The sequence below is a fragment of the Saccostrea cucullata genome, unplaced genomic scaffold, assembly GCF_032062105.1.
Source record: "Saccostrea cucullata isolate Sc308-1 unplaced genomic scaffold, CSIRO_AGI_Scuc_v1 ctg94, whole genome shotgun sequence".
Lineage (NCBI taxonomy): Eukaryota > Metazoa > Mollusca > Bivalvia > Ostreida > Ostreidae > Saccostrea > Saccostrea cuccullata.
In genome coordinates this window covers 266,812-338,900 of record NW_026928365.1, presented here as the reverse complement: position 1 = coordinate 338,900, position 72,089 = coordinate 266,812, and the positions used below count along the sequence as shown (strand labels likewise).

Below are 72,089 nucleotides of genomic sequence, written 5' to 3'. Positions count from 1 at the left end.
GTTCAAGGTCATCGTATTGACCATAGAACTTACAAAATGATGATTTTAAACGAGACTGCTGAAATTCTAGTTTCATCAACTTGCATCGTTTGTCTATGAAATACCTCGATTTAGAAATCTGTCATACGTAGAGCATGCTCTTTCGTATCGAATCAACTGAGATATATAAACGCCGTATGCAGGTAAGGAAGCTATATTGCTGCAAAAGTAAGGAGAGTTGATGATAGAAAAGTTAAAGTCATCACGTTTATCATAGAGCTTGGTTGATAGAATACACCGTGTATATCCCAACATGCGGGGTGTATACTTTGTTGTGCGCGGGGTGTATGCTTCCGAAGCGAGAGAAAGGGGTTCGAGGTGCGTTCTTCGTCCGTTTTCTCAACTTACCGATTTTTTTCGCCAGAAAGCATGTGCCTACGGAAGAAAGCATTTTCCAAGGAGTATATGGATACCTATGAATCCACTGGACACCTTCTAGTTTTATTAAACACCTCAACACAATTCCGAGGATCGGAGCAAAATTGACGCTACACTGTGTTTATGATCAAATATTAGAACAAAGTTTTGCTTTATCGTCACTTTTATATTATTGTTAAATACATGTTTACAATATAAACGTTTGTACAAATTGTCTGTAAATAAAAAAGTTCATATATAAAGATATTGACGAAAAATCAATGTTGTGTCCGGGGTGTATGCAACATGTTGTACGCGGGGTGTATACCCCATATTTTTCTTAGGACTGTTAGTGCGAAGTATCAACGGAAATAATATTCACACAGGTTTATAAGTGACAGATAGTGTTGATAAAAGACTTACTAATGCCGAACCAAAAAGTTATTTCTATAAAGTTACTGAAGTATAAAACAAACTTAATTTAAAAAAAAAAAATCAAAAGAATTAGAAAAAGATTAAAAAGAGACGATCATATACATAAAAGGCGCTAGGTGTGCAAGGAGCGATTGTTATCTGAATGCTACATCATTGTAGGATGGCGCAACGGTCTAAATCTACGTAATCATAAAACTCTCGCCCCCCCCCCCCCCAACCTGCATTGAGGACACTTTGTCCTTTCTTCAGCTTGTTTTAATCTAAATATTTCGCCTGTAAAAATAATAGAAACACTACATGAATGGTGTATTATGAATATATTTTTTGTTTATTTCTGCAACATTTATTTTATTAATACATGTATTCTTAAGCATTTATGACAGTTTAAACGTAGAATCTTTTTTGAAGGGAGGGGGGATACCTGGAAAAAAAAAACTTGACATAAGTTGACTAGCTATTAAAAGGGGGGCTTATCGAGACTCAAAACTCCTATTTCAGACGGGATTGTACGTCCCATCTTTTTTCAGTACCAATTCTCCTTTTTTTTACTTAAACATACTACATTACCATTATTTGACTATGCTGCAACAAAAAAAAGGGGGGAACCTGACTTTTTTTTCTATAGTGAAAAGTTGTGTATGGAACAAAATGGGGGGTGATACTACGTGTCTGTATGATATATTAATTTCCCTTTCAGTTTTCGCAATGTGTGGACTCATTTTTCCTTATCTGAAAAGATTTCATATTTTACAAATCACAATATACACGTAAAGCCGGCTACAAAAATGCACATTTGTAATAAGGGACGACAATTTTTTGAGGGCATTTTGGGTACAATTAGAATTTTACGTTGACGTGTAATCAATATCAATTAATGTTCACCCCTCCTCTAATTTATCATCGCATATATACACGTAGTAAAGAACCCCCCCCCCCCAAAAAAAAAAAAATGACCTAAGACACAAACACACCCTCCCCGGGCCCATTCCTAGAAAATATGTACTCAGTGCAACACAATGCCTCAATATAAAACATATAGTTTACTGCCAAATATGGGCTCCTGGGGGCAAAGTACACAGCATATAAATACTACATGAAGGAGAACATTTTTTGCGGTGTTTATGAAATTACAAAAAGACATTTTTCAATGTCATTTAAAAAAATATTGAAAAAAGTTAAACAGAAATTATGAGAAAATATTAATGTTCAAAATGATGCAAGTGTGAAGCATTTATTAAGGAAGGATCTGAATAAGGTGCCTTTAAATCGAAAGAAGGGGTGAATTGTTCATCATCACATTAAACAGTTAAACAAAGTACCATGTACATTTACTTCCATGTGCATGCAATGCCAAAAGTGCGATGAATGTGTATCAGTTTTTTTCCAGTAAATCGAATTCATGAACCTGAAGTTGTGCTATTACAAATCTGGTGAATAATTAAAAAAAATTAATAGAACTTTCATAAAAGTCAATTGTTAAGCAAATTTTTTACTGATATTTCAGACAATGATACTATAGAGTAAAAAGAGAGGGGTATACACCCCGCGTACAACATGTTGCATACACCCCGGACACAACATTGATTTTTCTTCAATATCTTTATATACGAACTGTTTCATTTACGGACAATTTGTACAAACGATTATATTGTAAACATTTATTTAACAATAATATAAAAGTGATGATAAAGCAAAGCTTTGCTCTGATATTTGATCATAAACACAGTGTAGCGTCAATTTTGCTCCGATCCTCGGAATTGTGTTGAGGTGTTTGATAAAACTAGAAGGTGTCCAGTGGATTCATAGGTATCCATATACTCCTTAGATAATGCTTTCTTCCGTAGGCACATGCTTTCTGGCGAAAAATATCTGTAAGTTGAGAAAACGGACAAAGAACGTACCTCGAACCCCTTTCTCTCGCTTCGGAAGCATACACCCCGCGCACAACATAGTATGTATACACCCCGCATGTTGGGATATACACGGTGGAATACCATTAACGTCTTTTTCAAGTAAAATATCCAAATATGAAACAGATGTGCCAGACTCTGTGGTATCTTTTATCTCAAGCTCAGCAGGATATATCGTATCGACATAAGAATATTAGACATTTATTCTTTTCATTTGTAGAACAGTTTGAATGTTGTATTTAAATGAAAATATACTGCTCATTAAAGAGTGTACACTAAAAACGTATTTAAAAACTTACTTAACAGACCACATCGTATATTTCTTTTTGTTAAGCTTTTTATTACTTTAGCGCTTATGCTCTGAAAACATCGAGTAGTTTAAAAATATTAAAAGAAAAACTTGAGGCCATTGATGTAAATTTTAAGAAATTGGCCACAATATTAAAGTAAAAAAAAAGAGGTAATTTTTTCTGTCTTCTACTTTTTTTTTTTTTTTTTTTTTTTTTTTTGCAAAATCTTGAATTATAAATCTCGTACTTCAAATGAAATATTTGGAGATAAGGAACAGTATTCAAGGTAAAAAGTCAATACAAAACTGGAGCAGAGCGAACACGGACCTCCAAAACATCAGAGGTTGAATCAAGTGTTATGCCATGTCTACCAGTCGCTCCTGCCGTTTGCTCCTTCTACAAGTCATGATCGGGAAAGAACGAAAATATAAGGAAAAAATTAATTGAAGTCTTTATTTAATATTCATAGCGGTATAATTACAGATAAATTCTCCGAGTTAAAAGATATTAAAATTGAAGGAAACAAATTAATTATAAATTTTTATAAATAAAAAAAAATCCTTTTAAAATATTTTTCCAATACTTCAATTAATCTCCAATTAGTTTAAGTACTTTTACAATTTCTTGAGCATTTTTAAAGGCTCAGATGATTACACTTTTATAAAAACTGGTAAAAGAAATACATTAATTCTAAGGGAAATTATTCAGACATTTTAATATTTCTTAAAACAAACTGTCAGAATATTGCAGTGAAATCTGCATTTGTATAAGCACTTGTTTCAACTTCTGGAAAATAACGCGCATTATGTTTATCACGGATTGATTACTCACCTAAACTATTTCATTAACCCGATTTACCCTGATAATTAAATAAGTTAACGCTTGTTTTTGGTGTGAAATATCCGAGTCTGTTCAGGAAATTTTGATGTGACGAAGGTATAACCATGCCATCGCCCACTGAAACTCGTTTGTTCTTTTGTAGCTTTTGCAAAGAAAATCTCTATTTTAACGATTTTTAAAAAAAATATTATAGATTTTCTTTTCATTTAATAGAATTTGAATATCTCGATCACATTCATGAACATTTCTTGACATTCAAATGATTTGATTTCGATTCAAAAGTAGTAGTAAATCGATGCAGGTACTTCGATATTGAATTTATTGAATCTCCAATTCAAGGTAAAATAAGTATTTTTAAGGGTATGGGCTAAGTATATAGACGAATATGCTTTTGCCACATTTTGTCATATTTTTCACTAATGGAAAAAAGAAGATATTTTTCATTAATGAAATTAATGAAAAAAAGAAGATTTTTTAAACATGCTGAACCCTGACAAACCTTTGGGTGTATTGTTTCTAACTTTTCCTTTCGTTTCTCTTAAATGGATTGAGAATACGTGACCTACAGAGTGTTTTCATTATTTTTGTTTCAGTGTGTAAGAAATATTGATTTATATATTGAGTTTGTTTTAACTGCTAACAGCAATTGAAATGAAGGAGCAATAATTTACAAAGATTGAAAAAGGAGATTGTTTTTTGAAAAAAGTCTATTACTAACTTTACTTAATTTCTTAATTATGAGGGGATTGCTTAGCAGTTTGCTCCCCAAAATCAATGGTGTTTCCATAGAACGCCCGGGAATTAGGTTTAATTTCAGAGAAAAGTAATAAAATAGCTAACTTTTAATCCACTTTTAATAGGAAAAGCAGCATGCTCAATATCATCTTTTTGTTTCCAAACAAAATGGTAAAAAAAATCTTTAAAATAATTTTGGGAGATCAATGTCATTAAAATATTAATGTTTGTAAAAAAAAATGTCATTATCATTATATATCATTTGAAGTGTTATAACTCTATAAAACTCGGTTTTGTTTAAATAAAATACTTTTTAAAAGAAGAGATAGGTTTTTAAGGATTCTTTTAAATGGATAACTATAAAGCAATTAAAATGTTTAATGTGTTCTAGATGAAGATGGAGCTATACCATACTGGTAATCCAACACAGAAATCCAATTATGATGACAAAATTCTCTTCAGCAGTATTTCGAGCCTCCATTTTTAGAGTCCCGGTTATATATTTTTTTTTTTAATCTGAGAAGATTTAAGTTTGAAGAAATTAGAAAAATCGTATTTTAAATAAAATTGTTTAAGTTATTTGTTTATAATTTCTTTTTTGATAGAATAGTTATAATATAGGAGCTATGCTTTTAATTATTTTGCACAGTTCGTGTATTATGTTTTAAAAAAGATCGCATAAAAAGGAAAACGCTTAAATCGATTTCATGCATGTTTTGTTCGAAGTTGAGAGTAAATGTTCCATAAGAGCATAAAAGAAAAAGGACCGCAAATAGGCGGTTAATTGTATTTCCTTTACCATTCTATACAGTGTCCTCACAAATTTCCCCTTTTCTCGGCAATGAGGGTGATTGGTTGTGAAATATTGAAGTGATGCTATAATGTCTTTTCTTTCCTTTCATTAAAACGGTAGATCTGTCGTCAATTAGTGGCCAGGCAGATTTAGTGGATTCCTAGTGTCACCGAAAGTGACTGAACCATTCTATCCGCCGGATTTATCCGTCGTGTAGCTATGTTAGGAGTCCGTCAATTGTACCAATTTGACAAGGTAATCCGTACCTATCCATCTTGTAAAGACATTCGGGATCGCACCGATCGGCCCCCGATGTGTAAAATTACTCATATTAGGCATGTTAAGCTTTCCTATTGTTTTAAAGATGATATGTCTCTTATTTAAAAAAAAATTAAATTTACTTACCAATTAGTTTCGATCACTGCATGGTATTGAAATTAGTCAAATTCACATGTTTCTCACTGAAACAACAAATTTGAATTTTATTTATAGAATCCATTTGAAGACAGAAACTAAAATGGTTAAAAAGATAAATCCAAATTATACAACAAAGACGACATAAAGCAGAAGCCAATGATTTAATAATAAATAAACACTTGACAATCTCACCTCTTGTATGACTTGTGTTCCTTGGCCTCTGTTTGATTATAAACCAATCAAACTTAAAAAAATCCCGATTTACTTCGGATCTGAATGGTAATTGAAGACGACTCTTGATTAAAGATTTGGCAATGGGTCTCTGTGACCGAAAGTCTGTTCACTTTATCCAACTGGACCACCGGATCACTGCCCTTAACAATTTATTGCTAGCGATTAATTACAACAAATCCTCATTTACATCGCCTGTCCCCCGTCACCCAATCTCATTTCTCTACATCTTAGATTTGCCTTATTGCATTTAAATTTGTTGCAGACATACTCCAATACCGATTTTTACGTCACAGGGCAACATCAGAAAACCTCTCCTTAACAATATTCCATTTTCCCTGAATATACCAGAGGTCTGCAGAGTTCCGAAACTCAGCAACTGGCAAATATATGTTCTTAAAATATAATTTGATTTAAACAAACACACACATTTGGTGCAAAGATTGCTTATCAGCATTCATTAAGCTACTACTGCGGACACTTTCCAGGAATTTCTTACTTATCTATTAGATACATCTCGTACAATATATTTTCCTGAGCAAGAAATCGCCTTCACTCACCGATTCGTCCAATACTTCCTCGTAGAACCAAATGCTTCGCTAGCCTTTTTATGGTTTTATGGTTTACTTAACATATCGTTCAGTCATTTTAAGCTCCTAAAACCTATAGTTTCTGTCTTGTTGTAATATGTCACCACATAATGATAAATAAATCACAAAGTACACGGTCACCAAAATTCAATTATATAATACTCATATTTATTTTTATATATAATACAGAATTAATATTTATGGTATCTGTATTGCATAACAATTTGCTCAGAGTGACTTTGAAGGTAGAAAAAAACTATAATATAAAGGAAAATAAGATTAGAAGGCAACAAGTAATGCCTACACCAGGTGAATATTGATACACAGGCACTGTGAGCACTTAACTCCCATATCTTTGTAATGACAAAGTCCATGTTTTGCTAGGGGTGTCAGATCAAAATGTAAAAATTGGAAATCACAATGGCACTGTGTAATATAGATTCTGAGAAAGTATTGAATTCCATGCAGTGATGTATAGTAGGATTTGCGGATAAGGGATGGGCACCCCTCAATATTTTATAAAGAATGGCAATGCCCATGTTCTGTAATGGGAAACCCGAAATATTTGTCGGATCAAAAAGTAAAAAAAAATCACCATGGGACTATTTAACAAAGATTCTACGGGGGTCTCATTAAATTTTATTCGGTGTTATAAGAGGAGTTGCAGATAAGAGATGGGTACCCCAAAAAAGACAGACAGACGAACGGACATCACAATCACTATATATACCACCCCACTTTTCAAGTGGGGAGTGTCATTAAGTAAAGGTTGTGCGTCTTTCAAATTAGACTTAAAAATCCAAGTCTCCGAGTCACGACGGGCTTTGATTCGATCACTGTTCAATAACCCCGAGTGCCGGGGTCTCTTCTCTTCACCGCTTTATGGTGACATCTCTTTATGAGAGAAAAATTCTCAAATGGGACCCGAAAAACCTACAATCCATTCACCAGTCAAAATTATATGAGGCACTGTGAGATGGAGATTAAAATTTCTTTGATGAAATATCGGCGCCTATTATCTATGCACAGTAATTGAAATTTCCGTGGTAAATGTTCAAAGTAAATTCATTGAAATGAATAAAATTATTCAGTTTAATTTTGCTTAAAACAGTTTTATAAAATTAGAGGTACTGTAAGCACTAATGATTATGATGGCGAAGTACATGTTTCGCTACGGGAGACCCGAAATATGTGTCAATCAAAAACTGATTTTTAAAAAAGGGTGCACAATGGCACTCTGTAATAAAGAGTCTGTGAAAGTTTCATTATAATTTAATCAGTGGTATAGGAGGAATTAAGGGTAGGATACTCCTCCGTACGATAGAAAGAATGGCAGTGTCAATGTTTTGCTATGTGAAACAAACCTAAAAAAACATGTATGTATCGGATCAAAGAGTAAAATAGGAGGTCAAAATGGCACTATGTAATAAAGATTCTCTGAAAAAGATTCTGTGAAAGTCTTATTAAATTTCATTAAATTTCATTCGGTGTTACAGGAGGAGTTGCGGATAAGAGATGGGTACCCCAAAACGTAACAGACGGACGGACATACACCCCTCATCACTATATACCCCCTGCATTTCACGCGGGGGAATAATAATAATCTTCGGCATGTCGTAAGTGTCCATTTCCCTCTTTACTATATGTAAAAGGGAATATTTATTAACTTAAATACCGGTTTAATAATGATATAGGCAAAAATAAACGTGTTAAAAAAAAAAAAACGCAGACTGTTTTTATTTGATACTATTTGTCAGTGAAACGTTAATTGTATTTTTACTGCTTCCAATTTCGATATGAGTTGAGACAGGTCCTGCAATTAGACATAGATGTTCTTTCTCTTTTCTGCATGAAAATGAGTGTTTATTGAGCACATTAATAAAGTTGATATTAAGCATTAATGATATCACTGAAGTTTTATTTCATTTCAGCTATTCAAGAAGCAGTATTCTTATATAGTCGTTTTGTTTCATAAGAAGCAATGAGGGAAAAGTAATTTATTAAAAGGTGTTAATATACATGTATAAGCTGATCGTATGAGGAAATTTTTCAATTAGCAAGTCTATAAATATAACTGAAGTGACTTATATGTGTGGATTTATTTTCAGCTAATAAACCCACTGTGTGTATATAGGGTCAAATTATTATACCCCCAGCTTGAAAAATGTCCGTCCGGCTGTTACTCTTTTGGGTACCCATCTCTTAACAGCAACTCCTTTTATATAACACTGAATGAAATTTAATGAGACTTTCACAGAATCTTTGTTATATAATGTTATTGTGCACCTCTTATTTTACTTTTTGATGTGACACTTATTTCGGGTTTCCCATAACAAAGCATGAACACCGCCTTTCTTTCTATGATATTGAAGGGAACCCATCTCTTATCCGCAACTCCTCCTATACCACTGAATAACATTGAATGAGACGTTCACACATTTTTTATTTCATAATGCTATTGTGCATCTCCTTTTTTACTTTTTGAACTGACACCAATTTCGGGTCTTCCGTAGCAAAACATGTACACTTTCATAATAATCATATGGGAGGCGGGGGTATCATTTTCAGTGAACTCAGTACTCACAGTACCTCTTTTTTTATATATATGCTATTTTTAGATGCATGATTAATTTATGAAATTGAATATTTCAAAAACCTGATATTACACAGCGAAGTTTACAATCAATTTAGTTCAAATTAAAACATTAACACAGTTTGATTGCACGTACATGAACACGTACTTACTGAATACCTAATACTTATCAGTGAATGTTTTGATGAATATACTGACCATTTAAATACACAAATGTTTGATTTTCGGCAACTGAGGAAATAATTTTTTTTTTTTTGGTATATATTATATTTTTATACTGAATATGAAAAAAACATTATTTTACACTGAATTTGACTGCGGATTGTTTCGTCAATCTGATCAATACATAGGGCCCACGGAGGGGATGAACGGTCAATAGGGGATGCTTAATTACTCCCTGCTTGCACCTGATCCTATCCTCTTGAATGTCAAGTTTTCTGTGTTTTATGCATTCTTCATATTATGTACGTATTGTTTATAAATTTTCTTAGATCGATCAATTTTTGTAATCTTCGCGTTTTACATTGCTTAGAATTTTTATACAGAAAACCCCAGGTTCTCTACAATAAATGCCATCGAAGGTATTTTTCTCAGAAAAAAAGTGCCTCTACCCCTTATACCTTTTTAAAGAAAGCTTACATAAAGATTTACACTGTAAGGTGTGTTCATTTAAAAGATTTTTTTCTCAGAATGTTTATCGATTGAGTAATAAGTTAATTTAATAAGAGCAAAGTACAGTGTATTGCCAATTACGCTATGTTTCTTGTAAAATTTTCCATTTATATTGCAGGTGTAAATGTACAATACAAATGGAATATCAAGACAAAAAATGTAAATTACAATCGTATGATTATGCAACAAAAAAGTAAGTTGAAAAATTATACAATACAAAAAAAAAAGTTATAGAATACAAATAGGACATCATAGAATTCAAATGAGAAATTTTATATTTCAAATGAGAAAGAGTGTATATATTGGAAAATTTGACATGCTACATTCCCCTTTGTTTTTTTTTTTTGGGGGGGGGGGTGGGGGAAGTCCATAAATAATACTAAATAGGAACAGCGCAAACATGGTCCTCTTAAACATCAGAGATGGGATCAGGTGCTATGGAGGAGTGAGTATCCCCTGCCGACCGGTCACACACTCACCATGTGCTCCTTGACATGATCGGGAAATATCTGAAAAATCCGTCGTCAATTCAGTGTATGAATAATGGACTAACAATTAATATAAAAATTTCAGTCAACATTTGACTCAATGATAAATTGTATTTGGTGACAAGGTCATTGTATCGGCCATAGCACTCACGAAATAATGACTTTAAACGAGACTGCTGATATTCTTGTTTCATCAACTTGTTTGTCAATAATTTACCTCGTTTTTAGAAGTTGTACATACGTAGAGCATGCTTTTGCCTATCGAATCAATTGAGAGGTATAAACTAGCGATGGATGTACATTGCTGCATAAGTATATAAGGGAAGTTTTTTATACAGCTTGGTTGATAAATTACCATAAACGTATTTTTCAAGTCAAGTATCCAAATATGAAACAGATGTATTAGACTCTGTGGCATCTTTTATCTCAAGTTCAGTGGGATATATTGTATCGATTTAAGACTGGAAATAACCTTCGTTTATTGACTACATCGTCGATATATCTAAATGTCGAGTTGATGGCCATAACAAGTGTTTTCTTCTTTTCACATATAAGATTTTGGACAAATTCTGCTTCATATGAATACAAAAATAGGTCTGCTAATAACGGAGTGCAATTGGTACCCATGGGAATTTCAATAGCTTGTTGGAAGATCTGGTCTACAAAAACCTTATAAATATTGTCAATCAAAAACTCAGGCATCTTTTAGATGTCAACTTCAGAGTACTAATTCTTGTGTGTACAATCAGAATGCTTTTTAACAAAATAATTTTGCAGATGACCAATGACATGATATGTTAATATAGTCGAGTTCCATTTTATTGAAAAAGCAGCTGTCAATATAATATCAAAAAGCCTGGACTTTAATTTATCGTGGGGAATAGTTGTGTATAAAGTCGAAAAGTCGTAAGTTTTTAGGCTCTTGATTTTAGTAAAATCTTGTTATGTCAAATTTTCCAAAAGTTCCTTGTGATGTTAAAGTATCCACATCTGATTTACACCACTTCTCGAATATTTTTTTGCACAGTACTCATGAAGTTTCTCCCTCACTACTGTTAATATTTTAGTGAGGAGTAAAGAAAGATGCTTGGTTGAACATTTGCTGGAACCCGCTACATGTATCTGTTTGTAATGATTGTCTCATAAGAGTTGCAAATTTCCAGAACAGAACACTTTTGTGCATCAAAGAAAATAAACTTCACGAATGAAAGTCTATTTGTGCTTCAAAGAAAATAAACTTAATGAATGAATATCCTTAATAAATAGATAGAAGGAGCATCAAAAATTGGCCGACAGGAGAGGCAATTGTAATGTTATACTCATTTCATTTTTATTCCCCTTTTCATTTGAATGGAGGGTTTTTTCTGAATAAAAGTTAATCGTTTTTTCTGATTCATTTATGTCAATGTAGATTTATATAGTTGAAAATAAGGTTTTAAATATTTAAAGGGACTCTAAATTACAGGACTGACACAGCTTGGGACCTGATTTCAGCGGCCATGTTGATTGGAAGATTTGAGTTAGTTCATCAGAGCGGGACTCAAGAGACAGATTTTGATCACATCATCTCCTCCTGAGTAAATAGGTCTCCGCGGCAGTAAATAGGTCTCATTCTGTAGGGCACGAGTACTCTGTGATTCTTCATGGCTTTTGACTAAATTATTTGAAAATAAAAAGTGAGGACTGCTCCTTAACAGTCTGGGAATAAAACATGGTATAACAGTCAATAATATACATGCAGATTAGAAGTTGGTACGATAAAAGTACAACTTCCTCTGGTAATATTTTCGTCGTTGTGTGAGGAAAAAAATACTGGTTATAGGGATTCTATTTCCAGACTGGAGAAGAACCAAAATCAAAATGTCCAAGCCGAAATTGCTGATGGGCATAAAAATTAATTAAAGCTTGTATTGGCTATTTCTTCAGTTTTTGTTGATAGCGTTCGATTCTCCTGCTAACTCCCAACAAAAACCTTAATTTCAAAAGGATAACAAATGTTCAATATTATGTGTGTTTATCATTTTCCTGAAATTTGAAATGTTGCTATTAGTGAAAGACACGGTCCAAATAAGACTGCAGTATGAGCTTTAATTTACTTTGAACAAGATCTTGATACGTGATTCTGTATGAGATTTTAAAATTATGTGCAAAATAAAGCTGCCCTTACGAATGATGTGAACACTTTTTAAATTGACGTTACATCTAAACATTTGTGTATTAAGTACAGGTTTTAAAATGCCAGTCTTGCGAAAAAAAGATTCAGGTTTATTAAACTTTCATACTGATAAAATTGTACGTTTTACATTTCCTTTCGTGTATAATATATTGTCAATATGTTATTGAAAGCGCAGAGTCGGAACATGTTTGAAACCAAATACCGGTATATTAATATAAAATCATTTTTATTACTGTATTTTGAAATATTGAAGAAAAAACTGTGTTCCGTGATATCGGAAGAATGAAGAAGTCATTAAAAACAAGAAATATAATATATCATATAAAATTACTTAGTATATGAGATGGCCCATGAGAAACATAAGGGTTTTTAAAGTTAAAAGTTATATTTTGTTCATGGAAAAGGTGATGGTAAAAAAATGAATGACATAGTAAAATTGCTAACGGTTTTGCATTGAATTGCGGAGAATTCCATTCTGTTCTGAAATGTCCACGTGCGATATAAGAATTTACCAGTTTTTTGTTTTTTTTAAATTGAGAAAGTTCTTGTACTTTGCTTTTAAATTACGTAATGAATGCTGTCTTACTGTCTTATAAACAAATTTTAAAAAATTGTTTGTACATTCTCTACACAGGCACTTGTTTCGGGAATAAATTTTAACCCATAGTATAATACTATGGGTCAAAATTTATTTTACAGAAACAAGTGCCTGTGATTCTCTACCATGAAACTGAGTGCATAATAATTAATATGTTGTTTAAAAACCTGCGCTATTGTCTTCATGTTATAAATTATATTGTACACAATAAGATGTATGTTTTACGTAATAAAGTGAATTGAATTGATTCAGTTATTAATTTTGCACTAAGAAAGGTTATATAAATATTAACTAAAGGGGAAAAACTAATAAAAATACCAACTTTTAAGCTGGAAAAGTCAATATAAAAGGTGGAATTTCCATTTTTTAAAGTTAAAAAGGTCAAAATTAAGGCTTGAAAAGCGAACTTTTTAGTTGAAACTACCAACTTTAAAGTTGAAAAAGCTGATAATACCAAAGTTTGAAAAGCCGTTTTTAAAGATGGAATTGCCGACTTTGAAGTTGAAAAGCCAAGCTGACAAGGATTGATGAATTTCAATAAAGGACAAGAGAGGCTAAGACCCCTTTTTTGCCCCTGGATTGGAGTGTCTTTTAGAATGATGCAACAGTTTATCAGTGAAAACCTGTTGTCAATAAACAATGGGTAGCAACAGTTCCTTCGCCATGCGCTCGGCACTTTGAAGTGCAAGTTCGGGCCTTCGGATGAGACCTTCAAAAACCGATGTTCCTGTGTCACGGTTGGCGTTGGTACCAAGAAGACCCTCACTACTCAATGGCCCTGAATGCCTAGTAAAGGAAAAAAATTGAAGCCCTTCGCCGATATTTGGTGACGTCTCTATATGAGTGAAAATTTCTTGAGTGGGACGTAAACAACAATCAATCAATCATATAAATGGCCAGATTCGACCATTGCCAAACCTTATCTTTTAATTCAGATTGTGCTACACCTAGTAAAAGCAAGATTTATAATTTGTTCACTATAAGTACTTTTAACGAGAGAAAATATATGCCAATGTGTCAATAAATAGTATAAAGTACATTATTTAGTAATATTTAGAACTAGTAAAAATAAATTACCAATCGAGATTAAGAAGCCAATGATGCAATATATACCTTTTTTTAAATTGTAAAGAAGATACTGGAGACAATTGTAATGATTTTATAATGCAATGTCCAGTTTTAAGCAACAAAATTATCAAATACCATAAAGGGTCTCTTATGCTTGGACTTGATGAAATGTCAAGAAAATGTCCAAATCCAGAAGTACGATTTCTTTGTTTACAAACAAACCAGACTGCCCTGTTGGAAAGTAAATTATATTTGTACCCAAATTTTATCAGAAGATCGTCCATCATATGTGACATTAAACAAAATAATAACATGACGATCTGTTTAGGGTCACTTAAGGCGTTAGAAGACGGAGTTATCCTAGGGCAATTTCCTCCTAATAACTCCTTCAATATGGATGTATCATAATCTGTTTACGTGGGTTTTGTCTTTTTAAGCTTGGGACATTTTCTGACTACGTCACTTAGACATAACGTCGGAGAAAATAGCCTTAAACTTCCCCCTTCGGAAAAATAAACAACCCATTATTTCAATTTGGAAATGTCAACAGTCCCTGATTGATGTCGCTTTATTTTTTCCTGATCTTGTTTCGTTGCTATTTACTGCTAATAGAAGAATACCCATGCTGGAACATGCCCCGTTTATAATCACTCCATCAATTGTCAAAGGTCGAGTGCATGTTGGATTCCGTTTTATGTAATTAGGTAAGAAAATCAAATTGTGCCAAGATTCTAAGAGACTGACATGCTTGGCCTATTGATTGTCAAAGACCGCATTGTAATGCATTTATTTAAGAGCGTGTATTTTATTTCATTTCAATTTATTTAGAGAAATATATCTAGAACATGAGGTCTGTGGTTCATAACGCTCATCTGAGCCCTTTTCTAGAAAAAAGCAGAAGTTGGTCATTATTGAAAAGTTTTAATAAAAAAATTGGCCAAGGAAACAAAGAGGGCAACTTGAATCTACCTGCATGAGGACGACTAGCTTGGCTAAAGTAGACTTTTAAAGTGAGATAGAGGCGATCTCAATCATATTAAAAAAAATCTGTTAACCTCTTTATACACCATGTTCAATTTTACTATCTAGGATATCAGCACCGGGGTATACTCTTCGCATTTGTTATACTTTACTGCTGTATTGTCACGGGTATATCGTCGAGGAATGGCTACCCGTGTTTGTGCTAGTTATCTTGCATTACCTTTGTTTACAATTAATTGCATTTACGTATATTTTGTGTTTGTATACTGCACTGACCTGTGCAACAAGTTTCTTTGGTATCTTACTCTCTTGCCTTAGAAGTACACAGTTAGTTTTTGTCGCTATATGCATAGCATAGCATACGTCCAATTGATTACACTGAACAGTTACTAGGTGAGCTGCTCTTATATAACGGTCCTCAGATATAGCGCGAGTCCGATTGAATAGGGCGGACACTTTCTTTTTATGAATCAAGTTCAGCTTTAAGGTCTCCTTACGAATTGTAATCAGCTTCAAGTATTTTTTAAAAATGTATACTTTATTAGTAATTTCGATGTGAATTGTCTATATATATATTTTTGCATTTGGTCAGTAAATGTAAATTGAAATTTTAGTAGGATGGAAGCGCAATGCCTTCGCTATCATTAGAATAGAACCAAAATTTATCTGCTTCTTACACAGTAGAAAAGATTTTCAAAGAACTGATGCATTTACTCTATATAATCAACAGAGTCCCATCAGGATTCCTTATTCAGGGGCCGATTAGAACTTCACTATTTAAAAAGAAGAATCCTTCATAATTGATATCATAACGATGCACTTTGCTTAATACCGCCCCTGGGCAGACAAGATTTTGTAAGAAAAAGTGCATTTCTACTTAATAATCAATAGAGCTCCATCCTTACATCAGAGCCCCTGACCCAGGGGCCAAGAATTCCACCATTTATTGAAGAGGCACCTCTTGCTCACCATAACCATACACTACCCTGGAATACAGTTGAGAAAAGCTTTGTCTTCAGCAGAAATTTATGAATTTTCATGAAATGATCAACAGAGCCCTGATCCTATTTCAGAAACTCTGACCCTTCTGCCATGAAGTTCACAATTTTAGTTTGGGCTCAATTCTCATTACAATTCTATCAAGAGTTTAACTGTTTGATAAGTGCAGGACTCAAGAAGATTTTGCATTAATTTTGATGATTTTGGAGTCTTCCCCTTCCCATTGAGAACATTAAATTCATAGTTTTGTCACCTTTTGCCCATGGATGCTATAAGATTGAAAATGACAAAAAAATTCTAGAGAGGAATCTTAAAATCTTGTAATTTTAAGGGACAACTGCACAAGTATAGACAAAAACAGATAACAATAGGTCACCAAATTGACTCTGGCGACCTTAAATGAAAATATTTTCTGACAGACATAAAATTTATTTATACACAATTTACGTTGTACTACAAAATACATGTAGGTAAATGCGCCATTGATACGGAGATTCATATGATAAACAACAAAGCCTGGGATGAAAACAGCACGGGAACACAACATTCGTATGACCTCGTCCACACACTGTCTGTATGCTAAGCACCGTCCCTTGTCAACAACACATTATGCTTCATGTTGATAATTGCTGATAAATGAAGTACAGCAGTCTTCTGAGAAAACAAAGCTTGTGATCTTAAGATGATTTGAATGGATGATAATGATTTCTATGATGTTAGGAGACTGGGCTGTTTCCAATCATGGTTTGTGTGGGAGGGAGGGCCGCGGACTGTGGAGGGTCGGTTGCCATCGGCTCTGCTTGCATCTCATTGGATGCAGTGGGCCCTATATTAAATATAAAATACATTTACATCATTCACCTGATAATTTTTTTTTTTCCAAAAATTTTTTCAAAGAGAAAATTTATTTATTTTTATAGTTCATTTTATATATATATAGTTTTGTTTGTTAAACAGAGGTAGATATTCCATTGTAATCTTCTTTAAACATTCATTCAATTCATAAAAATGTTGCATAAAGAGAAGAGTCTAATTACTGTAGATTGGCAAATAATCACGATGGTTTTAATTTCGATATGTATCTGATTTATCACTTTTCCACAAAATTAAACCCATCGTGAATGTTATTGTTAGTTTTTTAAAATGTTTCAATGCTTATACGAAATTTTGAATTAATTTCTTGTAGCAAGAACTTAAACCCATTGCAATTGGTACTTTTGAGATAATGTGAAATTTTAACATCGTGGAATTAAAACGACTGACAGTATTTAGAGATTTATGACAAAGACACACCCTAATTTGCCTTCTCACCTGAAGAGTCCCCATCTGCTGAGCTGTTAGGGACAGACTGGGAGGGAGGTGGCAGCGTAGTCTGTGAGGGAGGGGGAGGAGCGGGAGATCCCTGGGTGGCTTGTGGACCCTGTGGGGGCATTGGTGACCCAGAGAGTGGGTAACTCTGTCCCACTGCTGCAGCTAGTGAAGGGTTGGGAGCCATGCTGTGTCCCACTGAAGAAGCTACAAAATAACACTTATATTGAAAGTAACGTAAAAATAAATCATGAATAGACATCAACCTTCAAATATTCAAATATTTAAACATCACTGCCAAAGACAAGATATGATCACTTTGAATAACAAATCTTCACTGTAACTACAGTACTCATCTTATTTCAACTACTAATAGTAAATTGAAAGTTATTTCTATCACATAGTGAAAATTGGATGAACATAATATACCTTTCTCCAAACCTTTTGATTTTGACATCACATGGACAGAGTAAAACAAAATTCATTTTTGAATGCTCAGGTGCCAAAGTGTTAGAACTAGTATGTACATGTAACGTGATTTCTACAAATTCATTAGTATCCCGCGATAACTGATTTGCTGGTTCCCTCTTACCTTGGTCCCCTCCTGCAATGTTCTGCTGCCTCTGTTCCGTCACCATCTGCTGCATGGCCATCTGTCTAGCGCGGTGTTCTGCGGCTTTTATCTGCTCCATGTGGAACTGCTGTCTCTCCTGAAGAAGCTGCTGTCTTTGGTACTCCAACTATAAACAGAGAAATTGAATAAAATATCCGTTACCAGAGCAAATTCATACCACAGACATGTCTACTAAATAATCCAAAGCTACATACAGCATCTCTTTCCCGGTCCATAATGGCCTCTAATTCCTCAAAATGACGTAACTTTATCTCCAGTTTCTTCATTTGTGTCTCCACCAGTAAAGCCACCAAACTCTTGATCTTTCTTTCTTCAACAGCTGCTAAATGCTGAAACGAAAGAGTTACAATCTTCTTGTATATCCAATTTAGAGAAAGTACACATGTGCCCTGTTCAAAAATGCTAAGGAAAAAAAAGGGACAGTATTTACCAAATTAACATTATTATGGCATTATTATTCTATCACAATTTTCTGTAATGGTCAGAATTACCTGTAAAGTCAGTACTTTGGCCTTGACTTGATATCATGTGAAACTTTACACATTTCCATCATTATCCTTATATAATTCCATGTGGTGGTCATTACCTTGGCCTTGACTGCTGCTGAAGCTAGAGCTGCTGCCGCCGCGGTTGCCACATTGCCGTCCGGTTTGATGGGGATCTTCGCCACCGCCAGGGAGGTCTTCTCCTTGATCTGTTCCTCCGTCTCCTTCTGGACCTCGGCTTTCTTCTCCTCGGTCTCCTCCTTTACTTCTGTCTCTGGCTTAGTTTGCTGGTTAAAAAATTTGAATTATGTAGATATTTCATAAATACATGCATTTACCATCCTAATACTTATTTCATAAATTTATACCACTATGATGGAAATCAAAAGTCAGTGATAGGAAATTCAGCAAGTAGCATGCAAAATATTTTCAACGACCATGAAATAAAAAGAAGAGATGTTTGATAAACACTTATGCCCCCTCCCCCCAAATTGGAATTTTTCTAAGTCCAAAAGGGCATTATGTGTAACGGTAGTGAAGAAAATGAACGGAAACTAAATGGACCGACAGACAGCAGCAAAGCAATATGCCCTCCCTTCTTTGAAGGGGGGCATAACAATAGCTAAGAAATACGAACTTCCAATCCTCCACTCACCTCAGCATTTTCTTGTTCATTTTCTCTCTCCTCTGTCTTCTCGTCTTTCTTTTCTTCACTCTCCTTGGCATCAGTCTCCATGGCCTCTTCTTTCTGTAAATAAACCATACAAAGACTTAAATATCATCCAGAGGAGAGAATGATCACAGGCATTTATGTCTGCTGTTCAATCCATTTCATTAAATAAAATATATTATGAATTTAATATCCTCCAAGGAGATGATGATCTGATGAAGTTAATAAAAGGTTATTACTTTTTCTTCCTTGTCCTCTTCTTTCTTTTCCTCTGATTTTTCTTCATCTTTCTTTTCTTCCTCTTCTTTAGGAGGCTCTTCTGTAAATATACAATCAATGAAGTCAAAATATTCACTTACCATTCTCCTCAAACAAACAAATCTTTCACATATTGTTATTCAAAGGAACATTTCTGAAAGAATCTGACAGTGTCATTATACCCTCCTCTTTCTCTGGAGCTGTGCCTGCAATTCCACTTTTCTCCAGACCAAACTCTGCATCCACAGTCTTCCCTTCCTTGAGGGCGTCCTCAGCCATCTTAACATGGGCATCTGTCAGGGCTGGGGGGACCTCGTCCTTCATCTTAGAGAACTCCTCTAAATAATACAATGACATACTTGTACAACTTTGGTCACAAAACATTGACAAGACATGTCCTTTGTTAAAGAGAAGTAACTTTGTATGTAGTTCTCAAAACATACATTAATGTGGTAATAAAACATGTGAACACAAAAACATGCTGGGGAAAAATTACAATTTTGATTAAAGAAGTTTTCTTTGCATAGATCCAGTAGATTTATCCTCATACAATGTAGATATACAATCATTTTGTGCATTTTGTTACCTTTCTCTAAATGAACCTTTATGTAGATGTCTTACCTAGAGCTGACTTAGCCGCTGCACCAGCAACTCTGGGATCCACCACAGAAGCCAGGAAGGCCACGGTAGACATGATGGGGTTCCCGGTCTGAGAGAAGGGGATAGGCTGGTAGGCTAAAGGTCCTGTAAAAAGATAATGTAGAGGTGTAGAAATATGAGCATAGAACTTCTCAAATACATGTACATGAACATTACCATGTTGCTTTATTTATTTGTTAGACCTGGGTAATACTTAAAAAAAAATAAAAATTTAAAAATTAAAGATAATATAATACTAAAACTGTGAAAAATATAGGAGTATATCAGCTGATGCAATCTAATTATGTGTGAACCTGCGTGACTGAAGTCGCTTTCCTCAAGGAATGGATCTTCAATGGGCAAGCGGAGAAAGTGTAGTATACACTCGTCCTGTGTTCGACTCCCCACATGTTCACTGACTTTGTTCCAATCATCTTTGTACATTTCTAATCCCTCCAACAGAAGCAGTGTTTCCTGGTCTGTCCATTCACGAGAACGGGTTGCTGCTCCTTTGTCCTAAAATATTAACACAAATTTATAAACAAATCAACTAGAGAGCTGGTAAAGTTACCATACAGGGTTCCAAAGAATCTTTTCATCAGCTTTATTTTTAACTACAAGTGTTAAAAGTCTATCATAGTCTCACCTTTAATGCCTTCTTGGCATACATATCCATGCGCAGACTGAAGTCAGACAACTCTCTACCCTCACTCGATTCTCTTTCCTTGTCTTTGTCATCAAAACAAACAATCTGTTTGGCTGCAGAGGGCTAGAATGGAGGCAAGTGTTCATTTTATAGCAGCATTCTTGTACTAAACCAAAAGCAGTTATGAATACACACCTGACATATACAGCTGTATTGATGTACATGAACACTGTACCTGGTTAATTTTCGGTGGATTGACGGGCTGTAGCCCTGAGGGTGTGTCTGCCATGATGTGGAAGTGAGAGGTGGGAGGGGGCCCCATGGCCGTAGCTCTGTTGTCTACATCCACCTGATAGTTAATCAGACCCCACTGTTCCAAGAAGGCATGAACTCTGGAAATCAAACAAATTAAAAAAAATGTTCTAACATTTCTTTCAGTAATTATTAAAATTTTGAAGTTTATCTGAAAACTCTTTAACTCCATGACAACTCTTGCATTTAATTCTTCCCAAAATATATATGGTTGTCCTACTTGAAGAAAAAAAAGTCCACATGTTTATTGGCAAATTCATTGCAAATACTTTAATGAATTCTTCATACTGATAAAACAAATTACAGTTTGAACAAATTATTGCAATTATGTGTTATGTCTCTCTTCAAACTGATTGTTGAAAAAAAACCATTATACAGAATTAAATTAATCTTGATATATCAATTTGAAATGCATTTTGAAAATAAAGAGCTGGTCATCCAGTAATGAAGTGCTTTGACAGACAGTAAATTACAATTCTTGTGCCTTATTCCCTGGAGATTAGATAACACACACGCTTGATAAGAGATATGCCTTAACAACTTCCAAATTTATCTTTAACTGGATGCATGTCCAGTCATTTACATTATCTTCTGTGCACTTCTCTTTTAACATAATTTTACTATACTTGTAAAAGATATTCATTTGATTTCATCCATTTTCTTTTTCTAAAAGTCTTTTCCACTTTAGAAATGCATATTTTAAAACAATACCCTACATCTCTTTAATCTACATTCCTGTCTAGAACTGACCTCATTATGGCACAAACATCACCAGCCAGATTCCTTCTACAGGCCGTACTGGTTAAGTATTCTGTGGGATTAAGTCTGTAGGTATCTAACATGAAGTTTCTGTAAGCTAGGTATCTGCAAAACATCATACAAAGACTAAAACTTGTGTCCTCCATAGTCTGTAAAACCTAATACTATAAACCTATTTTTATTTGTGACAACTTTATTTTGCAATTTACCTGGAATAAACTAAGTTGGCAATGATAAATTTTTCATGATCAAACCTTTTTTGATCTGTTGTTAAAATACACAGAGACTTTAAGGATTGGTTTGCTTGGAGAAATATTTGCGATGAAGAGGCTCTTGTCAAACTCATGAAAATTTCTCACACGCGAATAAAAGTAATTCAAAATCTTGTTATTTATTCACACAAAATAAAGTGAACTGGAATTTCTTGTTGACTTACATCTCTGGAGTTTTGGATTTGTTCTTGGCATTGAAGAACTCGGGTAATGCCCGTCTCTCTATGGCGTGGATGGAGTTATAGTCAAACCAGGCAGAGTAGCTGGGAATGATGATGTGATGGGTCTGTTCTGTCACTGTGTCCTCTTCTTCTTTCTCTCGCTTTGAGTCTTCATCCATCCCCTCTTCCTCCCCTCGCTCTTCTCCAATAAGCTTAATACAAATAATACAAGATTAAAAAATTCCACCTTTCTCCAAAATACAAGCATGTGTAGATCAAACATCAATTCCACTTTTTGTTCATTACAAAATGCTTGGATTTACTTGATTAATATTTAATATGATTTTTTGTCTTTGTCCATGCCCATATTCTCTGCTTATCAACATTGAAATAAAATTTTCTTTTACTCCCAAAATTAGAGAAAAGTCTTTGTCAAAGATAATGTAGTAAATGTACCACTTTTAAATTTGTGCAGCATATGATCTTTTGAATTCTTTGAATTATTTGATATGGTTCTAATAGTACAATCACAACTCTTGTCATTTTAACTGTGTTCTACCTTGTCGGTGGCCTCTTCATCCATATCCATGATCATCCCTCCTTTGATTGGCTGGTTCTCACTGTCCTTGTTACTACGGTTACTGCTGGCTATATAAACAAAACAAAACAAAATGCAATTAACAAATCCTTGACATTAAGTGATCTGAATCTCTTTAAGTTGATTGGTTGAAAAGTGTTATAGGTTGTAGTTTTTGAGATTCTCAAATCAAATTACTGTATACAGGGTTATTTTTGCCTTGCCTTATTTTCACCCTTTTATACGGGCAAACAAGTTTCCCCAATTTTAAATTCGCCCAAACACAGTTCTGATTAAGAGATCATGTCATTTTATTTGAATTTCGCCCCGTTTTAAATTTGTTCAAATGTGACAAGGGCGAAAGGGGGTCTATAATACAGCAAGGGCGAAATTTCCCTGCATACAGTATTATCAATATTACGAGACTAATTAGAGCTTACACTGTTTGGAGAGCTGCACCTCCTGGATGTTGGTCTCGGGGAGCGGGTCATCCATGTCCCTCGTCAGGTCATCGTCTGTGTCCTCCTTGTTCAGCCTCTTTTTGGAATTTCCTGGTCCTCCGGGGGTTCTTGTGCTAAAATTGAAGTTATATCTTTCAACACTGAGTAACTTTTATCAAGCAACCCCAAGTACACTGAGTAACATAAGCCATCATTCACAAATTAAATTAAATCAAATTAAATTGAATTAGATCTTCTTTAAGTAGCATAGTGCTGAGATAATGTGTGTGTGTTTTTTTTTCTAGTAGTATGCTAGTCTGTAATGTTTTAATATGAATCATGACATTCTTTGATATTTTTACCTGAATAAAATGAAATCATTAGAAAATTAATCTACCTTCAGAAAAAATACAATAACTTCTTTATTTATTAAAATACTTTAATAAAAGACACATTATAAGAAAGGTAAGACATTTTTCTTTTAGATGGCATGAAATGTATATGCATTTAAAATAATTTAATAAGACAAAAACGCCAATAAAAAATAATATTTTGTATTTTAAATGATCTTATGTAATATTTTGATAAATTTGCTGCTATGAAGTTTCAAAATCACACATGTTCTTACCATCATTTAAAAGGGAAATTATTCCCAATTAAAATGATATGCAATATGTCATTATTCATTGAAAAAATAAATCCAAAAAATAAATATAAACAAGAGGCCCATGGGCCACATCGCTCACCTGAGTAACTTGGGTGAAGCAGATCTTTAGCAAATTTCCCCTCTTGCTATACCTATCGTGCCATCCTATTCCCTCCCCTTACATGATTTTAATAATTTAGAATCTACACTACCCAAGAATGCTTCCACATAACGTTCAGCTTTCTTGGCCCAGTGGTTCTTGAGAAGAAGATTTTTAAAGATTCGTTCTATACATTTATATGTAAAACTTGGATTCCCTATTGTGGCCCCGCCCTACCCCCGGGGGTCATGATTTTAGCAATTTAATATCTTCACTACCCAAGGATGCTTCCATATAAGTTTCAGCTTTCCTGGCCCAGTGGTTCTTGAGAAGAAGATTTTTAAAGATTTGTTCTATACATTTATATGTAAAACTTGGATTCCCCATTGTGGCCCCGCCCTACCCCCGGGGGTCATGACTTTAACAATTTAATATCTACACTACCCAAGGATGCTTCCATATAAGTTTCAGCTTTCCTGGCCCAGTGGTTCTTGAGAAGAAGACTTTTAAAGATTTGTTCTATCCATTTCTATGTAAAACTTGGATTCCCTATTGTGGCCCCGCACTACCCCCGGGGGTCATGATTTTTATAAATTAATATCTACACTACCCAAGGATGCTTCCATATAAGTTTCAGCTTTCCTGGCCCAGTGGTTCTTGAGAAGAAGATTTTTAAATTTTTTGTAGTCAATATTAGTATGTAAAACTTGGATTCCCTTAGTGGCCCCGCCCTACCCCCGGGGGTCATGATTTTAACAATTTAATATCTACACTACCCAAGGATGCTTCCACATAAGTTTCAGCTTTCTTGGCCCAGTGGTTCTTGAGAAGAAGATTTTTTAATGACCCCACCCTATTTTTGTATTTTCTTGATTATCTCCCCTTGGAAGGGGACTTGGCCCCTAATTTAAAAATTTAAACCCCCCCTCAGCCAAGGATGCTTTGTACCAAGTTTGGTTAAATTTGGTCCATTGGTTCTTGAGAAGAAGTCGAAAATGTGAAAAGTTTACAGACGGACGACGGACAAAATGTGATCAGTAAAGCTCACTTGAGCCTTCGGCTCAGGTGAGCTAAAAACATGGTGTTCTTGTATATGGAGAGAAGTCCAGGGCTTCGTAAACGTGGTCCATCTTGGAGCCTTCATAGTCCGATTCCAAGTCAAGTTTCTCCGACTACCTTTCACAACAATGTTTATTACGCATATCTTTAATGTCTATAAACATTTATAATGTCCAAGTCCCCGTTCTTACTTCAAAGAACTATATGCGGTATATTGCATATATTTGCCCCCACAAAAGTCAAATTTTGATAACTTCCTGAAATGTGCTGAATTCAATAAATTGTATGAGAAATTTAAATTAGCAGAACATATTATAGTTTCAAAGTAATTTATTCACAATTTTTGTTTTTATGACGTCACAAACTAGTCCGATTTTATTATCCTTTTTCAGAAAGAGGACAAAATGGACAAAATTTCAACAATTTTAGCTTTAAAATTTATAGAGCGCATGTTTGTTCAGGAACAATATTTACATATTTCATTGATATTATCATTCGACACATTATATCAAAATATTGATCCTGAACACACATGCGCTCGGTGACTTTTACTCAAAACATCGACAAAAAATATACATTTTTCTGTATAATTCATGAAAAACTGAAATTTACGTCATGTTTGTGACGTCATTACGTACATATGACGTCATTACTTAAGAAAATATTCAGTGATTTGAAGTCGACATATACCCCCACTGTTTAAGAACTTAATTAAATATATCTCCATCAAAGTTTGATTTTGGGGGCAAATATTGGTTATTACCGAATAAAGTTCTTTCGTCGCCAGAAACATCGGACATTTCAATGTTTACTGCCATTTTGCTAGTCATAGCGAAGATTTTGTGCAGAGAATACTTTCTACTTCTAAGAATAAACATGTTACTTTCAGTTTCGTGTCTGAAACCTCCACAACGGTCTACCGTGTTGAAAGAGAAATTTTATCAGACCGTTGTGGAGGCCTACAGTGTTGAAAGGGTTAAAATTGATAAAACCTGACAAACTAAAACAGAAGATAATTTTTACATCTGTGAGTTCAATTTTACATAACTTCTCTGTAAATATTCTTTCAAAGAAAAATCAGAGGTAAATGATAACTTTTATTTACTTTAGATGTGTATGCTAGAATGAAAAACAAAACAGAATGTCAGGAAAGGCTTATTGGAAGGCAGATGGATAGACACATATAAAATTCCTTGGGGAGAAAAGAGACCTTACTCTATTTTCAGCTAGGTAAATGATTTAGATCCATCAAAAGTGAAGTTTACCTTTTTCTTTTCTTTTTCTCTGATGAAGGGGCTGGGGTGGGGGAGGGGGACCTCTTCCTTTTGCTCTTTTTGTCCCTCTTTTCTCTCTTGTCACTCTCCTGGTTGGCTATGAACTGAAAACAATGATATATTTATATAAACTGAACAGTAACAAGTGTTTCTTTGATTATTCGTAAGCCATGTAAATGACATGAAACATAAAATTTTAAATGTTCTTCTAAATATTCATGGTGATTTTTCCTCATCAGACTCTTTGCAAACTGAATAAAAGACTTGTTAAGACAAAGTTCCAACATTTCAAAATGTGATTTTATTCAGGTTCAAATAAACCTATAGCACTATAAGATTGCTTTGTTTTTTATCTACTTCTTTCCTTACCTCTTCCACTGTTAACTTGTTCTTTGGACGTTTATTTTTCCTCGTTTCATACTGGAAAAAAGTAAGTGATAAGTAATTTTTTTTTAATACAGATATTTATATGGAGGTCTGTGGTATATTTCATAGATGACCTTTCCAAATACATTTATTCTAATTTTAAAAGTTAACATATTTAACAATGATGGTTAAAAAAATAGAATTAATTAGAATGAAAAAAAAAATCCCGACATTGGGAAGAAAAAGAACGCTAAAATTCTCTTTTTCAAATATCCTTGTATCTATATTTATCATACGTTCTTTCAAAGAAGCATAATTTTGTAAAAACATGTTAAAAGCACTTTTGAAAAAACTAAAATGATAATTAAAAAATAGCATAGGGGGAATAATACAACATGACTTGCCATAAAAAATGTGGCTGTAAGCCCCAAAATTTTAAAATCTCTAGTTTTTATACCTTATCTTTTCATATGCACAGTCTATTTTGCAGACAAAAGGGATGAACATAAGGAAAAAAGACATTTTCTACATGTTCTAATGGCTTTAAAGGTTTTTTTAGCAACTCCCAAAAATATACATCTTTTTAAATTATTACATTGGTACATGCCAAGTTTCATATAAGATACTCTTCCACTACCACTTTATCATGTATGTTATTCCTCCAACAGAAAGCATGCTCAAGTCAATTCTTAATTTTTTTTTTTTTTTTTTGAAAATTTAAAATGCAATGCAATACCCGTGTTGAATGTCTAGATTTTACAGGCTGCAAATAATCTTTTATCATTTACAAAAAATTTACCAATTCACTCAGCAATTTAACTATGAACATTCAATTTCCCACTTTCACATATGTATTAAATTTAGTACCATTCTCTATAAGCAATCAGAATCTGTTCTGAGGAGCCTCCCCTAATCTTCCCTCATCATTTATCAGATATTTAGATCTTCTCCTATGTATATACTTACATTGTCTTCTATCAGATAATTAGATCCTTCTCTAACTTACCTCATCTTCTATCAGATAATTAGATCCTCCACTTAATTACCTCATCTTCTATCAGATAATTAGATCCTCCCCTTAACTTACCTCATCTTCTATCAGATAGTCTTCCTCATTCATCCACTCATTGTACTCCTCCAGATCTAACAACCATCGGGCCGTCACCTGCAAGATCAAATGTAAGTCATAATTGTCAGATCTATTCAGAGTGTTTAGGTGATCTTCACAAAACTCCTAATACCTGTGTGTTGAAGTGTTTTTCACTAATGTACTTAACCTCCCAGGCCCCTAGCTATAGAGGGTGATTCTTACCTCCCAGGCCCCTGTGTATTGAGGTGATTCTTACCTCCCACGCTCCTGTGTGTTGAGGTGATTCCTACCTCCCAGGCCCCTGTGTGCTGTGATGTCTTACCCCCCAGGCCCCTGTGTGTTGAGGTGTCTCTATCTCCCAGGCCCCTGTGTATTGAGGTGATTCTTACCTCCCAGGCCCCTAGCTATCGAGGGTAATTCTTACCTCCCAGGCCCCTGTGTGCTGAGGTGAGTCTTACCTCCCAGGCCCCTGTGTGTTGAGGTGTCTCTATCTCCAGATCTGGTGATACATCAGGAACCCAGGTATCGTAGCTGTCAGGTGTGTACCACCAGTGTATCATAGCATTACGGTCCCTCTTCATCACAGGTCGAATAAAATCCTCTGAATTAAGAAAAAGACCATTGAGTAACAAAGTCCAGTATTAATATTCATTACCTTCAATGGGCCACTTACAAATTAAATCTTTAAATTGTAAATATATCTAATATGTCTTTTTCTGCTAACATTTTTGCTTCAATATTCATTTTTTAATAGAACATTTTAATTATTAATGATGCTGGTTACGTAACAGATTTTGCTGAAATTATTCAAAGATGTTTTGCATCTTGATTCGAGTTTCCTTACAATATCAATTCAAAGTTCAACATTTCTACATTGCAACAAAATAACCTTGAAATTTTATCCCCTACACTGTGATAGACATAAGTTTTCTTGATTTTACGTACCCTCAGCTGGTGGGTGTGATGGTAAAACGTGTATTATATGAGTAGCCTCCTCATCATCGTCTGTGATGGTTCCCTGGTGGCGTTTTATGATGTCCTTGAGTTTTGGGAGAATGACCTTGTCCATGTCTGTCATGATGTAGATAACGGGCATGATCAGACATTTGTTCTGGACCAGGGTCTTCTCTATCTGTAGGAACATCTCTACATTCCTATCCATACGAGACGGGGACTGAAAATCAAATCTCCTCCTGGAAAATACAAATATTTCTTGTATCTACTGCCACTTCAAAACAAATCAATTCATTTTCTTATTCATATTTATATCATTTTATTTCAAGAAACTATTCACACTTCTGTACGGAAATGCATCTGAATTTTGACAAATGATTTTGTTATGCCAAAGTATGGACCGAATGCTCCCAACCTGTTTTGCTCGTGTTTCGTATCCATTAAGAAGAGAGAGAAATAAGTTGAGCTATTAAATTAAGATATTTGATGGGTATACAAATCAGTAGGTAAAACTGAAATTTTGACACTGATATTTACAGTTTGATAAATTCATTAAGGAGCATGAATTACCATCCTTGGTCACTTTTAAATTTGTAGACAGCAGCAAGGATATGGCACAGAGAACCACCAGGCTTGAAGTCAAGGAAACACCTCATCTACAAAATGCATAATATCTTTAATCAGGTTATTGAATTAGACTAGTTTAGTCATTAAGATTAAAAGCATAATCAAGATATTGTTCAGTTGACATTTTCATCCTTAAAACTGAAAGATTGCTTATTTGAAACCAATAGTTATCAATGTACATGAAGGAAAAATTGATACTGGGTAAGTGCTGGATAAACATTTTCAAATATTAAAGAAAACTGGCATCTTTACATACTGGTAATTTGGTCAGGGCTGGGTTGCTGACTTGTTTACCGAATGCATCCTCCATAAACTGCAGAAGCTGGCACACTAAACTGGCAAGGTTTTTGTTTGTTGGCGGATCTGCTTGTGTATACTGCAACATAAACAGAATTTGAAAAGTGTGAATATATTATGCTTAATACACTTGTGCTATTTCAATAAAAGCAGAAAACACTAGGAATTATTTTTTTTAAAACAAGCACTCATTAAGAGAGCAATACAGATTTATTAGTAAGAACAGAGAAACAGGATAACATTTTTAGTGCAACTGTTTGGACAAGCACAGGTTATAAGTTTACTTTCTCAACTTTGGTTGGCCTCTTAAACTTTGAATTGCATAGAAATAGTCTAGACTAAGTATGCAGTATCAGACATTTTCCAGACATCTTTTTCAAATTTTAATATCTGACTGCCAGGAAGATATCAGAACAGGCACAACTATGAGAATTGAAATTTCACTGTTCCTGTATTTATTCAATTTTTGATACTTGCAAATCAAGCTGAATGTCAACTCACAACTTATCAATAGCATAATGCATCTAGTTCTAGACTTTATCACTTAAACAAATAATATAATTGCAATTTGTGAAAATGGATTGACAACTCATAAAAGTTGGTTTTTCTTCTGTCATACTGTTGATATTGTTAATTTCAAATCTGTTACATTAAATCAGAACATTATAATTTGACTTGAAATGTCAGTTGAAGTGTACGCTGTCACCAGTTCTAAATTATAGCAAGTGCAACATCACTCGTCATTGTTAAAGCAATGCTTGGGCAAAGAGAAAATTTGACTACTGCACACTCACTCAACAGAATTTTTTTTGCAGTAACTTTGGACCCACAATGTATTGCTTGTTAAAGCTGCATTCTCGCAAGAATAACAACAAAAGTTCAACAAAATAACCTCCCCTTGATTTAATGGATATATTGCAGATAAAATGTAAATATGCTCTTCATTAAAATCAGCGCTGTTCAGGCTTCAGTTTACTTTGGTAATGCAACTTACATATAACGTCATAGTCTAGATGTAGCAAAATGAAATGTCATGGGTGGTTTGATAAGCCCAATCTAAAATAAAACTGAATAGGAATCTGTGCTCACCTTAACTGTTGCACCATCAACATTTTACGTTTTCCAGAATAAAAACATGAGGGCTTGCGGAGAGAAGGGGATATAGGATATTGCGGAGAGAAGTGGATATAGATTAAAGTCTGACCATATCTTTTTAAAAGAAATTGCTATCAAATGTACATTTTTTTTAAAACTATGATTATTGTTTTCTATGTTTCATGTTTGCAGGAATATTTTATTTGCGAAAAAAGTAGAATAAGTTTGGAACTGTTATATTCTTAACTATTCCATTTTGCTTTAATTCAAAAGACAATGAAATATGCCAATAAAAACTCCAATAGACATACTCATTACTATTTCTATTTCTTGCTTTTTTATGTCTGCAAAAACCGGTAAGTGTCAGAACAAAGAGATAACTGAATAAAGTATTCAGATTTACATGTGTAAATACACTCTTTTCTGTCTAAATTTTCATATACCTTTTTGTAATTTTTGTTTAGCCACGTCCTCACAGAATCAAACTGTGCAATTGTTTCAACGGTCTCGAAGAATTTAACATTAGGCGAACCGTCTTTCTTCTTGTGGAGCGCCATTTTGGATGTAAACTGGTTCTTGCAAGTATCCGCTCATTGATTTTTTGTAGTCTCGTTCAACCAGACCCTCGGCTGTCTCCGTAAATCTCCGACCAGCCAGAGGGTCTGGTAAAGATACGTAATATCGTTTGTAACGCCAAAACGAGGCTTACCGAAATTCTGGTAAAGTTTTTGATTGGCTGAAAAGAACACACCTACACGATTTAAATAAATACATGATAAATCAGGAGAAAAATAACTTAAAGATGTAAAAGTTATATGTCTAAAAGTTAAAGCTGATAGATAGGAATTGTTTACGGTAATGCCCACCAGTTATAGGTAAGTGTGTTTTATTATGTCTAGCAAATATTCTATACGAAAGCAAAAGTGAAAGTAGTGTAGCCCTACCTGCGTAATACACATTCCTTCGATTGATATTGTAATTTCTCGTTTGGTGTCACAAATTAAAGATTAGTTTCATAATATAAGGTCACAATCCAGAAGAAGAAACACATATAACATTTGTTTTCAAAAAGGATCGTCAAAAATGAAAACAAGATAGCGCCCTCTGACGGTTACAAACGCTTACGTGAATCTTTACCAGACTCTCTGCTGGTCGGAGTTAACGGAGACAGCCGAGCGTCTGGTTGAACGAGACTATGATTTTTTGTAATTTTTTTGTAAGCCGGGCTGAAGACCAGTTTATTTCTCGCTTGGCTGGAACGCAGAAAAAAATCTTTTAATTTTTTTCTAAAGACAAAAAAAGATCCAAGAATGAAAGTTTTCTATGTATATTGTGTATTGGATAATTAATTGGAATTTAATTAGAATATAGAAAAAAAATCATTTGATTGAATAATTTCCACAAATGACCCAGTATACATTATTTACTGCAAATAATTGAGGTCTTTCAAACGCTTTAATGGAAAGGAATAAAGGCTTACATCTGACATAAATTGAAGCGTTAAATTGACATTGAGCTACTCCACGTCAAATTTGTTTTCTGTACATCTGTTCTTCAGAGACCGGTGTTTACATCATGGATGGAGGAATTTTGGTAATTAAGGTAGCATCAGGGGGTGATTTTTAAAAACAGTATTTTTTCAGATTTTTTCCTCACATTCCTCTCAATTTGAGCATGCTGATTTCAAAATTGACAACCATTTCATTGTATCTCTTTCCATTGCATCACAATTAACTGGCAAACATGGGTACCCCCCACGCAATTTCAATTGGCTAATTTTCTGACTTTTAAAAATATCTGACCTCACATTATACTGAAGAAACTTTATCAAATAAAAGATAACTCCATGTCTATTTAACCTTTTTTGGGTGTGTTTAATCTAAATATGAACTTAATTTATTGAAAATGAGAATTTTTATAGCCTTTAAATACTAATAAACACACCTACCCTCTTTCACCTTACTGTCCTACAAAACAGAGTACGCTTGTAAGATAGAGTACTTTAGAGTACGCTAGTAAAATTTTATAATTAGATGCAGTAAAACTGCTTTTTGTATGTTTTTCAACATTGGTTTAACATATTAAACATATATTTAAATAAAATGTGTATGTGTTCCTTATTTTAGAAGTTATTTTAATTTTTGATTTCAAGTTACGGTTTACATTGGTTTATCTTATGGTTTGATCCTGATCTTGATCTAATCAAACTTCAAATGTTTCATTGTTAATGTGAAAAATATTAAAGTTTATGTAATGCAATTAATTTAATTTTTGATAAACAAGATTTAGTTGAAATTAATAAGTCTGAAACAAAATAGTAAATAAGATTGGGGTGTTAATAACTATCATCTGTTCATTGCATTGAATCATGAATGTTGCTTTCTTGTCCAAATATTGCTAAATAAACAAATATTTGGGACAAATGTTGAAATATATTTTAATATACTGTTAAATCAAATTGTATATACATAAATAGTCTAATTATATTAAAATACACAACTTTTCTTCAGTACTCTGAAGTACTCTATCGTACACTGTCTACCATATATGGAAAGTTACATTATATTCTTGTATTAAAGTCTACACAGTTTCATTATGTTTATGTTCACAATCCCTGACATTGATGAAAAGGTTTATGAAATTGTGGTTTATAAAACTGTGTTTTTATCAAATTTAACACTATATAAAATCTACATTTATTATACTTCTTTTAGAACCACTGTCCTCTCTTTATACATCTCCTCTATCCTCTATTTACAAAACAATTAAAATTTGAAAAAGAATAAAAAGAAATGATTAAAAGGTATTGAAAGAATAATTATTATTCTCAAGTGTAGAAGAAAATGTTTTCTTTATCTTGTTAAAATGATATCCATATTTATTGGAATGTCTCAACTTTAGTATGAGGGCTTGTGCTAAATTTGAAATAAAATTTTTAAAAAATCACAATGAAAAATAGTAAAGGACTTTCACTAGTTTCAGGAGTTGGCTGATTTTTCTCAATAAATTCCTAAAAAAGAATTTTAAAAAGTGGTCTGCAATTACAGTTTACTTGACATTTCAATTTAAAATATTTTGCATATGCATTAGATTTATTCTACTTTAACTTTAGCATTTAACATGTTTAAATTAATCAAATTATATTTATAATTTATCAATTTGCAGAGCATATAGCAATTTATTATGACAAAGGTGTAAGCTACACATAACTGACTTTAGTGTCTTGAAGTTCTTCCTGTGATTCAACTTTCAAAATAAATTGACAAAGACATATCGTTCTGCAACTTTGCAAGTGCAAGAGTTTTGAGATACACAGAATTGTCGGTCTTTACAGTTTGCAAGATAATGTCATTAAACTTTAAAGGAGAGAATGACATATTTTCATGTGTTTATAAATCAAATATATATTTTTCGAGGATAAAAACAGGAAAACTTACTGAACAAGAAAAATCGGCGATTAAATGCCTTGTTTATTGTCCTCGGATTTAAAAACATTAGAGTTATCGTTCTTGTTCGTTTGACCCTACCGGATTGAACATCGATTTTACATTATTATCCGAGCAAATACTTATTATCTTCGTATTGTTTTAAGCTTAAAAAAGATCAAATTACTCAAAAATGACCGTAAAATCTGCGTATATTGCCGATTTCTAGTCTTCCCACCTATTTTCTCACTTTAAATATCGATAAATTGCCATTTTCTTACCATGTGCTTTCTATAAATATCATATACGTCAAATTAGAACTCCTGACTTTAGTTTCGCACCATTACTTTCGTATTTTAGCCTCAGGTTTTATCATACAAGACCGGGAAAAATCCTAGGCGCAACGAGGTCAACTTTTCGTGATTGCGGGAAAACTTACCGCCAGCGCCACCTAGCGGCGGCGCCCATTGCTAATTAAGGGAGTGAACGATTTTTTAAACATTAAATTATGATATTCGTTTGTAAAATAATCGAATGAAATCGTAATAATGACCGAACTGTACCCCTTTATCGGTAGATCATTCTCCCCACAACAGGTCCTGTCCAAAGACTATTTCTACCTATGTAGCTACTTATAGCTACGTAAGTATTTAAACCTACTTCAGGTAGCCATTTTTACCTACTTTTTTCTTTATTTGCGTTTTGTGGCTAAACGCATGAATGGCGCAATATGATTAGCACCAAATGCAAGTAAAACAAAAAGTAGGTAAAAATGGCTACCTGAAGTAGGTTTAAATACTTACGTAGCTATAAGTAGCTACATAGGTAGAAATAGTCTTTGGACTGGACCTGAAAAAAATGATTACCTTTAACATATCAATTTTGCATAAAAACAATGCAGTTTCATTTTATAGTAGCTAGGGATAAAATTTAAGTCTTTAATTACAAACCTGTATCAATTTTGAAGTAGTCGTGCAATCTTAGACAAACAATTTTTTGGAGTGGTTTTTAATGCCTTTTCTCACTAATTTTTAACCTCAAAAAAGATTTCAAATTAGCACGCTGAATTTTTTGTACAAGTGCAAAAGATGATAAAGAATAAGTTTGACATGTTTTAAAAATGCGCTGTTATTATTATTTAATTTTATTTTGAAGGACATGGCAAAGTAGGAAGAAATAGTTACATCAAGTACAGTGAGGTTGCCGATATCGAATCACTTAGTAAATTTGCTTTGATAGTTCGTACCTGAGTTCGAGTTAAATTCATAATACAACATTTTTTGGTGGTTCCATGTTTAACTTAAAACATCATATATTTTTTTCCCAACAACCACTGATTAAATAAAAATTATCGCTATACTTGTATGAATGATGTTTTCTCCTTTAGCGGATCATTTTCTCCATTACCGAATCACGTGACATACAGCTGATTATTTTTGTTCGGGACCGTGTAAATTTAAAAATACCCTTTTTAAGTAACGTTTCACGATGCCTTAAAATATTTAAACCAAAAAAAAAATAGAAAGGCTAAGAATTTTTGCAAAAACTACAACAATGAAATCATAGGGAAATCAAATGACTAGTTGATATAAGAGGACGTAAAAACTACATGTATATGTGATGAACTGCAAATTAAACAGAGAAATAATTTTTGATTCAACAATTGTACTCACTGAGCTACCACCCCCCTCCCCCTCCCCATAATTTTGCTGCTATTTAGAGTACTATAGAAAATATACCGCTAGATGTATGATTGTGCCCCCTCAAAAAAACCCGTCCGATGACCTTTTTTATGCTTGATTGTCAAGGAATTTTGGTAGTTGATAGTGCCCCCTCAACTGAAAATGTATGGCGCTGCACTCGTCCCCCCTCCCCCCCCCCCCCCCCCCCCAACTGAAATTGCTTCCTACGGGCCTGGCTTCAGAGATACCTAAGGCTGAAAGGAACTCAAAATGTCGAGACCCAACACCTAAATTTCCTCCAATGAGCAGAGACAACTTTACAAATGATGATGTTGGTATTCATTTGCTGGATTTCTCCATTCCAACATTCACAGTAGACTAAATATTCTGATTTATTAAATACTGGAGGTTGTCCTTTCACTTTATATGGGTCTACTTCAACTGTCCGTCCTCTCTATAGAAATTTAAACAAGACAGCTCATTCTCCTCTGCTGCTTTCATAGTGCTCTCTCTTCCTTTTACGTGAAGACAATGGCATATATTCCATATAGGCAAAAAGGCTGTAGTCTGCACATCATTTTCTCAATGTGCAAAAATCAAATGTTTACTAGAAAATGTTGAAAAAAAGGAGGGGGGGGGTATCATAAAACTCTGTTTATAATTTATTTAGCTTGATGTTGAATTAAAAAATTATTGTTAGCAATATGAATTTTACATTATACGAGCTTGATCTTGATCATGGCAAGATATAAATATTGATTATTTGAAATAATTATTTTTAATAGGAAAACTGCAAACGGAGTATTGTTGGAAATAATATGATTTAGTAGGAAAGTTTAATTTGCAAAGGGATGAATAAATAAAATTTCTAAATTTTAATTTTGTTTGGTAATCATGACGATTTTAATTTCGCCATCGTCGATGTCTTCACATTAGCTTACATGCACATATACCACCGGGAGACATTCTCATTTCCACATGCAGATGCACTTCTTAGTGATTTTGGCTGCTGATTTTGATTTTGTGTATTTTAACCACCTTTATTGTACGCTTTTTGGTAGACATCTTCTGGTTTTTTTTTTTTTTATTGTAACTGCTGTGCAAAACACCGCATACGAAAAATTATAATTTGGACAGGATCCCTGCATCTCATATTTCTTGAAACAGTGATTCGTTATTGGAAACTTAAATACCTCCAACTTTAAAGCGAATACTATTAATCTCTGATTTAGAAATTGTATGATGCTTTCAGTGCTTTTAGACACATAATTTTATTAAACATCTGCACCAACTTTGTTTCCCTAGAATGTACGATTCACATTGGAGCGCAACCGAAAAGTGAAAGTAGTCTGCTGCATGCACGCTTCTAGTCTGCATCATAAAAAAGCTTGTTCATGTTTATTTAAACAATAAAATGCTTTCTTTGTTTGTTGTTACTGGAATGAACGGAAGCAGCTGTTGCAGAAAAAATACATAACCCGCGTAAGCGGGTTATGTAAATTTTTTCTGCAATAGCTGCGACCGTTCATTCCAGTAATAACAAACAAAGAAAGACATTTTATTGTTTATATTTATATCTGTTTAAATAATCAATTAAAGTGGGATTAAAAAGATTAATTATTGTATTAATGATGCGAACATCTTTATACGTTTCATTGATGGAACAGCCACTGATTAAGAAATCTGTAAAGGCGACATGCCTACTGTCGTTTATGCAGTGATGAACGCAATGGGGTTTCTTTATTAAGAAATAAAGGAGAAAATATTCAGTGGATGTAAATATTTACAAATTAGGACTATTGAACGAGTTGAATTTAATAATTTCATGATAAATAATAAAAGCAAGAATAATTCAGCATGACAGGGTAGGTTAAGCTAAGTATTGGACATTGATAAGAAGACTAGACCTGATTAATGCAAAATAAATATTGTGTTGACAGTGCGACCATTAAGGCTAGCTTAGATAGAATGTTCTATCGTTAAAATGATAAATGTCCTACGGACCAGGTTTAACGATAGAATTCGTTCCATGTATTCAAAGTGTAGCAAAAGAAACCTGGGCGATAACTCGTACTCAGTGCATAAAATTTACTATGAACAATCCAGAGAGTACTAAATGCAAACATGGCATGTAAATTTGAAGCGAGAAAAAACGTTGAGAAAATCAGTTGAATTTTTGTCTTTATTTGGATTATATTTTAGGTTTAAAGGCACACGCAACCTCAAAAAGGTTTGTTATAATTAATTTTGAAGTTATTTCCAGTGCAAATCCCTTTGTCATTGTTTGTATTCTCCAAATTCGTTTCGGAGCTATTCTGCAATTTTTTGCTACATTGCGAGTATATGGGTGGTATTCTAACTGTGGTGAGGGCTTGTCCCGAGACACAGTTAGATTATTCTAACTAGGGCTAGCTCAGATACCTTTTCAGTGTACTGTTTAGACATTATATTTAGACCCATTTCCTCAAACCACACGTGGCATTTGGCTTGTGAAGACTTAGACAGCCTATGTAAGTGCAATACCAAACAGGAACCTGAACAGTGCTGAATTTAATAAACAATGTTTTAATTACTTTTTATCTGCAATATATTCATTAAACCAAGGCAAGTTTATTTTATGTTGAAATTTTGTTTCTATTCTTGCAAGAACATAGCTTTAAAAAGCAATGCATTGTGGATCCAAAGTTACTCCAAAATAAAAAATCATTTGGATCCATGTGCAGAGTCTGAATTTTCTCTTTGCCCAGGCATTGTTTAAGAGCTCACAGTAAAAAGCCGCGCTTTGCCCCCCAAGAGCAGTAAACTAATATTTTATTTAAACAATATCTAAGAATACATCCCAATGTAAGATTTTATACTTTATATGTTGTGCACGCATATATAATTTTTGCAAAGAATGTTTAATTGAGTTTTAGCAGCTGTTAGAGTGCATGTTTTAATGATTTAACAGTAAAAGTGAGTGCAGCGAGGCAGTGCAAAGTGTTGCTCCCTATGCGAGCTCTAATGACAACATCTTGACAAAGAGAAAATTCTGGCATGGTGCTGACATTGATCCAAATGAAAATTTTCCACAGTAACTTCTGGACCCACAATGCATTGATTCTTTAAGCTTTGTTCTCGTGAGAATAACAAAAGTTCAACAAAAAATTAACTTGTTTTGATTTAAATGGATATATTGCAGATAAATAGTAAATAAAACTTTCTTCATTTAAAGTCAGCACTGTTTAGGTTTCGGTTTGGTAATGCAACTTAAATTCGACATCATGATGTCAGAGTCTAGACTCACCAAATGTCACGTGCGGTTTGATGAGCCCTATCTAAAAACTGAACAAGTATCTGTGCTTGTCCTTACAGTCTCACTGTTAGCATATTAGTGTCTCTGCCTCTTTGTACATGCCTTAGACTCAAGGAACAGGTCGCCAACAGATATTATTAAAGTTCAAATTTGAATGTAATGCCTCCATACAATGTCCATAGTAAACCTTCAATGTCAGTTGTAATGATTGGAATCTAAATTCAGTATTGCAATTGGGATCAACAGGTTTTAGTTTTTCATGTTAGTATACTTCATTTAAAAAAATCTCAAGAAAATCACTTGTCCAATTGGACAAGTGTCCAGTAGTTTTCACATGTCCATAAAAAGTTTTCACTGTATTGGACAAGCAAACAAATAATGACCTGATTGGTATGCATGTAATGACAAAAAAGTGCAAGTATTCTATATAAATGTACATAGAATGAACACTAAGTCTTATGTAAGTTCTTAATGTCTTTATGTTGAGGTACATAATTTTGAGCAAGGTAAAACATATGACAGACAGAATCTATATGTGTTGAATGGTTTGAAGGTATCTTAATATCTGATATTTGTATTTCCAGTCTGTAAAGAAGAATTTTGATATTGATTTGTCTTCTTGTAGGAACCATCTTTGTATGCTGTTAAAGCCATTGCCATCTTAGATAATGATGGAAACAGACTGATTACTAAAGTAAGTGCTGGTTTGTAAACAATAATTATGTATGATAAATAGGTAGGATAAATAAGTAAAATACATGTAAGTTTTTCTTGGACTTTTCAGTACTATGATGACCAGTTTCCAACAGCCAAAGAACAGAAACAATTTGAAAAGAACCTGTTTGGAAAAACACACAAAGCCAACTGTAAGAAAATCAATACAGTTTATATAGAGCTATCACTGTGACAATAATCTACTCAACTTAATATATCTGAGGCCTGTTCAACAGAGCGAACGTTCGCGAGTGCTCGCCGAAATTCCGTATACCAGCAATGGAAATGTTCGTGAGCCCTCGCCTCGCTGTGTTGAACAGACCTCTGTATTTAAGCTAGTCATGCTGATCTACTTATAACACCTTTTTTGTTAACTGTAGGAAATATTACTATAATTATCAAATTATTATTTAAGGAAGAATTATTATAATTTCACAATGCTACATGGTATACAAAATTTCTTTCTTTTATGTTGGGATGGGGGATGGGGGGCTGTATTTATTAATATTTGGCCCAACATTAATTTTCATTCTACTTTTTCCAGCTGAAATCATCATGTTTGAGGGTCTTACATGTGTGTACAAAAGTAATGTGGATTTGTTCTTTTATGTTGTTGGCAGCTCACAAGAAAATGAGGTAAACTCTTACAATCTTTAAAAATAACTTAACAAAAATCATGCACTTAAAATAACTACTAGTATTCTTTTATCCTTAAGATCTTCAGTTCAGTTAGGTACCTTTAGATGTATTTTAAATGGTACTGATGTCAATCAAAGAGAAATCTTTTCCTTGCGTGATTAGTGATACATGTATATCTTCATAGTTATTGTTTTTCAGCTGATCTTAGCCAGTGTTTTGAATGGTTTATATGATGCCATTAACCAAATTCTCCGTAAAAATGTAGAAAAAAGGTCGCTCCTGGAAAATCTTGATGCCGCCTTTCTTGTAGTAGATGAAATCTGTGATGGAGGGTGAGTCCATGTGAGAATATACATGTAGCTACAGTAATACACAGTTAGAGTGAAAATACTTGTAATGAATTTATGTTTATAACAAAGTGAATTTCATTCCTTTTGGTTTTAAGATATTAAAAACTTAAAGTGTTTTATGGATAAATTTTATTAGTACAATTCTCAGTTAGCCTTGGAATTTCAGTAAGCTTGGCATTCTCGATGTTACATAATTAGCATCTGAAATTTACACAGCCTTCATTTACTGTTGAAAATATACATTGGATAGAAATTCGGCCATTGTCAACGAGTTTAGCAAATATCCAATAACAAGGTCTCGAGAATGGCAAAGAGGTAGGGCTTAAGTACCTGTAGTCTCATTGTTGTCAACAATAATTTAAAGATCTAGCCCCGGGATCATGAAACATCTTAAGCTTAAGTCAAAATACTTTATAATAAAATGTTGTAGAGGTCAAGCAGACCAAATTTAAAATATTTTTCAATATTGTTTCAGAGAGGTGTTGTTATCAGTAAATTTCTAAATAAATCCCTCAATCAATGAATATTTTATAGGCAATTGAAAATTTGACGTAAGGTGTAAGTCTGTTTCATGATCCCGGGGCCTGATATTATTAATTTCTTAACCAATGAGAATCTATTTGCCATTTGACAGAGGCTAATTACGTAATGCTGAGAATGCCACACCTTACTGAAAATCCAAGGTTAACTGAGAATTGTAGTATGCAAATCAAAATTGTTCATCATTGGCACTTCCCTCTAAGTGTTTTTTACTGGTATGGATCATTGCCAATATAGAAAGGTTAGAGAAACACTGATCCTACTAAAAGTAGATTGAGAATTCATAAATGATTTTATGATCTTCAAATACTTCTCTGGAAAAGTTTTTATAATTGTTCCTAGAAGTTTGCATAGTTCAAAAACAAGATGCAGAATTCCCAGAAAAAATGAAGATAAGTAATCATGGTAGTAATATATAATAAATAAAAGTTCTTTGCTAGATATTTGACTCGACATGTATTTCTGATAACTTGAAAATTTATTGCAAAATTATGCTACAGAATGATTTTGTGCTTTTTAGCTCACCTGAGCCAAAGGCTCAAGTGAGCTTTTCTGATCAAAATTTGTCCGTCGTCTGTCGGCGTCGGTGTCGTCGGCGTTGTCGTCGTCGTAAACTTTTCACATTTTCATCTTCTTCTCAAGAATCACTGGGCCAATTTCAACCAAACTTGGCACAAAGTATCCTTGGGTAAAGGGGATTCAATTTTGTTCAAATGAAGGGCCACGCCCTTTTCCAAGGGGAGATAATCATGAATTTGTTAAAAATTTATGGCATTTTTAAAAAATCTTATTCTCCAGAACCGCTGGGCCAGGAAAGATGAAACTCATGTGGAAGCATCCTCAAGATTCATTCATTGTTAAAAATCTTTAAAAATCTTCTTCTCCAGTATGAAACTCATATAAAATTCAAGTTTGTTCAAATTGACCCCCGGGGCAAGGATGCTTATTTTTACATAGGAATATATAGGAAAAATCTTTAAAAATCTTCTTCTCAATTCATGTGGAAGCATCCTCAGATAGTGTAGATTCAATTTGTTCAAATCATGACCCCCGGGGCAAGGGTGGGGCCAAAATGGCCGACCAAAGTTTTACATAGAAATATATAGGAAAAATCTTTAAAAATCTTTCTCCAGAACCACTGAGCCAGGAAAGATGAATATAAAAAAGGTTGTTTGTTCAAATCACTTATTTTTACATAGTATATAGGAAAAATCTTTTAAAATCTTCTTCTCCATATTGTGGAATCATCCTCAGAAGAGATTGAAGTTTTTCAATTAGGGTGGGGCCAAAATGGCCGACCCAAGTTTTACATAGCATAGGATTATTCTTCTCCAGAACAACTGGGCCAGGAAAGATGAAACTCATGTGGAATCATTTAGGTAGTGTAGATTCAAGTTTGTTCAACTTGGCCGACCTTTTTACATAGGAATATATAGGAAAAATCTTTTAAAATCTTCTTCTCCAGAACCACTGGGCCAGGAAAAATGAAACTCATGTGGAATCATCCTCAGGTAGTGTAGATTGAAGTTTTTCAAATCATGACCCCCGGCCCTGGTGATACTAGAGATATATAGGGAAACCTTTTAAAATCTTCTTTTCAAGTACTTCAAAGCTATGATAAATGGAATCATCCTCAGGTAGTGTAGATTCTAGTTAGTTTTTCAAGCCCGATGTGCTCAGGTGAGCGCTGTGGCCCCTGGGCCTCTTGTTATGAGAAGTTAATTAGATTTTAAGGCAATTATAATTACTTCTTGTTACTTATTAATGTATCAATATAAAAAATTGGTGTTCTTATTTTCCTCATATTGTAGAGGGCATGGTTGGCACTTATAGGAGTTACCTAACTTGGGAGACTTTTTCTATCTCAGCCCTATAGTTATGAAGACATTAATATGTAGATAGCATATATAAAAATATTGATATTTACTTATTTAACATATGGTTAATATAAATAATTTAAAACTGTCAGGAATCTTTTTTTTTTAAGTTAAAATGTAGAATTTACTAAAGAAAATAAGTTTCACTTATACTGATATTTGTTATAATTGTTTTGGAAAACTTGCGGATTTCTACCACAACTGCGGAAATAAGATTTTAATTCTAATGATGACAACTTGATATATTTTTCTTTTTAGAATTATCTTAGATTCTGATGCCTCTTCAATAGTGCAGAAAGTGTCAATCAGAAATGATGATGCTCCCCTCGGAGAACAAACTGTGGCCCAGGTAATTTAATCTATGTCATGTACTAAATGATTAATTGGTGCTTAATTCATTACAACAGAGAAAAATAATCTATCAGGCTGACCTTTAACCTGAATTTTGAAGTGATTGGAGAATTGGGTTGATGTATGATTGTGTTGTGATGAGGAACTAACCTTAGAACTAGGGAGATCATTAACACCTGTACATTACAGAAAAAATACATTCTTCTGAGAATCGTTATCTATAAACAAGATGTTAATGAAGCTAGGATGATTAATAAGGTCTGCAAGGTCATTCCAATAGTCATCCATGTGAAATGTTTGAAAATGAAGAGCACTGATATTGAATATTAATAAAGTTTAATAGCAAATCTGCCTGTATGTACATTTTTCATAAGACCATCCCCCCATTCCCTGGTTCAATTCAGATTTGATCTTTAATTACCCACTTAAAACATTTTTCACTAAGAACATTTAAAAGTACATGTACACATTATACAAAGCTTAATAAGAAAAGTAAGAAAAAAGTAAAGGTCAGATGACACGTTCCTCAATAATGTATAATTTTTCCCAAGAAATTGTCATTGAAGTCTAGGTACTTAAACAAGTTTCCTCACAAAAAATTAAGGTACCTTACCAGGCATTTCGACTAGATACCAAAGGTGTTATTTCTTATATATCCCATATGTGTAATCATCTGAATGGCTTATATCACAATTTTTGATGTGATTATATTTAAAAACATATTGGAAACAATGTTAAGAAATCAGAAAAGGATGACAGATATGCATATTTTTTATATAATACCAAGAAATACAAAATATATATTAGAGGAATGTGTCGTCAGACCTTTAGTGTGCATATTTTGCCGTGCCACTTTGGAAACCAGTTTTTGGACAGATTTACGTCGTTATTTATTTTTTGTTTGTTGAGGAAGGCTGTATGATGAAATTCCCAGCTGGCTTCCACAGGGGATGTAACAATTACCTTTTGTAATATTGAAATTTTGGCAAATCTTGTATTGTATTATTAATGAACTTTTGATATTAATATATTGGTCCTGTTATTTATAACTTCTTATGTAAATGAGTTGATATATATGGTAAATAGAAGTCAGGTTGTGTAATACATTTTCTACCACAATTATAATGGATGACAAGCCTATTTGGTATGGTTGGCAGTGCGTTATTTCATAAAGAATTACATATGGCTTTTCCATTGATAAATATGTAAAATACTCTAATTAGGATACCTTATTTGAAGACATTAATTAATGTTAATAGATTTTAAGTACAACTTCACTGAAATAATGAAAAAGGGTAGTTTTGTGATCAGGAAGTTAACAGAGTACAATGTTGGGAAATAGATTAAAGATTCTGACATTTGTTTGTTTATATGTAAATTATAAACACAGAGAGGTATAGATTTTTAAGGGGGTCAGGACAATACTTATTTATCAGTTCATACTGTTGGCATCTAAAAATAAACATATAAAAAGAATTTCTTCAGAGGGATGAAGTTTATGAGATTTTCAGCATTGGTTCAAAAATGAAATTAATTTAATTTTACAATTTCATCTTTAAATGTATCTACTGGTAATTAGCACTTTTAACAAATTTTCCATTTTTCCTTAAAAAAAAAAAAAGAAACAAACAATTAAAATAAAACATTTTAAAAAGTGTTTTTTGACAATTAAGATATAACTGAAGGGAGATGCTTTAAAGTTGATTAAATAAAAAAAAAAAAAAACACAGACGCGTTGTACAATGTTAACAAAAAATGAGAAAAGGTTTGGTAATAACAGTCCTATACTTATATGTTTCAGAGAAATGTTCTTCATTCAAAAAGGGGATTCAAGGTTTTCAAGAGAGATAAAATTAAATGGTTTAATCACTTCTCGGTGCTAGCTGGTAACCAGTCCTAGAACAATATTTCTTTATGCTTTTGAATGGAATTGTAGAATATCAAAGTATAGCAGTTTATAGCTCACCTGAGCTTTTCTGATCACCCATTGTCCATCCATCATCTGTAAAATTTTCACATTTTAAACTTCTTCTCAAGAACACTGGACCATTTTTTTACCGAAATTGGTACAAAGCATCTTTAGGTGAAAGGGTATAAAATTGTTAAAATTAAGGAAAAATCACTCTTCTAAGGGGAAATAATCAAAGACAAAATAGGGTGGGGTCATTAAAATATTTTATTCTCAAAACCAGAAAAGCTTAAAACTAATGTGGAAGCATCCTGGGGGAGTGTACATTCGAAATTGTTCAAATCTTAAACCTTGGGGATAGGGCAGGGCAACAATAGGGAATCCAGTTCTCACATTTAAATATATAAGACAAATCATAAAAAATCTTCTGGGCTAGGAAATCTGAAACTTTTGTTGTAGACATTCCTGGGATAGTTTAGAATCTAAATTGTTCAAATCATGACTCCCAGGGGTAGGGCAGGGTCACGACAGGATATCCAATTTTCACTGAATTTATACAAAATTAAAAAAAAAATCTTCTTCTCAAGAATCACTGGGCCAGAAAAGCTTAAACTTTTATGGAAGCATTTTGATGTAGTGTAGATTCTAAATTGTTCAAATTATGACACCTAGGAGTAGGAGGGGCCACAAGAGGAGTCCAAGTTTTACATTGAAAAGCTAAAACTTATGTGGAAGCATCCTGGTGTAGTTTAGATTCTAGATTGTTCAAATCATGACCCCCAGGGCTGGGGTGGGGCCACAATAGGGAATCCAATTTGTACACTGAAATATATTAGAAATATCTTTAAAAATCTTCTCAAAAACCACTGGGCCAGAAAAGCTGAAACTTATATGGAAACATCCTGGGGTAGAGTAGGTTTTAAATTGTTCAAATCAAGATACCCAGTAAGGTTTGCCAACAATAGGGATTACAAGGGGGAAATCAGGTGATCAGCAGGGCCAGTCACTCAGGTGAGCATTGTGACCCATTGCCCTCTTGTTAAAGAGCTCTACTCATTTTGAATATTTTCTCTTGTAAATTATTAGCAAATGTTGATTTCAGCAATAGGTAGATGCACAAAAGGCAGTTATTTCTTTAAGGTTATGAACTGCTTCTTGGACACTTGTGTTGTATTTTATTCATATGTAACACATCATCACTTTATTTATTTGCTTGAATCTGTAAAAAAAATAATTATTTATTTGTAGCTAATATACTATTATAATTAAAGTTGGAAAAAAGTCAGAACTTGCAACAAAATCTTGAATCTTGTACCTTAAAATTTTATTTTTGTAAAGTGAGAATTCATCTTAAATTATGTCTAATTAACCAAGTTTCTCATTATGTAACAATCTAGTCTTGTATAATTTGTAGTGTAATTTTATAAACATTAATTTTTGTTTTTATGCCATAAGTGCTACTTTAGGAGCATTTCAAAGGAACACATTATTTAAGATACATGTGAATCACTTACAGTGAAGACAAATACTACTAGACATAGCAATTCTTTGAATAATTTGAGTCTTATTTAGATTTAATGATAAACACTTTGGAAAAAGAAATTTAAAACAAGATGTGTTTGTAAAACACTGATGCTCCTGTATGGCAACATAGTGAAGATTAAACTTTTCTTAAATGCAATTTAAATATGTTGGTACCCAAAGTAAGGCCTTCTCACAAGAAATAGAATAATTATTGTGAAATACAAAAGCCCTAGCACCACCTGTTCAAAAGTTATTGCCAAGGATAAGTTTTTGAAAGGTTGGTCAAACTTCAGGGTCAAGGTCAAAGGGTCAAAGTTGTTGGTATCTATGGAAATGTCTTGTCACAAGGATTACATATGTGAAGAAGGAAAGCCGTAAGGCCACAATAAAAATATTCCTAGATTCTCATCCCTGCCCACCCCCATGTTTTACCCCCTCCTTAATTTTTTTATTTCTGTTTTAAGTCCTCATCTTAAACCCCCCCCCCCCCCCCCGCCTCAATTTTTCAAAAAAATTGGATGAGAATCTAGGAATTTTTTTATTATGACCTAATCCTAACTGTTCAATGTTCAAAAGTAACATGGCCAAGGATAAAGTTTTTAAAAAGTAGGTTAAACTTTAAGGTCAAGGTCAAAGGGTCAAAGTTCTTGGTGTTTATTAAAAGGTCTGGTTACAGTGATTGAATATGTGAAATATGAAAGCCCTAGCCTTAACCCTTCAAAAGTTATGGTCAAGGTTTGTTTTTAAAAAGTAGGTCAAATTCCAAGGTGAGGGTGAAAAGGTCAGAGTTGTTAGTATCCAATTAAACGTCTTCTCACAAGGATTACATATGTGAAGTATGAAAGCCCTAGGCTTTACCATTCAAAAGTTGAGGCTGAGGTTAAAATTTTTTGAATTATACAAATCTGCAAGGTCAAGGTCAAAAGGTCAAAGTTGTTGGTACCCAATGAAAGGTCTTGTCACGAAGAATACATATGTCAAGTACAGTGTATGAAAGTCATATTATCTACCATTCAAAAGTTATGGCTAAAGTAAAAGTTTAGAATTTTTTTGATAAAAGTGGGTCAAACTCCAAGGTCAAAGGTAAAATTTGGTGGTACTCAAAGAAAGGTCTTGTCACATGGAATACACATATGAAATATGAAAGTCATAGCTCCACTAAATCAAAAGTTATTGGCAAGGTGAATGTTTTTGCAAACAGATAGACAGACAGAAAGACGGAGAGACACAACAAAAGCTATACCCCCCCCCTGAATCTTCAATTACAGGGGCATAAAAAGAAACACAATTCTACCTGGCCCAGAAACACCTTCAACCTTAGACTATTATACATATACTTATGATACTTATAAAAAATCATCTCTCTTAGAATCACAAAACCCCAACATTTTCTTTCTTACTTTTTGTTTGACTTTAATTTTTGGTGGAGGTAAATTAATATCTTCTGTAGACTTAGAAGTCTAACTTTGAATGTTTTTATTCTCTGCCATAGCAGATAAACAAAAAACTAGAGGTGAGTGCTGGGATTATGGTGGTGGTATTCATTCCTTAGCTGGGGGAACAGAATGCTCTATCTCATGTAGCAATTTACTGGTGGTATATAGTAGGGCCCCACTGAATGATAAAACAAAATCCACATCCTCCATTTTATTAAAATCATATGTAAAAGCCACAGTGTTTAAATGATAGGGACTATGGTACATGTACATTATTTATGGAAATAGATATTAAATATACAGGAATTTATGGAAATGAAATAGCTAAAATTCACTGGGATTAGGGTATATAAAATTTTATTGGTTTGAAAAGAGAGCTACGGCACACAAGTATCCATGATTTTTTATGAATAATCCCCAACTAAATACTCAGATATTTTACTCCTAAACCATTGAATGGTCTCATGGACATTATTCATAAGCTCCAAAATTTCTCTTTGCATCTTTTGGAAAATTAAATGTTTTATAGTTTATGTGATCCCTGATGTTCATGATATACATGTAATAACAGTAACTCCCCTGAACACAACATTAATGAAGTATTTTCTATTTCATCCTCTGCACAATATTTTACTTTAAAATGTACATAGAGGTAATGCACCTGTCATTGTCCCTAGAAAAATAAGCTTAAAGGCATTGGTTGCTATGAAATCTAGGGTGTGGACTAATATCCTCTAAAGTCACAAAAACCTGAATTTTAGGCCATGTCCAGTATAGTCCAGCCAAAGTGTTCATGTAATTCTGTTCATGCAGTCAAGTCTCTTTGCTTGGAAACCAAATTGCATAGGCTTGTCAAAATATAAATATATTGGCTCAGTTTATGATATGATTGATGATCAATATCTGTATGAATGTGTAGATCCTTAGAAAATTGTTCTAGTGACTGAGAGTTACCATTGCATGCACTGGAGCTACTTTTCTAAGTAGCTAGTCCTGAATGGGCAGGCAATTGTAAAAGAATGGTTCTAATATCAATAAAATCTACCACAAGCCTACCATCTACAGAAAAGTTAATTTCTACATCAGAACATTAATTATACACTGTATATCTTGCCCACATGGAGAAGATATTTTAAAATAATCCTCCTTGAATCATTTAAATAAAAACTTATTGATAAATTGCCATAGTAAGAAACTGGTTAAACTGTGCATTTCAATGAATCAGGAAACTGAATGTTTTGGTGTTTTGCAGCTAATCAGATTCATTAACTAAATATTAGGAAGTTACTTGCTAAATGAATTGTTAGGTAAAGGTTAATGTCCGATATTGAGTGAATTAATTATACTTATCAGTGGTAAGAATTTCCAGGAATGAATCATTGTGTCTTCTTCATGATTTGCCCAGTATTTTGAACCAAAGACTATGGCTCATCCCAAAGATAATGGCCTAAAAATTCTACATACACAACGGTCCGTTTTAATAATAATATTTATTTAAAAAGTTGATTTTTTGTGGTAATTTGTGAAGTCATTTTGTTATGAAGCCAGGACAAATAATAATGATTCTGTGTTTGGGATATGAGATCATAATACCACACGACCAAGGCCAGAGGAAACCCTAGCTTTAAAAAATCATATAATCTAACAAAAAATCTTAATGATCACAACTTAATTTCTAATTTAGAACACTTAAATAATAAATCTCTCACAGAGCCCTACTGACTTTTAGTATGATTTCTCCTCATAAGAGGAACAAATTAGACGGGGAGCTGGAAGACTGACACAGTGAGGGAACTTTTTAGAATTTGTCACCAGTCACTAGAATCTGTCTGTGGGGTTCAGTTTCTGTCAGCAGTTTATGTAGTATCTAATCAGTCTTACTCTAATATGTAAATAAAAGACTTGTATTCCACCGCAGATAATTAATGACCCAGTTTGAAGACAGGAAATTACACTTAAAAATTTACACCACACAAGCGACCTCCTTAGTGTAATTAAGGGAGAAAATCTCATTTATTTTGCTTAATGACTAATTTATGATACAACTCGTTAAGAATTTATAATTATTTATATTGTTATAAAACAAAAAAATTATAATTTCAGCCTCATGGAACAGAATCACACTTTCTTATTAATAGATAAAATGATGCAGCTTTATTAGTATGTATAGCTAATTAATTAAAAGTAGACAGATGTCGACTTACTAATACCCTATTTTTTTCATGACCATTAAAGTGAGTTTAAAAAGACCTCCCTCATAATCTGATTTAATTTGATTAAAATTACTGTAAACCAACTTTTATTCGCGTGCGAGAAATTTTCGCGAAGTTCGCGAGAGCCTCGTCATCGCGAATATTTCTCGCCGCGAACCGGTCATTATAGTCTATGTGTCTATTAACAAGAGAACCTAAATAGGCTTATCGCGAAATCGTCGCAAACTAGTTTACCTCCGGTAAATCGCGAATAAAAGTTGGTTTACAGTATTAATATTGTTATAAATGTGTTGATAAAGAAACCAGTACAAATAATTAGTAATTAGAAATAGTTAGTTTCTTGCACAATCATTTTATTTGTGCAAAAGTGACTTGCGGTCTGAAATGTATTAGATTAATCTATTTATTAAAGTTTTGTGAGGATATACAGTATTTGGTTTCTTCCTAATGTGACTTGACTTGTTCATTATCTCATCTTTCTCTTCAGTGAAGAAGGTGGACATTAATTTGAATTGAGCTTTTGCAATGAAATTTTATATCACTATTCCCTATGTCCCAAGGAAGAGCCCTATTGACTTAGAGGTCAAAAGGTCAAGGTCAGAAATTCATGTATTACTAAAAGTGTTTTTGGATTATAAATACAGTTTTTAGCCTCTGCAATGAAATTTTATATCATAACTCCTAATGGCTGAAGAAAGATGCACTATTTATTTTGAGGTTAAATGGTCAAAATCAAAAACTCTTATCTATGTATGGATTCCTGGTGATAATTTCAGTCTTTTATTTTTGGAGGTTTTGCATATCTTGCAGATATCAGTTAATTTTTTTTGGGCTAAAAAACATCAAAATACAGGATAAGAAATTCAACCACTGCATGCACAGTATTCAAATTATTTGTTCCATTTTGCAATGAAAGTTTAGTCACAGGTTTCTTTTACTAAAAAGAGTCCTATTGACCAAAAGCTGTGAAGTCAAGACTGGTCTTTGTTTTCTATCTCTAACTGCATTTCTTTAGTTCATCCACCCAAATTTCTTTTTTTTTCCATTAAGCAGAAGAAACAATTACCCTGTATTAGGTGGTTGTGTTTTTGATTTGATCTAGGTTAAATCCCTCTTTAATTCATATGAAGTTGAAAAACTTTGAATTTCAGAGAACCTGTTCTTTATTTTTAGTCCAGTAAAAATGAAATGTTTATAATAAAGTCCATTTAAAGTAGTATTTCCATTATTTAGTTCTGTAATAGTGAAATACTGACTAGCTCACTTATTCTATTGGAAATGACTGAATTAATTTTGGTCATTTGAGGTCATGCATCCAATACTTGGTCATTTGAGGTAACATGACCATTTCTATTTTCATCCATTTATGGGAAATGTGTGTTCTTTGATCCTCATGGTACAGTCTGTTTTTTAGAAGAGTTGACTTATTATGGGTTAATTGTTTCATCCAGATTATTGTCCTTTGCTTGATCTTTTTAGGTTGCCTAATCTTTCTTCCTTCTATTTGAGGCAACATGTCCTTTTATACTTTCACTTGGAATGGTATTGTCATCAGAATGACAGTCACTGCAGAAATGTTCCTGCAAAACTTGCCAAATGCTTGGGACTTGATGGTATTAACAAGGAGTTCCTCTTCTCCTTGTGTTATTCATTTCGTTTTTCAGTTGATCACGGTGGTCTTACATTGTGCTCGTTGTGCTTCATGGTTATTGTTTTATAAAGATATTTAGCATGCAAACTAAAGACTATTTTGACACATATAGGAATTGAACTTTTAATCAAGGTGAATATATGTTAATTTGATTAATGTCAAAACTGTTCAGAGCACGGTATAAGATGTCAGTTATTTTACATTAAATATGACAAGGCCATGGAATAAACTATTGCCGTGCATTCATAACTAGGTGCCTGTTGATGAACCTCTGACAAATTCCATCACTCTGATTTTAGAAATCCTTAAGTTTTTTTAATGGAATTAGTTATTCATGCCTAGGGAATTTCTGAGAAAAAAAATCTGATTAATTATCATCTATCAAAAAATCATGGATTGATTATTTTGTGTGCACTTTTGAATTTAAAAAAAGGAAAAGCAAATGAGAGTGCATCTCTTTACAGATTTGTTGTCTGTATAAGTACAGGGCAGTGTTAATGCTGCTACTTTTTGTTCATTTACAAGCTTTCTAGAGGTACCATGCAAAGGGTTTTTTTTATCCATCCAGAACAATTTGCATGCATGTGTAGATGGTCATTGTATGTTTAACACCTGTTCTCGATTTTATGATTCAGCAATAACACTTTATCTTATATTTTATATCATAGATATTTTCATGTTATATCATATACATGTACTTATTGAATGAATTATTCTATAACTGTATATCTTGTGTTTGGAAGAAATTTGCAAGATATATCTTTTGCTGCAAATTTTATGCATTACTTATCCATTTTATTAACCTGTGAAGTGTATGATGAACTTGTTCTACATACATATACTGGTACTTTATGAATTTTATTGAGTGTCTGTTTTATTTTAGGTCTTACAGAGTGCAAAAGAGCAGATCAAATGGTCATTACTAAAGTGAGACAAGACGAACAAGTCATCAAGTGACCAATCATTCAACATTTTTTTTAAAACATTATGTGGGAAGGTTAGCTAAAATGAAATTGGAATGAAATGAATATCTTCATTTACTGTCTTGAACATTAACATTTATGTATTATTGTAGAAGGAGGGAGAAAATGTAAAATTACATCATCAGTCTGAAAACAAAATATTTTAAGAACCATAATTGAAGAACATGGATAGACATTTGAATTAAACTTAATTGCATTATAAAAGCATCTTGCAAGCTGCACAATTTAAAGAAATAACCAGGTAAAAGGCCAGGATTTGTGGCTATATAAATAATGATATGTAAATCATGAGATAAAAACACATTTTCTACTTTACATTTTAATTGCATTTTGAATGTTAGGTGATTTATAGAATTGTGTGTAATTATGAGAACATACTGTAATATTGAGAGAAAGGCTTGTGTGAGAGAAAGAGTGGACAGATATTTATGGAATATTTGTTATTAAAGAATCTGATGAAAACAGTATAAAAAAAAACAAGTTCTGTTGTGTTCATTAAATATAAGGAAAATCACAAATTGTACTCTGTTCATTGACTTAGGAATTTATTTTTAAATGTTCAGTATTTAAAATTTGCTATCAACATCTATTGTAGCTATATATACGTGTACTTGTTATTATTATACAATGCATTAAGGCTGACTTAAAAGGGAATGTGTCAATAGGTACTGGTGACAAACGAATTGTGTTTCGAATAGAAATGCACTTTTCAAATGTTTTACACAGAATGTATGCATGATTTAAAATTTCAGACTTAAAGAAGTTTGACACTAAACGTTGATCAAGTAGGTGGATTGAAAAGTACATTAAAAAGAATTACTTTTAAGTCTTTTCAGCTTTTTATTTATAGTGGGCATTATTTGAAAAAAGTAAATTTTAGAAACATTTTATGATAAGTAATTTCATTTTTTTTTTAATATGATGACAAACCTGTTCTACCAGACCTAGTTGTGACTTAGTATTGTGAAGTTTTTAAACATAGGTTTTAAAAAATATTCACAAATAATGTGTTCTATTTTCATAAATAATTTTTCATTTAAAACATTTAAAAAGTCTATCCAGCCTTTCTTTAAATATTTTATTAGAAATTCATGTTATGTATATATTAACAGGAAATGCTAAACCCTGAAGCACTTTATTTGCAAATTAAATTTTTTTTTTCATTTTCTCTGAAAAAAATACAAAAAAAATTCATATAAAATTATCAAGAGCTTATTTTGGTCTTTCAGTGTTGAAAGCCAATGTTTAAAAGAGATGACCATTTTGCAATTTACTAAGTGTAAACTCTATCTACCGAGGTTATACAGTATAACTTCGGTAGCTATTGAATCCATTTCTTAAACAATAACAATTAAATCAAGTATTTTTCGTTTAATGCAGGTCGTGGCCACAATCACCAACTCAAAATAAATTGTATAATAATTTATTATACTAGTCTTCATCGTTTTTAAAAATTAAATTTTCAATGTAACATTTTAATTACATTTTACATATAGATAGATTGTGTGTTGTTTAACGTCCCTCTCGAGAATCGTTTTACTTACAAATTTCTCTATGTAACTCAACTGAATTGAACAGTTTTGCTTATTGATTGATTGTATGTTTTTTCGGAAATGTTTCACTCATATGGAGACACCACCACTTGGCGATGGAGAGCTGCAAATTTTGTCCTATACTCGGCACTTAGGACCAACAAGCAGTGAAGGATCTTTTTTTTTGTGCCAGTACCTATACTGCAACACGGGACCTCGGTACTGTCTAACAATATATGAAAGAAGTAGTGTCAATCAAATATGGAAACTTAAAAATTCCAAGAAACGTCCGAAAAATTTGAAATCAAAATTTTACCAAAATGAACCACTTTTCAACTCTATTTAGGAGGAATGATCAAAAAGTTCGTGAACTAATTGAATAACTTCCATAAAAGAAATAGTACATTGTTTCAGTGTTGAAATTTCTGACCTCTCTGATTTTAACGCGCATCTGCAACTATTCTGCTCATGCGCGAATCACGTGATGTACGCGGTCACGTGACATGCTACGCAGCGTTCTATCACAGAAGCTGAAAGATTTTTGCCGACTTTATATTTCTTACAATGCAATTTATTTTTTATAACAAAAACGGTCCATTTGTCAGAAATGGCAAACTCTCGGCAATAGTACAAATATGGGTGGATAAGGATATCCTTTTACAGAATGAGCTCATTGTGACCACCAAAACCCGAGTCCTGTGTATTTGGAGCGTCGTTTATTCAATGTGGATAAAGTATTGATGCCTTCTTTTTATCATATATGTGATATGTGAAAACATTTTTAGATATCGAACAGTATTCAAGACCAAAAGTCCATAAGGCAATACAAAAGAGGAGGAGAACAAACAGGGACCTCCAAATCATCAGAGGTGGGATCGGGTGCCATGGAGGAGTGAGCATCCCCTGCCAACCGGTCACACCCGCCGTGTGCTCCTTGTCATGATCGGGAAATAACGGAAAAATCCGTCGTCAATTCGGTGTATGAATAATGGTTTAACACTTAGTATGAAAAACGTCAGTCAGCATTTGACTCAAAGATTGTATTTGCTGACAAGGTCATTGTATCGAGCATAGAACTTACGAAATGAAGACTTTTAAACGAGACTGCTGAAATTCTTGTTTCATCAACTTGCTTGTCAATAATTTACTTTGTTTTAGAAGTTGTTCATACGAAGAGCATGCTCTTGTGTGTCGAATCAACTGAGATATATAAACTCCGTATGCAGGTGATGAAAGTATATATTGCTGCATAAGTAAGGGAAGTTGACGACAGTAAAGTTAAAGTCAGCACGTTTATCATAGAGCTTGGTTATTAGATTACCTTTAACGTCTTTTTCATGTAAAATATCAAAATATGAAACAGATGTGTCAGACTTTGTGGTATACCTATCTTTTATCTCAAGCTCACTAGGATATATCGTATCGACCTAAGAATGGAAACCATTGTTAATTGACAATACGTCTTCGATATATCTACATGTAAATGTCGATTTGAAGGCCACTATGGCACGCCAAATTCACAAAAATGAGATAAACCTAGTTTCACAATTGATAAACTAGGTTTATCGACTGTAAACTATAGTTTACAAACCGTAAACTATAGTTAACGATTTGTTAAGTATAGTTTTTATCTGTAAAACTATATTTAACGGTTGTTAACTATAGTTTACGAATGCTAATCTAAGTTTATCTGTCTGTAATAAGCGTTAACAATAGATTTTGTTGCTAAACATAGATTCACGTTTGTAAACTATAGTTTACAATCGTAAACTATAGTTAAGAGTTGTTAATCATAGTTTCACAAATCGTGAAACTATGTTTATCAGATCGTTAACTATAGTTAACGGTTTGTAAACTATAGTTTACAAATCGTGAAACTGTATTTATCAGATAATCTATGTTTTGCAATCGCAAATGATTGTTTTCGGTGTTAAGTATAGTTTACGGTTGTGAAACATAGATTATCACGTTAACTATGGTTTACAGATGTAAAATATAGATGAACGTTGTTAACTATAGTTTACAGTCCGTAACTAATCTTAGGTTATCTCCAATTGGGTTAGTGCCGAAGTTTAGTCTCTTTCCCGAAAAATTCATACATAGATCCTTGTGAAACTGCTGTACAATATTCATCCTTTGATTCAGTGATTCAGATGATTGCTATAGTTTACAACCGATAAACCTAGTTTATCGACTGTGAAACTATGTTTAGCTCATTTTTGTGAATTTGGCGTGCCATAGGCCACAGCAAGTGTTTTCTTTTTGCTTAACGACGTTGGATCCTGATATTTAAAGTCTTAAACTTTTTTTTGCCAAGTATATATTTTTAGTTTCTACATACATAACCTCATTAAAATTCAAAGCAAAAAATGGGGGTCAATATGCTTCTTTTGGCGCTACAGTACATTTAATGTGACCTTTTTGCACTGAAATTTGTGTCTTGATTAAAAATTACATCATTGACGTTTTCCCTCCAATATTTTTATCCTATTAAAGCTTGAAACAAAATGAACTCTAAGTGTATTTAAATTTTACGTTAAAATTGGCTCAATTTTTTTCCGGATTTGCAGAATATACTTACTACATTTGTTACACTTCGTTGAAAAAATTCATAAAAATAATTTAATAGATATTTCAGAACCAGCATAACACATTACACTGCCAAAAAACAGCTCTTTTCTCGGCTGCATTTTCCCTGGCATTTCATGGATTTTTAAGAGTTGGCGAATTAACAGTTAATACAAGAGAAGGTGATCAACAAAACACAATTCAATTCGGTCCATTAATCACGACAGCTTTTTGTGCAACCAGCATGGAAAAATATGAATCTAAAATTAACAGTACTTTCATAGTTCAAAAGGGAAAAGACTGATCATTTTATTCTTAAAAAAAAAAAAAACCTTCCGCCACAAAATATATCGCGGTTTTTTCATTGAGTATGGTTCAATTTGCATTGTAAAATTCAGATTTAATGTTAGAACTTAAAAATTATGCAGAATTTTATAAATAAAGGACAGGACTAAAATCCGCTCAAAAGTTCAGGATCGAACGTCCATAAAGATTTTGCACAAATTCTGCTTCATAAGAATACAAAAAATAGTTCTGCTATTAATGGGGGCGCAATTGGTACCCATGGAAATTCCAATAGATATTATACCACATAGCTGTTATCAATCAGAAACTCAAGCATCTTTTTGATGTCAACTTCAGAATACTTGTGTGTACAATCAGAATGTTTTTTTTAAAATAAATTTGCAAATGACCAATGACAAGGAAAGTAAATTTACGAGTTCCATTTTTATTGGAAAAGCAGCTGTCAATGGTATAAAAAAAATCCTGGACTTTAATTTATTGTTGGAAATGGTAGTGTATAATATAACGTTAAAAAGTCGTACGTTTTTAAGCTTTTGATTTCGGTAAAATCTTGTGATTTCAAATTGTCCAAAAGTTCCTTAGAATTTTAAAGTATCCACATCTTATTTAATATTTACACCACTTCATGAATATACATGTATTGTTGGACAGTACTCTTGAAGTTTCTCCTTCACTACTGTTAATATCTTAGTGAGGAGTAAAGAAAGAGGCTTGGTTGAACATTTACTTGAACCCGCTAGTATCTCTGTTTGTAAGGATTCGGAACCAGTACTGATCATGTAATCTATCTAATTCTTTTTTCACTTCTGGATTACGGCATACAGAAAGTTTTAAGTATAGAGCTCTATGGCAAAGGATCCCATCTCTAATGTTTTTGACATTGATGTTAGCTCTGCTCCAATTTTTTATTGTTAATTAGACTTTTGAGCTTGAATACTATATACTGTTATCTGCATCTATTTCATTGAATTACATTTACGTATAGCATTGAATTTCATTAAATTTTCCAATATTTTATTGAATGGTATAATATATTATGTAGCATTTAATTGTATTGAACTTGAACCAACTTTTTAATTCACATTTTACATTTATAGAATTTTATTTGGTTGCATTTTTACATTTCTCTCAATTAATTGAAGCGAAGTAAAACTCGTCTAATCGAGACTCCAAAAGTCTCAAAGAAATTGGACGGATTAGACACCATCCCAGATTACAAGTAAATTTATTGAACAGAACATGTAGATTTCACCATCGTATTAGGCAAGAGTTTGGATTACACAACTTTCGTTAATAAGACAGAAGTCCTTGAACTCAAAGAGTCATATTTATGAACACAATTAAAACTTCACTTTTCTGATATTTAACGGAAAAAGAAAAGGGGTCGCACTTAGAATATACAATCAGACGATAAGTGATTTTCTCAAATAAAGCGTACATTCCTTTACTCTAAAAGCATACTCCGCCCCCTTTTAGCAAGTCCATACACGGATTCCTCTATCCCAGAATAAAGACTAGTGTATGTGATTATGGATATTGCCCAGCACAGGTTCTATAAATACTTTTTTTAGTAATCACATGTTGCATAATGATTCCGAATCAATCTCAGGTCTATCAATATATTTTTCAGAGAGCTACAGTTCTGCAGCTAGTGTTTGCTCTGATCCCATTTTTTTCATAGTTTTAATGAAATTTTAAGTTTGAATACTATTCGTCATCTTCATATTTGATTGATAAACATATACCGGTATGCTACTTTTTTGCGTTATTTTTTTTTTACATCATGGACAACCACTTCATCAATGAAGATGGGACTAAGATATTCTTTTATAGATTTAATTTGTGCTTCACATATACATAAACTACATTGTATTTATTACAACCAATTCATACCTTTTTTTCTATACTTCCACATATTCTGTATTATATATTTATTTTTGTAATTAATACATGTTGCTTTTATATAAAGTGTATTTCATAATTTATTACCATTAAGGATGTAAAAAGTAAATATGCGTGACATGCTGTACATTATTATAGCTCTTTGTTATGAAAGATTTTACGGAAGAAAAAGATATTTAAAAAATAAAAAGAATACACAACTTATAACATACTCAGTATTGTAAATAGTTCCAGTGCTTTTCGTATTTTGAAATATTGCAGTTTATATTCTATCAACAATATTTTTCTCCAGCATTGATAATTCAGGCACCTTTTTAAAGCTACTGGCAAAAATGAATTTTATATATATATATATATATCAGCAGTAATTAGTAAAATAAATTATGAGTTAACGAATAGTATTAAAATCAAAATGTCAATTTAACAGAGCTAACGCAAACCCATACATGTAAATCACTGATCAGAGGTGGTATCAGGTGCCATGGAGGAGTGAGCATCCCCTGCCAACCGGTCACAATTGGCGTGTGCTCCTTGTCATGACCAGGAAATAATCAAAAAATCTGTAGACATTTCAATGTGTAAATAATGGCAAACAATTAGTATAAAGAACGTCAGACAGAAATTGACTCAAAGATAAGTCATTGACCACTCAATTTCCATTAGTTTTTCTTAAATTAAAATTATTCAAATATGATACAGATGTGTCAGAATCTGTGAATCATTAATTTCCAACACATCGGGTAACGTTTCAACATCTGGGTTGAAAAAATATTGTTAAATGACAATAAATCGTCAATATACATACATGTATATCTAATTTCAATCTGAAGGCAACAGCAAGTGTTTTTTTTTCTTTTCATGTTTAAGAATTTGAAAAAAATCTGTTTCATATGAATATAAAAATTGGTTTGCCAATAACGGAGCACAATTAGTACGTACCCATCAGAATTTACAATTAAATTAAGCGTTTTATTGTTGAGGTTGCCAAAAAAATGTAATTTATACTTTTTATCAAATTCTATGAAAAATGAAATTAATCTCTGAACAACTTCTCAATGTGACATTATACGTCTTTTTAGTATATAAACATTAAAAAATGTTCAATTGTTTCTGCCTTCAAAAGAGGGGGACAAATGTTATCCAGTTAGTTAAAGTTTATAAAAATTCTCATTTATAGGGATTATCCTATGAAAAGTTTTATACTGCAACCGGTACAAGTTCAAAATGTTTTATCTTGTCTGTATCTTCAAAAAGTGTTCTATTATTTTTCCATTTTTGATTTGATCATATTTATTATGAAATGAAGCTTAGTACTGTATAAATAAGACAATTTCCACTAACACCTCCATTTCCCAATTTTCAAGTTCTTTTATTGTTTCAATTCTTCTTTTTTTAATTTGTATACTTTATTTATCTTAACAACCCTTCCTTTTTTGTTACATGAAAATATAATGCGTATTAGGGATAAATCGTCCATTTTCTTCTCCTTTTTTAAAAATCTGTACTCTCAAGTTTGCTATAACTGTTTTTTTTTATATAATGACATTTTTTAAAAATCTTACTCCAATTAATAGGCTATTAGTAATTAAATACCTGATTTAGTTAAATTTACCACGTTTTATTACTAAAATAGTAACTCATATGTCAACTCGATATCCCAATGAACTCGAAATGGAAAACTCAACAAGGACTGCTACATTTTTGGTGTGCAACAGGCTATAGCAAAGATGAACAAATAACATTTAAACTACATAATAAGCAGAATAATAAGATTTTTCATTGTTTACTCTAACCCATTCATATAGAAATATCCCATTATCATCTTTATATCGCGTCTTTGACTCTTGCAACTCATTGAATATACAAAAGCAGGTTCTGAGTTCGAATTCGAAGGGAGGGAAGTATGGTTAAATGCACAAATAATTTTATAAAGAAATCTGCTATAAACTTGATTCTGAAACTTGATTTAGTGCCACTAAACATACTATGCTCACAAGTATGAGGCAGGAGGCAGATATGGTTAATGGGAAATTAAAATTGGTTCCGATGAAAAAATCAAGGATATTTTATTTGACCTTTTCTTTATCAGCTTTATAACTGGTTCAAGATGACGTCATTGCCTAGGTTAAGTACAATAGGATCAAAGGGGGAGAATATATAATCCCATAAGGATTTCAAACAAAACTTTTGCTATACATAGATGGACAAAGATCTAGATATCAACTTTAAGCTCACCACACACCTTTACCAACAAGCATCTTATGAAATAAGTATAATCGAGAAAGGGACAAGGGGAAAGACATAATGCTTCGGATGAGCCAATTCCACGCAGAATATTTTAACTTGAATATTGGTTTAAGGTCAATGCTCTTGCTTTATCCAAGAGTCTTCTCATATGGATGATGTTTGAGAAAAAATTGGCACTATATATGTTCAATACTGGGTACCTGTATCACAGTGCCTTAATTATTGACGTGTTGCCAAACTTAAAACTGATACTCGTTTTAGGGAAAGGTGTAATTCCAACGAAAAAAATTAAGCTCCTATCCATAAGTAGATAAAATGTGTAATTCCCTTCCTTGAAGGAAACAGAGGAGTGGTATTTAGGAGAACATTAGTCATGTTTCATTAAGAACGAGAGATAAAATAGATAAAAAGAAAAAAGGTTTAAATAAGTAATTTCATCGTATCAACGAGACATCAGTGGTAATGATTGAGGAATTTGTCATGGTGTCTGCAACCTGAAAACACAGATTTTCTACCACATATAAATTACGCTATTCCGTGCAGAGATTCATTTGATTCTGATTAAAGGCTTCATCGAGAAATAACCGGAATAAAATGAACTGTCCGACATTACAAAGAATGGTGTATTTAGTAGTCGCATGGAAAAGAGGTTGGCGTGACTAAAGGAAAATGCCGAAATAGATGTAGAATTACTCTACATTTGCCTTGATAAGGTTAATAACCTTTATGTAAATCATTAAAGTATTTTTCAAATAAATAATTTGCGACAGAAATAATTATATAAGTATTTGGTCGGTCAAGTGGAGAATTACAAATGTCAAGGTATTATCACGCAAACCTGTTTTTCAATACTTTTAAATTTTACAAAGGACTATATTTAAAAATTGTTTAAAAAAGCAAATTTCTATGGATTTGTCCCATGTTTTAAAAATATCTAATTTTATTTAAGATATTATTTACGTTTAAGACCACCTTGTAATTCCTAAAAATATACATCGACTATTGCTTCCCATATTGTAATAACAAGAAAACTTTTCAAGGCTTTGATATTGAATATCCGAAACATAAACTTTACTGTTGACGTAAATATAGTTAATAATGAGGACCTTAGATCACTAATTTCATATTGTCCTAAATATAGCATTAGGGAACCCCGATCCTTCAACTGGCGTCGTAATTTCATAAATATTATGGATTCTGTAGAAGATTACGCCAGGCGATGGGCCAGATATGAAAAAGAAGACCTTGACACTTTTTCAGAATAGATTAAACGTATCAAATGTATGTTAAAATCACATATTAAACGACTGAGTTGCCATATGAATACCATCTATTCTAATTCAGATTGATTGATACTTATTGTTTAACGCCGAGTCGGCAATATCTCAGCCATACTAGTATTACGGCGGTTGAAGTTTAAATTTGGAGTTTGAAGTTTTTTGGATTTCTCTGGCGGCCCCCAGTGAGCCTGCTCTTTTTCGATTCTAATTCCGAAGTGAAAAAAGAAAGATAGATGACACGATCAGTAGGTACTGGTACCTGCAGACAAAGCATGTAAACAACATTGTTTTTGTAAGGGTCCTTAAATAAAATGTATCTTAAAGGAATTTGGAATAAATTCTACAAGTAGTAATCTAACTTTTACTCATAGCTCCATTTCTAAGAAATTCTTCAAAATCATTTGTCAGTTTTGAATATTTTCAATATTACTTTAAAAACAACCAAAACTAATTTGAATTAAAATATCTACATTGGATACCGAAACTTCATAAAATCCTTACGGCAGGTGTGTCCGGTTGGCAGGGGATGCTCTCTACTCCATGGCACCGGTACCTGATCCCTCGTCTGATTTTTTGAGGTCTGAGTTTGCTCTGCTCCTATTTTGTATTTTCTAAGGGACTCTTCTGAACTAAACTTTTCCAAAAATGTCAATCGATTTCTTGAGAAAAAAAAGTTATTATTTAAGTGACTACAACAAAAAAGGATGCTTTCAAGATTATTGTGCATTTTTCATCGTCATGTTTGTTTAAAAAATGTTTATAGTATTAAGTGAAATTTGTATATAATTGGTGCAAATTAATTAGTCTTGCACTTTTAAAATAGCAAGCGCAGTTCTTTGAAATGTCACGGCTGTGGTGTATATTGGTAAACATTGAATAATACATATGACATTGTCGCTTGGAAATGAACTTCCACCTGCCCTTACCGTCGCAGTAGAAGTACTTCTCGGTAGAAGTATGGTCGCTCTTTACACGCCAGCCACGGGTTTCTCCTATCAATCTTTATCAGGAATTCAGGGGGGAAGAGGTTGTCACCGCCGAATGACAGGAGGGAACAGTGCGAAGCAAAATAAGTTTGAAAATACACGAGACCTTTCAGCGCTCGATTTCTTCATAACATGAGCACGATTTCATCGATATGTACTGTTAAATCTGGAAAAAAAACATAATATGGATGAAAAACCCATGCACGTAGAATTCCTGTTGGTATGAAGAAGGAGAAAGATTTTAAGTATATATTTACAAATTCAACCTCAATATTTTCTAATCCGTTGTTTGAATATTGAAACATGATCTTTTTAAATTGAATTTTACCCTTCTACATGTTCTAGAGAGACTTAAATATACTTACCCTTGGATTAGCTTGCAATCTTGTCTTTGGAACTTTAGTCAACATTCAAAAAATGTTTTATACAATGCATTTTTAATACTTTCTCATAATAATCATTAATGTTTTATGTGGTGTTTATGATGTACTTGAATGTAATTTGTTTTGATATGCTAAAATTCTAAAAGAAAATAAAATCTTTAATTTCTTTTACAATTAAACGCCCAACAAGGGTTTATATATTTTAAAAAATATGAAAAGTTAAAAGATGTGTGTTACTTTTTAAAAGTAAATAATATTTCAAAATGAAAATATTTTATAGGAGAAAGATTTGATATTTTTGGTTTTCAATCATAAGAAGGCAACAATTTTCAATGGACCTTGGAAATTATTTATACGTTTTCATTTGCAGATTCTCAAAGTTTCTGATGCATGTTTGGTTTAATACCATAAAAAATAATCGATCTCTGACATCTTTAAGAAATCTTTTAAAAATGGCCTTTATATTTTATTGCCACTCTCGTTTAATAATACTGTAAAAATACGAACATTCTTATGCTAAACACATTGATTAAGAAATGTCTTACCGACCACCCCCCCCCCCCAAAAAAAAAGTATTGCATCTAGTTATAGTTTGCATTGACCACGAAATGTAAACAAACAAACCAAAAACAAAGACACAAAATGAACAAACAGTTGAAATAAATCCTTATCACTTTTTATGTCAGTGTTCAAGTTCTCAGTATTTAACATTTTGATAATTTGTACTTCAAATTTGAACGATGTTAAACTTTTATTTTCGAATAAATAGTTTGGAACCCATAGTTGTTAATGAGGAATTATTTGATGAATTACAAGTAGACACTTGTTTACTTGAAACCCTAGCAGATAGGATCCTTTATCGGCATTCGTAATAATGAAAAGACGGAAAATGCATGTACATCCTGTTTATTAAGAGAGATTTAAAATAGTTAAACAAGCTTTCAAGCCATTTTAAAAACAAAAATAGACATTTGGATGTATTGTTTAAAAAATTTTAAATTGAATTCCAAAAAGATTTTAAAATCTTAAAATGATAACTTTTAAAAGTTACATTCTCTCTTTATTCAAATTTTCAATTCAAAATTTAGTGAAATACGCATTACATAAAGCAATTATCCTTCAAAGAATAAAAAAAATCACATTGCAAAAAATAAAAAAAATATAAAAAAATAAACTATTTTGAAGTTGAAAATCAGCACTTTTAGTTTGTAATAACTTGGGAATAGAATTCTAAATAAAAGAATTAAACGTCTGGCATTTAGCGATAAATATGTTTTGCACTAAAGTTGTGAATATCTCTTTTAAATACACAAAAAATTATAAGCTTGTTACAAGGCGCCTGTAGTCTTTCGAATAGACGGCATAATACCTTTTGATCTTTCCAAGATCTTACACACATTTTTATGCAAAGGTACGCAAAAATTGGACTATTTGCATGTTTTAAACTTGGGCAACCTTTAACAAAAGGACCGAAATTCCTATGCTGGGACAGTTTATTTTTTTCTTTAGAGTGAAATCAGTGAGGTTCTAATCCATCGTGAATATGAATTACGAAACCTTTTTCGAGTTTTTCATGTATACATGCATATCGTTGGCTTGTATTAATAGGTGCAGATCAATTTTTCATCTTTAACATGCCGGTTCCAAAACATAGAATCTTTGCCAATTGTTGACAATGCGATAGCACAGATAGAACACCCAGTGAGAGGCTCGGCCAAAAGCTTGTCACAACAATCTGAAATATGCAAAATACTGTTAGAAAACAAACTTGATTTATGTAAATGACTGTTTGAAGAGTGCTTGGCTTTTTAAACAGACGATGTGATGCGCTGATAAAGCTCAATAACAATGATCTGACCAGAAGGACTAGGATAAACATTTTCATTAGATCTTCCTTTTATAATGAAACATAATCAATCTGTACCTCTCGTAAATAACAAAAATGACAAGTGTCTGATCTATTTATTTCTGTACACAAAAAAAGAAAAAAAAAATCGGTGAGTTATCATCCATCAAAAACATCATTTTCATATGTTAATTGTACCGTATCATTAACTATTGAGCGTCAGAGACTGTAGGAGACTAGGAGCTCAATTCTACACACATCATTGAAATTAGGGTAGGAATTAATCCTGTAACTTGGTAACTTTGAGTGGATTTGTAAAAACTGCCTAATAATAGAAACTCGACAAAACGCTTTCACATATAAAATCTCGAGTTTCCACAATTCTATTTGCATGTTTATTTAGTTCTCTTGAAATAAGATTTCGGGTAATGGAGAAGAGATTAAAATTCAAGAGTATAGCATGACATAGTATTTGTTTTCTGGGTTTTATTCCTTGGATTGTGCGTCATTTATTGAAATTCTAGAAAATATATGTAAAGGCCTCATATCCTTAAGTCTTGAGGTTTAATTGTGGTATTACGTTTACGTTTATTGAAAAAGTATTTTTGCACATCAGCATTAAAAAAATGTTAAATGGTTTCATATATGTTAAAAGCACTTGAGCGTCAATAATTATAATGGAACCTCTACCAAAGTTTTGGGATATGACATCCTTCTCCCATCATAATTTACGGATGGCATTGCTTCTACTAGACACTGTACCATATAAAATGAAAATTATCTGAAATCATATAGAGTTATCTGTCTCTATTCCCTACTTTATTACTGAAACACCCCTTGCTTGTTATGGGCGTGGCAGGATTTGTAATAACAAAGTTCACTACTTATTAGAAGTATAAATGAGAGAATGTTTCAATGATTTAGTAAACATTCCACAATACATAAGGACATTCTATGCGTTATTTCTTGATTATGACATGGATCACACTGCTGGTGTCACTTGTTGGCAAGGGATGCTTACTCCTCCATGGCACCATTCAACCTCTGATGTTTTCAAGTTTTGGCTCTGCTAAAAAATTAGTATAATTATTTTAATGGTTTTTTGAGCTTGTTTACTGTTCGTTATCTCCATATATTTCTATTTAGATATATTTTTAATAAAAAAATATATTTTAAAAGGCGAATAAATTAGCAATTGTATGATTTTTAAAATACTTAGATTCAGGTCATTATAAACTGTAGTGTTGTAATAGAGGGGAATACTGTAAATACACACACAGTTAGAGTCAGGTCATGTTTTCCTGCAGTATTACAATTAAAAAAAACAACAGTATTAGAAGCACTGTTTGTTTTAATTCATTTATTTTACTTTTTTTTTTATTTTCTACCACAAATGAAAAATAGTTTTGTTTCTTCATTTTCCATGTATCACAAGTACTTGAATAAAACGAAGATGCGAATTAAATGGCATGTAGTTTGATATTATTTCATTATGAGAATCTGTCTCTATGTAAACTATTTAGAATCAAAAGTCGTCACAACGGCCTTAAGGGCTTTTAATAAGCAATATCAAAGCCTGTATGCACGGTAAGATTTGTTTTAAAAATACTATTTATGTATTCTTATGCTTATATGCAAGCTCACCGCAGCTTGTTTTTGCTATTTTGTATAAGTCAAATAAAACACTTTCATAGAGATGAATAATGTCATTTATTAAAATGACGGTATAAATGTGAACAATTTAACAAACAAGAAGGGGATCAGATTCACAAGCTTTGATTAGCAGTTACGTAAAATATGATAATGTCTGATCCCCCAAAACTCAAAACTGACTAGAAAAAAGTATCTGTAAGACAAGACAATGAAAACTTCACATGAAAAAGTTAGCAAAAAGATGGCACATAAAAACAAAATAGGCACTTCATATGAAAAAGTTAGCAAAAAGATGGCACATCAAATCAAAAACAAAGTAGAATCAAAACATCATATTAAAAAGTTAACAAAAAGATAGCACATCGAAACAAAATAGGCCAAGGATAGTAGTGAAACAAAATACATAAAACAGTATAAACAAATCGAGTCAGAACTAATGAAATATATGATTTTACATGACACATTAATACCCATTTTTAGGGGTAGGAATGCAGGGGTGGTGGAGGGTCTTCAAAATAAACTTGCTTCATTTTAGCGTGGTCAGCATGCGGGTTATCACAATACAAATAAATGACTCGCTTAGCTGACCACGTGACCTTACACCTTCTATCACACGTAATTCATCAACCAAGGCGTGGATCTAAGAATTTTCACATTTTACCAAAATTAATCCTATCGGAAACCTCCAACTAAGTTATCGCATTCAATACATAAATACAATTATTATTCTAATAATTGTTGTTTTATGTATTCTTATGCTTATATGCAAGCTCACCGCAGCTTGTTTTTGCTAATTTTGTATAAGTCAAATAAAACACTTTCATAGAGATGAATAATGTCATTTATTAAAATGACGGTATAAATGTGAACAATTTAACAAACAAGAAGGGGATCAGATTCACAAGCTTTGATTAGCAGTTACGTAAAATATGATAATGTCTGATCCCCCAAAACTGACTAGAAAAAAGTATCTGTAAGACAAGACAATGAAAACTTCATATGAAAAAGTTAGCAAAAAGATAGCACATTAAAACAAAATAGGCCACAAGATGTGACATGCAAGTCACATCCTGACCCAAAGGGTACAAATCTACTGTGTACCAAAACCAAACAAATTTGGGTATACTGACCCAGAAGGTACAAATCTACTGTGTACCAAAACCAAACAAATTTGGGTATACTGACCCAGAAGGTACAAATCTACTGTGTACCAAAACCAAACAAATTTGGGTATACTGACCCAAAAGGTACAAATCTACTGTGTACCAAAACCAAACAAATTTGGGTATACTTCCTTACAAATCTCCTGTGTACCAAAACCAAACAAATTTGGGTATACTGACCCAAAGGGTACAAATCTACTGTGTACCAAAACCAAACAAATTTGGGTATACTGACCCAAAGGGTACAAATCTACTGTGTACCAAAACCAAACAAATTTGGGTATACTGACCCAAAGGGTACAAATCTACTGTGTACCAAAACCAAACAAATTTGGGTATACTGACCCAGAAGGTACAAATCTACTGTGTACCAAAACCAAACAAATTTGGGTATACCGACCCAAAAGGTACATTCTACTGTGTACCAAAACAATGAGGGTATACTAACCCACAAGTACAAATATTGTGCACCAAAACAATATGGGTATACTGACCCAAAAGGTACAAATCTACTGTGTACCAGACAATAAACAACAAAGGTAACTATGATCCAATAAGTAAATATCTACTGTGTACCAAACAATATGGGTAACTCTGACCCGATAAGTACCTATCTACTGTGTACCAAACCAATAAACAATTAATATGCCAATGAATAACTTTGACTCAATAGGTAAAACCTTGTACCAAAACAATAAACAACTTAAGCAACACTGATCAAATAGCTACATATCAACTTTTTATCAAAACCATAAACTTGAAAGAGTAATACTGATCCCATTAGTACATAATTATAAACTTTGTACAATGTACTAAAATAATCAACCACTTGAGTAACACCGATTCAATTTGTAAGTATCAACTTTGTATCAACAGTTTAAACCATTAACAACACCAACCCAATAAGTACATAAATTATCCACTATGTACCGAAATGATAAACATCTTGAGTAATCATGTAAATATTGTCTACACCAACCAATTTAGTACATATATTTTGACTACATATTACATGTACAATATTCATTCAATATTTATCAATATACAAAACATGAAATGTTACCTATAAACTTTGTACCAAAACTGATCAAACAATAACGGGCAATTCAAGAAATACCACAGTATAGTAACTATTTGAACTATGTATATAAAGCTAAGTCCACAACCCTTAAACTCCCAAGAGTGAAAATGAGATGTTGGTACCCGTATTCACATGATTACAATACACATTTCTCAACTACCTGTACAAGATAGCTGACATTACCTATCAGATGCCTGTTAAGGAGGGACAGTGTCTTAACGATGCTGCCTAGCTGTTTTACATCATGTTGAATGCAAAAACTTGAAATATGCAGACTATGATAGGTAATTCTTGTAGTTCAACAAAACTAAATAACTTTGCATAAAGTTGCTAACTTAAAAGCTTACACCATAGAGCATGATAGAGTATATATGATTTGAGTATTAAACAATGCCTTGAATAAATGAAAGTGATAACTTGTACAGAAAAACTATTTCGGAAACCCCAAACGCGTTATGTATAATTGTAAATCACTTATATTTAGTAAACATAATACTGGCCTTCGTCCTCAATTACACGGGAAGGCAAACTCTCTTATGCACGCGGAGAAGCAGCACCGGTGTACGCCGGCTGGACCTAAAACGCCCAAGTCGTTGAGGTTCAGGGTCTCCCGCTGTGGCCCCAGCTGTGAAATAGCGATGCTTGCAGCAGATACTTGCAGGATGTTCGTTATCTATCACAACTTCTTGTTGATCAAACTCTGTGTCCACTGGTCATGGAGATCGATATAGAGATAATAATCATTAAAGGTATCCATTTGTTTCGTTCAACCAGTAACAAATAGCTTACTTTGAAATCCTTTCAAAACTCAGACTGTAGGAAAAAGTTCCACGTCTGATGTCGCAATAAAGTAGCTCCATAAAATATGTTCTTCTCATGAATATCTGCTCATAAATAAAGTTCATATCGGCAGAAAATTGCACCAAATGTATCATACAGTAATCTGGTAATATATATGATAACCCGCGCACATATTATGTACCACCGCATCACTAAACAATAAACCAGAAAATCCACACACGGACAATATTTTGTTCCTTTCAATTCTTTGGAATTTCATCTCGACAGAAAGCCAGGGCACGTTCAGCTAAGTTAAACAATCACAGACGTTGTAACAAATCTTCAAAATAAACTTGCTTCATTTTAGCGTGGTCAGCATGCGGGTTATCACAATACAAATAAATGACTCGCTTTGCTGACCACGTGACCTTACACCTTCTATCACACGTAATTCATCAACCAAGGCGTGGATCTAAGAATTTTCACATTTTACCAAAATTAATCCTATCGGAAACCTCCAACTAAGTTATCGCATTCAATACATAAATACAATTATTATTCTAATAATTGTTGTTATCATAGTAATATTATTTAATAAAACCTGATATAGAAAAGAGCAGTGTTCTTTTACGAATGTAATTCAAATCTTGGCGGACTTTCTATACACACCAATCAGATGTTTCCTTTATATAGCAGGGTTATTTATCAAGTATCCCATATGCATACATGAGTATATCACCTGTTGCTGTGACCAAAAAAATTCCAAAGTTACATATTTGCGTACATATTTCCATAATAACAACGTATTTAATGATTTATGTCATTGCAAGCTTCTTTTTATTTCAGCACCTAATATCAATTCAGTAATACCCACATTTGTGGAACAAGTATT

At 32.9% G+C, this 72,089-nt stretch overlaps 2 protein-coding genes across 2 annotated transcripts; one reads left to right on the top strand and one right to left on the bottom strand.

Annotated features, from left to right (window-relative positions):
• Positions 1-16,620: 16,620 nt before the first annotated feature.
• LOC134277339 (SWI/SNF complex subunit SMARCC2-like) lies at positions 16,621-31,483 on the bottom strand. The gene is made up of 24 exons (XM_062759679.1): positions 31,325-31,483; positions 29,746-29,865; positions 29,433-29,518; positions 28,854-29,101; positions 28,367-28,509; positions 27,906-27,983; positions 26,822-26,872; positions 26,444-26,556; positions 23,374-23,507; positions 22,916-23,004; positions 22,360-22,568; positions 21,915-22,028; positions 21,088-21,244; positions 20,853-20,975; positions 20,521-20,722; positions 20,189-20,311; positions 19,750-19,905; positions 19,549-19,628; positions 19,295-19,387; positions 18,741-18,926; positions 18,349-18,483; positions 18,113-18,260; positions 17,524-17,727; positions 16,621-17,038 (listed from the first exon to the last, which is right to left on the bottom strand). The coding sequence occupies exons 1-24, from the start codon at positions 31,436-31,438 to the stop codon at positions 16,929-16,931; spliced, it is 3,216 nt and encodes a 1,071-aa protein (XP_062615663.1). The 5' UTR covers positions 31,439-31,483; the 3' UTR covers positions 16,621-16,928.
• Positions 31,484-32,348: 865 nt separating this feature from the next.
• On the top strand, positions 32,349-54,294 carry LOC134277338 (coatomer subunit zeta-1-like). Its single transcript, XM_062759678.1, has 7 exons — positions 32,349-32,474; positions 39,909-39,977; positions 40,068-40,149; positions 40,542-40,633; positions 40,835-40,968; positions 43,662-43,752; positions 53,371-54,294. Exons 1-7 carry the CDS (start codon positions 32,457-32,459, stop codon positions 53,416-53,418), a joined length of 534 nt encoding a protein of 177 aa, XP_062615662.1. The 5' UTR covers positions 32,349-32,456; the 3' UTR covers positions 53,419-54,294.
• The last annotated feature ends 17,795 nt before the right edge of the window (positions 54,295-72,089 follow it).

Bases quoted from the DNA above. Each gene is read 5' to 3' on its own strand.
- LOC134277339 (XM_062759679.1), bottom strand. From the start codon at position 31,438: ATGGCGCTCCACAAGAAGAAAGACGGTTCGCCTAATGTTAAATTCTTC. The intron at 26,873-27,905 runs GTAAGTTAAGGG...ACTTTTTTCCAG, and splicing joins ACTATCTGATAGAAGATGAG to TATGAAACGAGGAAAAATAA. The intron at 22,029-22,359 runs GTAAGTCAACAA...GATGTTTTGCAG, and splicing joins AAATCCAAAACTCCAGAGAT to ATACCTAGCTTACAGAAACT.
- LOC134277338 (XM_062759678.1), top strand. The intron at 40,634-40,834 runs GTAAACTCTTAC...ATTGTTTTTCAG, and splicing joins GCAGCTCACAAGAAAATGAG to CTGATCTTAGCCAGTGTTTT. The intron at 40,969-43,661 runs GTGAGTCCATGT...TTTTCTTTTTAG, and splicing joins GATGAAATCTGTGATGGAGG to AATTATCTTAGATTCTGATG.